Source organism: Cannabis sativa, chromosome 9 (assembly GCF_029168945.1).
Source record: "Cannabis sativa cultivar Pink pepper isolate KNU-18-1 chromosome 9, ASM2916894v1, whole genome shotgun sequence".
Classification (NCBI taxonomy): domain Eukaryota; kingdom Viridiplantae; phylum Streptophyta; class Magnoliopsida; order Rosales; family Cannabaceae; genus Cannabis; species Cannabis sativa.
In genome coordinates, this window is record NC_083609.1 from 8757404 (window position 1) to 8829492 (window position 72089).

Below are 72089 nucleotides of genomic sequence, written 5' to 3' on the forward strand. Positions count from 1 at the left end.
TTCTAAACATATCGTGAAAATGTCGCTACATATCGCAAAGTGTCGTGACATACACAATTATAAACAACCACATACACAGAAAATAATGTCGATAAATATTGGCATACATAAAAAACTACAAGTAACATGCCATAAACCATAATAATAATAATGCATGCAATTTAAAAACGAAAATGATGCTCAAACCCTGGCCTTGCAAGTAGCTTTGTTGTGTCCCAATGCGCCACAGTTTGAACATTTGTGTGGTTCCTTGACTTTTTGACCGTTCGATGGAAATCGGTTAGTCCATAATCTTCCTGCATTGCTCTTTCTTGGACAACCTACAGGTTTCTTCTCCACTGGTACATCGATTCTCATGTTCTGCATGTGTTCTGGAAGCACCCATTCATCCTCCTCGCGCACAAGATTAATTGTTGCATCGTAAGTATTCTTCCACGTCTCCTTTGTGTAATAGGGGGATGACAGAGCGTAGAGACTGACATTCTGAGTAAGCACCGCGGCACATGCATGGGGACAAGGAATTTTCAACAATTGGAATATGCCGCAAGTGCATGTTCTCTCAACTAAGTTCACATCACCGCCCTTTTCAAAGTCAGAACCGTCAGCACCTCTTCCAACATTAAACAATTGTGTACCGTTACGTAGGACACTTCTACGTCTACCATCCTCGTGTTGCTTTATCAAATCTTCCTCAAAATGAGTTGCCAAAGGGGTAACACACTTACTTGCCTTTTCGAGACGGTTAGCAAACCAATTTTGTAGTGTGAACCTTATGAACTCAACTAGAGTAGTTATTGGATATGCCCAGAATTCTTCAGTCACGTTGTTAAGGCTTTCTGCAGCGTTGTTTGTCATGATGTTGTACCTGTCTCCTAGACAATAAGGACGAGCCCATTTTTCTAATCCTATATTGTCAACATAAGCAGCGATGTGAGGATCCATCTGTCGAAGCACCTGCAAATGTCTATCACATTCCCTCTTCGACCATGCGTAAGCGGCCAGCCATATTTGCGTGTTACAGACATCAGTCTTGAACTTGTGGGTGACATTCATAGAAATATATTTGTAGCATGCACAGTGGCATGCTTCGGGGAAAATAACCTCGACAGCATGTTCAATGCTTTTATGCCTATCCGATACAAACACTAAGTTTTTAACCTCCCCAATCGCTTCCTTTAACTTCTGCAAGAAATACTTCCAAGAGTCATGATTCTCGCTGTCAACAATTGCAAAGGCAATCGGAAACAATTCGTTATTTGCATCGTACGCTACAGCAACTAGCATTGTGCCCCCAAACCTTGTCTTCAAGAACGTGCCGTCGATACTAATCACAGGACGACAAAACTTAAATCCCCTCCTACAAGCAGCCAGTGACCAGAAACAGTACTTGAACCTGTTCTCCTCTGTGATAATGTCTGTAATAGTACCTGGATTCTTCTGTTCCAGCATGTAAAAGTAACCAGGTAACTGACTATAAGCTGTTGTTGGCGTACCCTCAAATACATAAGTGCCTTCTCTCGGCACCTCCAAGCCTTCTCATAGCTCATCTTGATCCCATACTCCTGAAACATATCCCTTTGTATGTCTTTAGCTTTGTACTTAGTTCCATCTGATTTGAACTTGTTCTTAATGAGGTGGCCAACAACCCACGGTGCTGCTTAACGGTTATCAGCATGTCTAGAATCCAGGCTACATGTGTGTTCGTTGTGGAATACAGTAACCTCAAACATGTCACAACGTGCCCTCTTCCTCCCCCTCACTCTCCATTTGCAATCTGAACCCCGGCAAGTTGCATAAAAAAACATCGGTGCCAGACTTCTTCACCATGAACTCAAAATTCATTTTCAATGCAAACCTTCCAACCACATTTTTCAATTCAGTCTTATTTGTATACAACTTGTCAACATATATTTCCCCTGAATGTGTACCAGTAAGAGAAGTTGTATAAACATTATTTTCCTCTATGTCTTCCCTTGTCCACACAATAGGTTTAAATTTTGTACAAACTTCAAAATCAGATGGTACAGTACTACGAGGAGGACCTAGGCGGCTGCTACTGGTGCCTGGTGTTTCGTGATTTTCACTCCGAGGAGTTCTTCTTTCTTGGTCTTTCCTTTGCTCCCTTGGACGTGGTGGAGATGGTGGAGGTAGTTCTAACCTTAAAGAAGGTACCTCTATAGCTTCATCAACTTCCAACTCCGCATCACCATCCTCGTTCAAATCTACTATAGGATCATTGTTGTAAAATGCACCATCAAAATCATTAAACTGGTCAAATCCATTGTCAACCCTATTATCCTCATCTATATTAGTAGGGGCCTGCTCATTCATCCCTACGGCTGGATCTGTTTCTGGGACAAAACTCCCAACAACACTTCTTGGGAGGACAGTTGGCGGAGTAGGCCCCAAAAGCGCATGCCTTTTAACCTTAGTCACAAACAGTGGCAGCAAGTTCTCCACACTCATTTTTGCCTTCATTCTTAAGAACAATCTTACTTGACTATCTTTCACTAAAACTTCTGGCGGTATCATATTGCCTTTCATGTACACATAACACACCTCTAATTTTAGTTCATACACAAGAGGGTCTATATCCAACTCTTCATACAAAATATCATTTATCTTTTCTAAAGTAGTGTCAACCTCAAACATTAACATCTTACTTTTTGGATTATTGAATATCCAGTTGAAACCTTCAACTGCCCAAGCCCCATCATATAGTACAACTACAAACACATTTGAATCTGCAAACCAAAATGACCACAAATTATTAAAAACCAAGATGTCGCAAGATATCACGAACCTATCGCCACATATCGCGAGCTAAATCCAAAAAATGTATGTCGACAAACGTCGTTAACGTGTCGAGAAAAATAAAAATATCCACAATATAACACAATAATTCTATGTGTCGCGACTTGTGTCGCGACATGTCGATACATGTCGTTAAATGTCATCCCTAACCTCATGTCAGCTCTTACATCGCTAAATGTCGCTAACCATGTCGAAAAATATCGCTAAAATTGCAAAAAAACCAGTAAAAACGCAGACTTGCTGCATTTCGTGTTTCATTGACAAAGGGTGTCAAAAGGGTACATAAAAACCACGGATATGTGTAGATCTATTACTTTCAACATAAATACATCTAAATCAAACAATAATTACTGAAGAAATTACATACCCATTATTGTTTAAAGGAATGACTTTCTTAGAGCTTTGGTTGGGTTTCAAGTTTCCTTTGATTAAGGCGGTCGAACACTAGCTCCGGTGGTACAATGTGTGTATTCTAGAGAGAGAGAGAGAGAGAGAGAGAGAGAGAGAGAGAGAGAGAGAGAGAGAGAGAGAGAGAGAGAGAGAGAGAGAGAGAAATCCGAGAGATAGAGAGAGAGAAAGTGTTATGAATTTTTGTTTTTTATTTGTTAAGGGGTAAAATTGTAAGGGAAAAATGGTTTAAGTATATTTTGCATGATGCAAAATATCCTAGCATATTTTTAGTGTACCAATTATTTTTAAGCATATAATGTCAAATTTCCCTAAGATTACAACTCTATGATAAATAATACAAAAGACAAAATCATAGATTAAATAATATTATAACACTAAACAAAATATACACATAAAATAGAGAACAGAGATGAAGAAACGAATTACAACTCAAAGCAATAACCTAAAACACAATATATAAATAGCATATATATAAGAGATGTGAGAGCAATCTCAACGCCACATACACCACAATTGTATAATAGGGAAATCACTAAACTTGAATAAGGTCTTACACCTTTGTCCAAAAACTTATTTTCTCCCTACCACAAGCACTTAGAGAAAAGGAAAGAATGGAAATAGCTTTCTAGATTTATCAAGCTTATAGTTTCTAGCAAGGTGCTCTCTTTGATAGAAACTCACAAAAATTGTATCTTCACAAGTGAACCGAAGACCTCTATTTATAGTGTTTAAGATCACATATTTTGAAATTCAAACTCATAACCCCATGAATGTTATGTAACTCCTGCATAACTCCTATAACATTAAGAATTTCAAATTAAAATGTGTAACACCTTTTTACACACTTAATATTGGTGATAATTGTAGAGGTTACAAAATGTAAATAACTCCACCTCTTATATTACAATTTATGTGAATATTAGATGTATGTAACTCTCAATCATATTATATATACATTAATCTCATATTAATATATAATATGTCTCATTTTAATGTTTTAATCTATCTTATATTATAACAATATAATATAATATTCCCCCGCTAGATTAAAACTTGTGACACACTATTGTAACATTATTTAATCAATCAAATATTATATATCACCCACTTTGATTGAATAAATCAAATACTTTTATAGAGATCTTGCTTAGATGCATAGAGTAAAATGTCTTTCGACTTGAATTTTACCTTAGTGTAGTTACCACAAAGTTATTTGAAATTTTGGTTGCCGTAGCATTGAACCACTATTCCTTTAATATAAATTGGTGATGGCACACACATCTTTGCTAGAATTCACTGAAGACCTTATTATGTTTCGCTTGTGCACCGTTAATGGCCACGTGCAACATCCATTTCATGGACTCTCTAGAGAATAACTCCTGATTCTCATAAAAGGCGGCACCACCTCTAGTCCATATAGGTGAAAATTAGTGTCTCGCAACTCTCTTTAGACACATCATTCCATTAAAAAAATATTTCGGTTTTAACCCTTCAAATTTTAACATTAGTACTCTTTCATAGATGGGACAAGTTGAGTACTACTTTTTCACTCTATTGACTTGTTATTACCTATATTGAACTTAAGACTAGATTTTTACTAGTGTTAAGATAGGTTACCATCAACGAGTAAAACTCTAAGGGAGTTTAGGCCTTTTCCCTTAAAATTTCATGCTTTAATCTTGTACGGAGATTAAACTATTTGTTATAACCACACACTTTTCGATTCTAAGCGAATCTTGCTAGCCAAAATTAGTGTCCATTATTACATGGTCACTTTTCTCCTTAAGTATACTTAAGCTTTGAAAACTTAATCATAGAAGATTAATTTTCACACTTAATTTTTCACTAATTTTGATAACAAACATATTAAAATTAAACACTTATTTAGACACCAAACATGTTTAAGTTATACTCAAGTCTTAGGCACCAAGCATGCCTAACTTTCATACATCATCCATTCTTTTACCAAATTTCTTGATAAATATTGGATATCACCCCCACATTTTCTCACATTTCACTATCAAGATAATATCTTGATTTTAAAATATAGAAGACCACTTTGTCTTTATAGTTTCTCTTTAATTTTCTTCTTAAAATTATTTTCACTAAAATTTGACATCAAAATATGTCAAAATTTTCGCATATGCACATAGCCAAAATTAATTTAAAATTTGAATTCTAAATCAAATAAACTAATCAACAATGTCTCATCACATTTTGATTAAAGTTGTGGCTCACCCCTAAAATTCCACCATAAAGTGTATATAAAATACAACTTTTGTTATTTTCTCTGGAAATGACTCTTTAAGGTCACTTTAAAAAAATACTATTTGACATTTTTAGTTTTCTCAACAAAACTAAAATGTCAAACTCACATCATCACTTACAAATAATGTGATTATTTTTTACCATAATTTTAAGGTTATCTCCTCATTGAGATTAACCTAAAATTATACCAAAGTTGATAAAATTCTCATCAATTTTGTTCACTACTTTGATCATTTAAGATTCTAATTGCTTCTCCAATTTTGTTATCTTTTTACAATTTTTGAATCCACCATGATTCACTTTAATTTGAGTCTAAAATTGCTCTTCCAATTATGACTCATTTTACAAGTTTGAATCCACTTTTGATCCATTTGTTCTTGCTATGACAAGATAAATTTCATAAGTGTAACTCTGATAGTTCACTTTCTCATCTCATAAAATGAGATAAAAACCACTAATGGGAAAAATAATTCCAAAACTCCATTAAAAAAATGATGAATACATCTTTTCCATCATTATCACTATTATTTTTATAATATACACTAAATATGATTAGTTAGACATATATTATTATATACCAACAATATATATAACTCTCATGCATAAATTTATAACTCCCAAATTTTATGCTAATTAATATATTATGTATGTTACTATCATCTCATATATGACATACACATAATATTAATATACATCACAACTATATATGTTACATATCTCATATGTGTAACATATACACTTTAATATATATATCAATATATCATAATTTATATCATCTCCACATGATATCTTTATATATTAAAAGTGCCTATCTAACGACATTTCTTGGTTTAACAGAATATACTTTTAAAAATAAAAGAATATTCTGTTAAATTTAACGATAGGTTTGATCTCCCGTTAACAAATAAACCCAATAATTAAACCCAAAAAATTAAACAATCTTTTTTTAAATTAAAAAAAAATATCTTAGCCACATATCAAAAATTAAACCATCTTTTTTTAAATTAAAAAAAATATCTTAACCACATATCTCTCTAACAAACCGTATATCCCTAAATTATCAAATCCAATTCTCTCGCTTTGGCTTACGATCAACCAAACGCAGTTTGCACTCCGATTTTTAAGAAAATATATTATCCCCATTCTCTTGCGGTGTATCCATCTATAGGTGTATATTTTCATGTATTGTGTAAAAAGATCTATATCGAAAATCATAGGAATTTGTTGCTTAGGGTTTTTGTTGGGCTCGCTTTTTTTTTTTTTTTTGGATCGTTCTTCTTGTTTGAGTTAATGAGAGCCTTAATTTTTTTTTCTTTTTGGCTTAAAAAGTGTTTTGTTTTCTGGGTTTCATGCTTAATCTCATATTTGAGATTATGATGGGTTAATTTCCATCTTTAAAGGGTTTCTTGCATTTATATCTTATTCCCCCCTTTTAAATATATGGTACAGTACAGCCAAAGAAGGTACTGGTTGGTATTAAAACTTTTCTTGGACTTGTATTGGGATTATATCGTATTTCAATTGAAGATTGTTGTAGCATAAGTTAATGGTCTAATTCTGAATACCTGATTTTGCAGCCACTCAGAAATGGAGCGAGCCAGTGATAAAAGGCACACATCCAACTCCCAGAGACAGCCACAGCTGTACCACTGTTGGTGATAATCTCTATGTGTTTGGGGGTACTGATGGGATGAATCCTCTGAGGGATTTGCATATATTAGACACTTGTAAGAAATTTTTAATATGAGTATTTTTCTTTCTGTTGATTAACATGTCTGCAACCAGTAGGTCTACTAATGCTTAAATTATATTTTTAATTATAACATATTATAAATATTGTTTTTGTGTTTCCAGGAAAATGAGAAAGAAGGTTAGAAGTGACAGTTGTGCTTGTAAAAAGAGGAATTGCTTGAGTGGGTAAGTGATCATAATAATTAGTATATTTTATTTTTGAAAATCAATACATATCGGTATAAATTGTATACATATATTTTATATAAATAATTAATGTATACAATTATTTTTTTTCCAAGAGCTTCAGGTACTGTTTTAATTTTCTTGTTATTATTCTTAATTTCAAATTTAGCTTCGTATGTTATTAAATTATTGAAGCTTACGTATTTGTTAATCTACTTTCTTCTTATTGTTGGGTGGATTTGATTAATTTCGATTTTGTAGTTTGGGTTTTCAATTGGCTTTGTAATGATCCTATGGAGTTCCACATTAGCATATAGGACATATATATAGTTATCGCGAAAATTTGAGCCACCATAGACTTGATAATTTTTTTAGTTTATTTGTGTATTTATGCGATTTTTTTTTTATGAATTACTCTTTTTAAAAATAAATATGTTTATATAAATTTAAATTTAAACTCTATATAAAATAATATCTTTTTTTTTTCTAGAAACATAAAGCGACTAATTTCATTAACAATCATCAATATAAAATTTAAACTCTATATTAAAAAATACATTTTTTTTTTCTAGAAACATAAAGCACAGACTAATTTCATTAACAATCATCAATATAAATATTCAAGTATGAATAAATTAGAACAATTCAAAATCAGAACAAATAAATATTCAAGTATTTCAATAAATTCATAAACAAATAAATCAGAACAATTCAAAATCTCAAATCAAGAAAATTAAAATTTTAGATTTATAATATTTACAAATATGAAAAACTTATAAAATAGATCTATCTACCATTGTTGTCGTCGTTGCTTAGTTATTGAATTCTTAAACAAAAACCACTAGAACTTATATAAAACTAATATTTACGTGGCTCGCCACGTAACTCTCATCTAGTATATATATAAATATATTTATTATATGTATCTCATGATATATATATTATATGCATCTCATAAATAAATATTCTTTGTTAGAAATAATTGGGGTCACAATTGTATATATAAAATGTGTGTTAGGTCATCAAATAAATAAGTCAAATTTATGTGGTCTATTTTGGAATAAAGTTTATGACTTAAGGGCATGATTGTCATGATTTTAATATGTGGATACCAATTAGACAATTTCTATATTGATGAGGGGCCAAATAGAAATAGTCAATAAATATTACCAACAGGTTTGTCTGTTGGTAATATAACGGGTAATGGTCCCCATTTGCATCGTATCTCTTTTCACTCTTGTATCCCCATCACCAAGAGAAAAATTACAGAAAAAGGTTTTGATGCAAATTGGAAGATCATACCAATCAAGATCATTACAAAATCGATTCTATGGATTCTGGTATGCTTCCGCTATTCTTTAATCTTATTGTTTGATTCTCTTGAATTAATTAGGGCTAAATTAAGTTTTACAGTATTCCTAACATTCTTATCACAAATATATATCATGAATCACATACTCAACATATATAATATATACAACTCATATCATGTTATATATTATGTATATCTCACATATATATTATCATATAACATATTCAAATATCATATTATATGTCACTATATTAATATGACATATACACTGATATATATAACTCATATATACATCTCACATATAATAACATAAAAAATTCATATCTCAACATAGGAAAATATGTTAATATATGTTTTATATAAAAAAAATAGTAAATCACAAAATATCACAATTCTTACCCTTGTATAATTATCACAAGTTGATTTCTTACCTTCCATTGAAGCAAGGTAGGAAAGAATAAGCTTTTAATTGTTAAAAATTATTGTGCTCTAATAAAAATACCCAAACCAACAAGATTACAACTTTATGATAAATAATACAAAGGACAAAATCATAGATTAAATAATGTTACAACACTAAACAAAATATACACATAAAATAGAGAGCAGAGATGAAGAGAAGAATTACAACTCAAAGCAATAAGCTACACCTAAAACACAATATATAAATAGCATATATATATATAAGAGATGTGAGAGCAATCTCAACACCACAAGTGTATAATAGGGGAATCACTAAACTTGAACAAGGTCTTACACCTTTGTCCAAAAGCTTATTTCCCCCTACCACAAGCACTTAGAGAAAAGAAAAGAATGGAAATAGCTTTCTGAATTTATCAAGCTTATAGTTTCTAGCAAGATGCTCTCTTTGATAGAAACTCACAAAAATTGTGTCTTCACAAGTGAACCAAAGTCCTCTATTTATAGTGTTTAAGATTACATATTTTGAAATTCAAACTCATAACCCCCATGAATGTTATGTAACTCATGCATAACTCCTATAGCATTAAGAATTTCAAATTAAAATGTGTACGTAACACCTTTTTACACACTTAATATTGGTGATAATTGTGGAGGTTACAAAATGTAAGTAACTCCACCTCTTATGTTACAATTTATGTGAATATTAGATGTATCTAACTCTCAATCACATTATATACATTAATCTCATATTAATATATAATATGTCTCATTTTAATATTTTAATCTATCTTATATTATAACAATATAATATAACAATAATAACATATAATTGAAATATTAGTATTAATTATAAGTGGATTTTTGTATTTTTTTTTTATTTTTAAATTAGCAAGCCTAAAGCATAAAAATTCAAATTTCCTTAGCAACTTGTGAATATGATTATATTATACCGAACTTATCAAAAATTCAAATTCAAACCACTTGAGGCTAGCTCAAGTAGCCATAGGGGGTGCGTGTGTATTGGAAGTCCTGGGTTAGTGTCCCAGTTATGCTGATGTAATATATAAACGCTTAAATCAAAAAAAAAAAAAAATATATATATATATATTATACCGAACTTATCCATAAGAATAGTTAAAAATGAATGACAAGAAAACCCAAGATTTAACAATCCTGTTTTCTTATCATGTTTCACCTTACATTTTTGTTTACTTCCCAAATGGCCATGTTGTGAAAAATATATCTCAATATATATCATTGAGAAGAAAAGCACTAAATAGTACTCAATAATCAAAATATGGCAATGTTTTTCACTTGATTTGAATAAATCCAATAATCACTCATGTTGACTCACCAAGTGTCCAGCTGGTTGATATTAACCTTCCTAGCTAGCTTAGCTAGCCATTTTGACTATCTCTTCATTATTTAATATACATGCATGCATAATTCTCAAAATATCCTCTTTTTAATCACTCGACAAAATAACTTGCTCTTCATACAAAATAACATTCTAACAGAAAGTGTACTAGTTTCTCGACAAAAACAAAGTGTACTATATATATAAATACATGAAGTGTACTATTTTAAGGGCTTTTTTCTTAAACTGTGTATTTATTATATGTTATTATAATTAAGGTTTATAATTTTAAAGATTAAATGTACGTTATCAAAATTATAAATGTTAATGTACATAAATTAGTTTTTTTAGACATTATTTATAAGATCACGCGATGTTTGTGGTTTCACTAAGGAATGCCATCAGCATCTGTTTTTTAGCTACAGAATGTCGCAGCTGGTTCTTGCAAGTCTGTTCGAATGGCTGGGGTTCAATTAATGGATGGTCCAACAACTTCATCAACTGGAGTATATATGAATTTGTACTACTCATTCAAGCATTGTTGGGAAGATTTTGATGGTTATATTGTCTGCAATAATCTATCATTTGTGGAAGGAATAGAAACAATTGTATTTTTTTTTATTTTTTCAAAAACTGTTACTTGTATTAGTTATAAGTATTAAAAAGGATCTTAAGTATAGATTGTTTTTGCTCAAAAATAGAAAAAGTTCCAAAATGGAGCTTCACTTGTAATTAATTGTTGTTAGTGAGGTCTTTTCTTTTGGAGAGGCTTTGAGAGTGTATTTGTTTGGTTCGATTAATGAAGTTTTCTTTTTGATCAAAACAATATATATATATACAGTAGAACCTCTATTCAAGAATACTCTATTCAAGAATAACCTCTAATTTGTTATAAAAAAAATGAAGTCCCAATTTGGGCCAGTTATAAATAAGAATAACCTCTATATTGTAATTAGTTATACATTTTTTAAGTCCCGTATTAATAAAATATACCTCTATATAAGAATACTTAAATCTTAAATAAATATATACATATATTTTATAAATTTACTTATGTAAAATTAATAATTTTATTTCAAATTATAGTACATGTATAAATATTATATGTACTCGAAAATAATTTTAATATAATATAGTATTAAGAATTGTTTATTGGTATTTTTGTTACATTGATATTTTTTGATATTTTGATTTTTTTTTCAAGTGTAACTCTATTTAGTTATAACCTCTCAATTAAAATATTATTTTCTTGATCCCAAGTGTATTCTTGAATAGAGGTTCTACTGTATATATATATATACTAAATATTTTTTAATTATAAAATAAATATTTATTATCTATATCTTATTATAATTTATTATACACTAAATAAAATAATAAAATATTAAAGTAAAAATTATAAACAGTAATATATATAAAATACATAAATAATTTTATTAAAAATAATCTTTTAAATTCATATGTTGTAAATATGTTTTAATTAAAAAATAAATAATATGAAGCTAAAATTGTGATACCATAAAAATTAGATATGATAAAATTATAACTAGATTAATCTATTAGTAATAATGATAAAAAAATTAAATTAATAATATTATTAAGGGGTTTTTTCATTTTTACACTTCAAAACAGTTTTTTTTTTTTTTGTATTTTTACGGAATTCTACATAGAAACTTCTATTGCAACTAGCGCTGCAACCTAAATTGCAACAAAAAATCGTATAGAAATTCCTATTGCAACTAGCACTGCAACCAATTTAGAAACACAAACTGTAAATTAAAAAAAAAAAAAGTTAAAAAATAATATATATGATAATTCTCTTATTATTAATTATATATAAATTTATTACTATATATTTTATATATAAAAATAAAAATATGTTTTTGATGATTAACAAAATGTATAACAAATCATAAATTGTTATAAATATTAATAATTATGTGGATGTCCAAATCTTTTATTTATTGCCATTAATTGTAATCAACATTCCTCTTTTTCTTAGTTTCTATTTTTCTTAGTTTCTTAATATCTCACTCTTGTATTTGTATAAATAGGGGTTCACCTCATTTGAATAAACAACTCAGAAATTCTCATTCACTTTCTCTTTCTCTCTTCATCTTCTTCTTCTTTCTTCTCATCTACTTTATATTATTTTATATTATTTTATAACACGTTATCAGCACGAGTCTATGCCCAAGCTTCAAGCATGAGTCTCTGCCCAAGTCTCAATGTAAGCATCTTGTTAAAGTTTTTGAATTGTTTCAAAGTCAAAATACACTAAATATATATTTATATATATACTCCTCTGACTGAAACAGTTTCAAGAATCATTTGGTTTCCTTTTTCTTTTTATCTATATATCTATATATTATATATATGTGTATATATTTTTATATATTTATTATTGATTTCACATATGTATATATTTATATATATTATGTTCTTATCATTCATAATATTTACAATATATGTGTGCCTATGATATGATAGAGAAAATCTATATAAATTATACATATATCTAGAAGATTATGTATCATCGATAAAATATTGCATATATCCTAAAGATTATGCATCATCGATAAAATATTGCATATATCCTGAAGATTATGCATCATCGATAAAAAAAATTGCATATATCTTGAATATTATGCATCCTCGATAAAATATTGCATATATCCTGATGATTATGCGTCCTCAATAAAATCTTGCATATATCCTGAAGATTATGCAAACGTAATATTCATTATATAGTTGATGGATATATAATGAAAGAGATGAATACATATTTATATATATAAACTTGTATTCTTTGAGGACAATGAAAAGTAATCTAATATCGATATAGATTTTGACAAACATTTCCTGAAGTAAATGTTTTATATTTGTCAAAAAAAAAATGATTGTATTTATGTGAATACAACTAAAGAATCATTAAAAATGATTATTATTGATGCAATTTTATAGTAGGTTTTGACTACCTAAAAAGAATGTTAAGAAATTGCATTGAAACATTAAAGTATAAGAATAACAGTGAGCATGACTAATGTTATTTAAATACATGAGACATGTATTTATTGTTCATCATTCCCTGCAGAGAATGATACGAATTGAATTCAACTACTTTTAAAGATTGTTTGTATTAGTCATGTTACTATACATTGTTATTACTTGCACTACAAGAAAACCAGCTTTTGCCGGCGCATTGTTGCGCCGGCAAAAGTACCCTGACTGCGCCGGCAAAGCTTTGCCGGCGCAGTTGTGCGCCGGCAAAGCTTATCTGGGAAGCTTGGTCGGTAAAGGACTTTTTACCGGCGCGTACATTAACTGCGCCGGTAAAACGTCCTTTTACCGGCGAGGAATAACGCCGGCAAAAAATAAGCGCCGGTGTTAAAAAATACCCTTATCCGCCTTGAACCTGCTATGATTAGGTTTTGCCGGCGCAATAGTGCGCCGGCAAAACAATTGGCGCCAACAGTCAGGTTGGCGCCAATAGTTTTGCCGGCGCACTACATGCGCCGGCAAAACTATTGGCGCCAATCTGACTGTTGGCGCCAATTGTTTTTGCCACTTTTTACCGGCGCACTATTGCGCCGGCAAAAGTATTAAATTTTATTTTTAAAAAAATTTAATTAATTATATTTAATTAATTTTAATATTAATTAATTAAATATAATTAATTATATTTTTTTAAATAATTATAATATTATATTAACAAAATAAACCAACATAATTTACATTACAAGATAAACCAACATTAATTACTACTAAAATCAGTATATAAACAAAATGTTAAATGTTCGAACTGGATAATAAAAAAAGTACAGTTCTATAGGCGGGTAATGTCGTCATCGTTGTTTCTCTGAGTCTCGGGAGGCTGCGATGACGATCCAGCACCAGCAGCGGCTCAGATGATCCGGCACCGGGGAGTGGGCAATGGTGGAAGATCCATGGGAGGCAAGTTGAAACCGGCACAGCTCGAGAAAGATACTCAAACTGATCTTGGACTCATCTGAGGTAGAGTTGTTGTGTCTCATCTGCTGCCTCGTATGTTGAGTTGTACGCTCCGCTTCCTCCACTTTTTCTCGTAAAGCCTCGTCTTGTTCCATTGTAACGGTCGGTTGGGCTGAAGGATGCGTGGCGAGTGCTCTTTTGGCCCCAACTCCCTTCGTGCAGGGAGATGGCCAAAGCCTCTAAGATGCGAGATCGTTCCCCGAGTACTTGCGTCATAACAGGTAAGTCTCGGGGGTACTGTGTAGGATCGACAGCAGGCTCTTCGGGCTCATCTGCAGTGGGCGCTGGTTGAGTTGCCGCTATTTCAACCATTTGCTCCTAAAACAATTAAACAAGTAAGTTAAATGGTTAATTTTAACACAAAATAAATTGAAAGAAATAAATAAAAATTGAATTAAAACGTAAACTTACGTAAGCTTGTTGCGCGAACTCGTTGCGCCAATCGTTGCCTTTATAGTGAAACTTTTGAAAAGTTTCCACCGATTAAGCGGTTCTCATTTTGTGTCGGGGTTAGCCTATTTTCAAGAGAAAATATATTAGTCTTCGTTATTTTACTAGAAAAAGTTAAATGAATGATAGTTAAATATAAACTTACCCCTTCGACAACATGTGAAACAATGGGCTTGGAGCCCCAGCCTCCTAGAAATTTCATCTTACCCCGAGCTTTCTTTATTTTTCGCTGCTCTCGCCTGAAATTAATAATTTTTCTAACAATTAATTATTTATTATTGACTATATAAATTAAACATTACCAAAATTTCAAATTTTAAAAAATGTACCTTTTGTTTGTCTGTGCTCCAATAAGCGATGCAGTCACTCCACACCTCTTGAGTTACTCCCTCAGGAGGTGACATGTCGGCCCTCTCCTGTCCAAGCTCCTCAATGTTTTGTATCCACTTCTTCTTGCGGTACGCCCTCCAGTCACGTAAACCCTTTGACATCTCGTACTCACCGTAGTCTACGAATGTAGGGTTATCTCGTGGGAGGATAAACTTGGTCTGCAAAAAGTTACACATTAATACATTAATTACAATTTAATAAGAGTATAGTAATTTAGAAATTAAAAAAATTAGTAAGGCATACCTCAAGTCTATCCCAGAGTGCGTTGATGTCAGCTCTACTGACATCTTCCCATTTGAATTTATTAATGGGGATAGACATCCGAGTCATCCATTTGGCCATATTGTTGAATTTTTTACCGTTTTTGCCTACGGGGGTGCCAGTCTCTGCGTGCACCTCAATCGGTAACTTGGCAGATTGTGTTTTGGAGAGCTCCTCCTCAACATTCTTGCCCTTGTATTTACCTCTGACGCCTTTCTTTTTCGAACTGCTGCCACCTGGTGTAGACATACTACATATACAACACATATTGTTTATTTAAAATAAACTAACATATTGCAAACATATTAAAGAAGAAGGGTTGTAATTTTTATTTTATTTAAAACACTATGTCAATTACAATTCATCATCCTCATCATCAGTTACATATACAGCATTATCATCACTGTCACTCTCTAATTCTAAGGAGTTGTCTTCTTCGGTATTTAGACCCTCGTTGTCATCATCGACAATGAAATCATCTAATTGTTGAGGCTGTGAATTCACACGATGGATGTTTGCAACTTCAGTTGGGTCGACATCATGGCGAACATAGTCAACATCATCCAACTGTGGAAGTTGAACAACGAACTCGGTTTCAGCTGAATTGTTTTCCTGTACAAAGGGTGTCTCCCCATCCGTGTCCGGGAAGTCCCAAACATTGCGCGGTATGTACTCATTTACAATCAGCCAGTCTTTACCGTTCTTTAAATCAGGAATGTAGTAGATCAATTTTGCTTGAGATGCAAGTATGAACGGTTCATTTTGGTACCACTGTCGGTTGACGCAGATGCTAGTAATAACACCGTCACTATCCATTCTACTCCCGTTAGTGTCAAACCACTTACAAAAAAATAAGAGAACACTGCAATCTTTCAAATAAGTGAACTCCATAATTTTTTCAAGTGTGCGTAAAAATTTTGGCCATCTTCACGGGGACCATGACACCGCTATTCTGTGTTTTGCGGTTATCATCCCTTTCCTTGACCAAAAATTTAATACCGTTCACTATGCACCCTGGATAAAAATAAATTGTTGTATTCGCTGGGTTAGCGATAGCATACAACTCATCTGACACTGCACCCTGGTTGCTCAACCGTAGTTCATTAATCTACATATCAGGGAAAATATTAAGTTAAGAAAAGTTGAACAGTTATTGAGAACAAGATTAACAGTATTGAGAGGCAACAAGGCTTACTTGAGTTTTGAACCATTCAGGGAACTCAGTCTCTTGCACTGTGTCAATATTGCCTACACCCCTTGCTTGAAGCAACTCCTTGTGCTCACTATATAATGTAATCCACTTATTAGTAAGTTAAGAATTTTTTAGATGAAGTCGACTATTGTGTGTTTGTGTTTATGGAATTTATACTTACTTGATATACGGTTCAACCTCTGTGCAATTGTTCAAAATGTACCACTCCGCCTTACGCTTGCTTTGCATGGGTAAGGTGTCGACTGTCCTCATACCGAGGGGTCGACCAACATGCTTGAATACAGAAAATTGTCGAGTTGGCATGTTTTGGACAATGTCATTGTTCCGGTCAGGACGGTTGAATCGAGTTTCCACTTCCCGAAAGTACATTGAGCAAAAGGTTAATGCCTCATTAACCACAAAAGATTCAGCAATAGAGCCTTCCGGACGGGCACGATTCCTGACATATTGCTTGTACACAGACATTGAGCGCTCAATGGGATACATCCACCTGTACTGCACTGGTCCACCTAGTATAGCTTCTTTAGGGAGATGCATAACTACGTGAACCATTATGTCGAAGAAGGCCGGTGGAAAAATTGTTTCTAACTTGCACAAAATAGTTAAAATATTTGTTTGCATTTTTTCTAAATCCGAAACATGAAGTGTTCTTGAGCATAATTGTTTAAAATACACACACAGCTCAATGATTGTGTCCCGGATTTCTTTTTTCAAGAACTTACGGATACCTGCCGGTAGTAAACGTTGTAACAACACATGACAATCATGTGATTTGAGCCCGGAAATCTTGCCCGTATCCAAGTTGACATTTTTGTCTAAGTTTGCTGCAAAACCGTCAGGAAATCGTACAGACTTTATGAAGTCTGCAAATTCAATCCGTTCTTGAACACTAAGTGTGTAACTAGTGGAGGCTTCTTCCACTTCCCATTCGGTCTTCATACAACCACAACTCTCGTCGTATTTGCAAGTCTTGCAAATCCATTCTCGCCTTGTCGGTATCCTTTGACTTCCCGTCGATACTTAGAAGAGTACCTACTAAGCTATCACACACATTTTTCTCAATGTGCATTACATCAAGATTATGTCGTAAGGACTTTGACTTCCAGTACTCAAGCTCAAAAAAAATACTTTTTTTAGACCAATTGAGCTCTTCACTAGAACGCTTCCGTTTCACACCCCCGAACTGTTTGTGTTTTCCAGGCAAAGTCAATGGAATTCGGTCTAATTGAGATAAAATATCATCCCCTGTCAATACAGGAGGTGGTGCTCTCTTCTCAGGCTTACCATTGTACTTTTTGCTTCTCCTTCTCGGATCACTCATTTCGAGAAAGCGTCTGTGGCCAACATATCCAATCTTACTATTTAGGCCAATGGAAGGAGTATGTTCATTGCAAGTGGGACACGCCATATACCCTTTTGTGCTCCAACCAGACATTAGAGCATAAGCAGGAAAGTCATTTATTGTCCACAACACTGCCGCACGCATTGAAAACACAGTTAGTTGTAGGCATCTCGGGTTTCAACACCCGTCTCCCACAACTGTTTCAGTTCATCAATTAACGGTCTCATGAATACATCTATGTCTTTCCCAGGAGATGATGGACCTGGAATTAATAAGGTCAACAACAACGATTCAGAACTCATACACTTCCACGGTGGCAAATTATATGGGACACAAATAACTGGCCACAGGCTGTAAGAGTTGCTCATGTTGCCAAATGGATTAAAACCGTCAGTCGCCAATCCCAGTCTGACATTTCTAGGTTCAACAGCAAAAGACGGATGAAGGCGGTCAACCGCTTCCATTCTTCCAACGCATCCGCAGGATGCCTAAGCACACCGTCTTCTTTTGGTCTCTGCGAGTAATGCCACCGCATATCCTCCGCAGTGTGTCTTGAGCAATATAATCGTTTCAGCCTAGGTGTGAGTGGGAAGTAACGCATAACTTTGTGAGGAACTTTTTTCCCCTTACCCTTTCTTTTCACCCATCGTGATTCGCCACATACAGGGCAAAACTCCTTCTTCTCATTCTCCTTCCAGAAAATAGCACAATTATACTTGCACACATCTATTGAGTCGTAACCCAAACCTAGATTGCGCAATCGCATCTTCGACTCATAATGCGACTTTGGTAATTTTGTCCCCTCTGGAAATAGATCAATCAAGATGGACAGCAACATATCGAAAGAGTGGTTGCTCCACCTATTCAAAACCTTGCAGTGCATAAGCTTTACCAGTGCATTAAGGGCTGATTTTTTGCAACCTGGATATAACTCAGCCTCCATCTCCTTAAACAAGTCATCGAACTTGTTGTTGTCGTTGATAGGGGGTTCATTGAAAGAATCAGTAGTGTTAGCAGATTCGTCAAACCCAGGGTCCCCTCTTAACATGTCCGCCAACACATCTGCCATTTCCTCTTCGTCATTTTCAGGAAGTTCAACTGCGGGCTGAGAGAAAGTCTCCCCGTGGAAATACCAGGGGTTGTACGAAGGTTGGATCCCACTGAGAAATAAATGAACCCTTATAGTTGCAGGTGTGTGAAAATTCACATTCAAACACCGCATGCATGGGCATCGAGCTAATCCGTCAGCGTTCACGTGGTTCGTTGCTACCGCAACGAACTCGTCAACGCCACTTCGAAACTCTGCAGAGCGCCGGTGCGCCTTCATCCAACTTCGGTTGGCAGACATCTTCCACTACGAAGTATTTAACAAAAACAATTTAAAAACAAACAAAAAAATGTGCAAGTGTCCTAATCCACCTTCTCACTCCATTACTAAAAGGGTAAAGAACCTATCCCATTCAGGTTTGTAATATACATATAGTGCAATCTACGCTCTTAAGATTATTTCATTTTTGTAAAAATTTCGGCAGCACCTCCCCACAGTTCTTATAAGTTAGCAAACTTGTAGTAATTAAGTTTGCCGACTTACAAGAACGTGTAAGAAGACGTTGTACCAAAATATCTACTAATGAAATAATCAAATAAGCAATAGATCATACTATAAGTATAAAACAAGCCCAAACTATCCATGCGGACAAACAGTCCTGGATAATTTGGAGAAGCGTATTTAAGAGTCCTTACTGACTCAGCCTCTCCAAACGGGTCTAAGGTATTTCGTGCATGTGTAAAATTGAAAAAAAATTAAATTATCACTATGTGATAATACAAATACAATTGTTCTATCCTATCTTTGGTGTATAACCAAAGAGATGAAGAAAAGATAAAAACAATTTAATTTTATGCTATTAGTCATGTTACTATACATTGTTATTACTAATTGCAATGTTCGAAATTATTGCATGTGACATATATTAAAGATCAAATTTTGCATACATCTTGGAGATTATGTAAAAATTGTATTCATATATTCTTTGAAATATTGTTAAAGAAATTGCTGAGTAATTTCTTTTTATATATGAACAAGTAATAAATTTTTAAGAAATTTATAATAATGTTCTACTTGTTCAACGTCATTCCCCGAAGTGAATGTAATGATTTTAAACAATCGATGACATTATTTACTCAAATATTTCCAGAAGAAAGTGGAAACAACCAAAAGATGAGATACCACACACAATCAAAGTGTATAAAATCTATATATCATGTGTGGAATTGAATAATAGTAGTCGCGTACCTGTAGTACGGACACACTTATAATCAAGATAAAAGTATATTTGATTATTGAATAGAATGTGAATTGTACAAATTTATTGTACATTTAGAATATTTAAATATCATTCCCTGAAGAGAATGAATAGACATGAAATTCTATTTCAAAGAATATAGATTTCACATATATTGGCAATGCCAGAAGTAAATTAATATATACATATTTTATTATTTCTTGAAATCAATAGTTTCAAACTATTGTTGGTACAAGATATGTATATATATAGTTACTATATAATTCAGTTTGCATATTCCCAGAAGTGAATATATAACTTACTAATATTTGTTAGTAATCCAATATAATCAAAGTGATAAAGAATCACAAAATGATTATTTGAAAAGCTTCCTGAAGAAGTCTTACATACAATTGCTACTTTGAGTAGTAAAATATCTTTGTATGTACCTAGATGTATAACTTTTATCTAGTTATGAAAGTGATAAGAAATAACTTATTATATGTACTTATTGTACATTTAAATATATAATATATCAAGTCATGATAATTAGACTGATGAATAGTCTATTAATAAATTAGACGACTTGTTAAAAAGATACCAGGAAAAATGAATGATATATTACGGTTATATCTATTTGACAATTACAATAACATGATGAAGTTGTCATGTATTTTTTAAATTATACACATCATTGAATTGATGATAGTGATTCCTGAAGAAATATAAAGTTTGATAAACATAATAGTGACTCCTGAAGAGTGTATATGTTTTGGAGAATAATATAATTATATTATTCATGTATATAAAAATTAAACTTATAATGATTATGTTGTAATGAATTTACATTACCTTTTGAAAGTTTCATTGAAATACAAATTATAGTGAACCTGAAGTTCATGAATTGAATTTTTTGACATGATCAATCATATGCAATAAATTGTCAAAGAATTTAACTAAATTTTGTTGAAGAACCAGAAGATTCTTCTCATTGTTAATTTACAAGGCTCAAAAGAAGAATGCGCATATATTTGCACATAGAAAATATTTAAATTATATTTCTTTAACAGTCTTGAACCATTATTAGATTTTTATTGCATAGTTTCTTATCGATGTGATAAGATTATATAATCATGCATTTACAAAATGTGTAAATTTATGTATTTCTAATTATACACGTATGACTCATTCTTAGAAATGAATTAAGTTCATAAGGATTGAACTTGAAACTGAAGTTTATTGAACCTGAAGTTCAATGTCATATAGTATATATGAGTTTAAACAAATATTGATTCATTGTGATATACTGAAATCCCTACAGGTATATTAATATTATTAGATATCACAATTTTTAAAAATTCTCTCGATCAGGGGGAGAGAAGCAGTTGGGATCGATGATAATTTTTGAAAAACGATCCTTGCACAAAGTATATAAGAACAATATAGTTCAAAATGATGTATACCAACTGCAAATCAATATTATTCAAAGTTGAGATAGAATGAGTTGAAAACGCCTGAAGCGTAAATGAACAATGTAGAAATTATTAATAAATGTTCATTTGATTTGCCCTGAAGTTGTTAAATCTAGAGGTACTCATGGATATACCTTAATGTTATAAAGTATTAAAATGATAACCGTGATGAAAACGGTACTCGAAGAGACTCCCAAGAGAAGTTAGACATAACACATTTGATCATAATTGAATCCCTGAAGTGATTCTATATAGGTACCTATAAATGATAAACATATTTGAAAAATATGTAATTTAAAGAGATCTCTATAAGTTATGTCAATATGGGAGGAAATTATCATATAATGAAATTTTTGTCGACAATAGATGTTGAATGTTTGCATATGCAATAAACTAACATGAGATAGCAAGGATCATGGTATTAGATTTGTCGAGAATTATCGACATACATTTTGATTTTTGGCCAAAATATTATGATGCAGTCCAGGCAAGTTTACTCGCATAAAGTGAAGTAAGACCTGTAGGGTGTGCAAATAAATATTTCTAATGAGAAATTTGCATATATGTATTTGTACATAATGAATTGTTGTACAAAGTTTGCATAGACATGAGATTTATTGAAGTAAGGCTTAAATATTGAGAAAATATAATCATAATTTGATTATAGCCTGGAATATATTTTATGAGGATTTATAAGCGTCACATAAATGTTGTAACAAAAGGTTATTTATTTGGAGCTCCTAATATAGTGAGAATTTGAAATAAGTCTTATCTAAAAATTCTAGAAGAATTTAATACATGTCTTAAGTGATATAAATTCAAAGTCGCGCGCACTATATGACAAAGATCTTTGTATGAAATAAAGACATGTAAGTAAATTATTATTTCAAAAATACCTATGGTTGTCTATGCAATATAAATACGTAAAATATACGTTGTGATAGACTCTTGAAGAGTTTTTGATTAATTGAAGAACAAACTTTTATTTCTTTTGTATTTCGAGAAATATTAATGTATAAAGTTTGTTCATTAGTATTAAAGTCCTGAAGTATTTCATATGTATCAAGAATTATAGATATATGATCATTTGATATGGAAATTAAGATCATAAAACAAGATGGAATAAATATATGGTCTTGGAGTACCATCATTGTCACAAATGAAAATTTATAGTACCATTAATGTGTTATGTTCATATCTACTTGAAATTTTAAATTTTCGTATGAACAAAGTTGTGTACACACATGAATGATACAATTAGTTGGATAAAGACTAATGTTCCACGAACCCCTCATCTATAATTTAGAAGTCCATACATACTCTGGAAGAGTTATAGAAAATATATGATCAAAGATTATATATGGTGATATTTTAAAAGTGATAACAATAATCTTATGAGATATATTATCACCAAAAGAATTATGGATCATATGTGCATGAGGGGGAGACATATTCATGTTGCACTCTTTTTCCCTTAGTTCAGGTTTTGTCCCAATGGGTTTTCCTGGCAAGGTTTTTAACGAGGCAACTTGCAAATAATTATGAATATGAAATATATATATTGTACTCTTTTCCCTAGCTCAGATTTTGTCCCACTGAGTTTTTCTGGCAAGGTTTTTAACGAGGCAACTATAAATCACGTTAACATACTTGCATTTTATGAAGCAAGTAGAGAATGTGTGTGAGTGAGATCATTGACATAGCATATTCGGGAAACATATGGATTGCACTCTATAAAGAAGTATCAATACAGATAGTTCTCTATGAAGATAATATTGGTTACATCGCTCAACTAAAAGGAGGGTACATTGAAGGAGATAGAGTTAGAACACATTTCACCAAATTCTTCTTTATACGCTTCAAGAAAATGCATATTGGTGTTCAACATATTCAATCGAGTGTCAATCTTACAAACTTATTCACAAAATTATTACCAACATCAACATTTGAGAAGACGGCAGACAAGATCGAAATTCGTCGATTAGAAGATCTCCACAAATGCCTAAATGAGGGGGAGTTAGTTTACACTATACTCTTTTTCCTTTGATCAAGTTTTCAGCAAGATTTTTAATAAGGCAGTTATTATGGACATCCAAGGGGGAGTGTTATAAATATTAATAATTATGTGGATGTCCAAATCTTTTATTTATTGCCATTAATTGTAATCAGCATTCCTCTTTTTCTTAGTTTCCATTTTTTTTAGTTTCTTAATATCTCACTCTTGTATTTGTATAAATAGGGGTTCACCCTATTGGAATAAACAACTCAAAAATTCTCATTCACTTTCTCTTTCTCTCTTCATCTTCTTCTTCTTTCTTCTCATCTACTTTATATTATTTTATAACATAAATAAGCTTTTTTGTACATTTATTATAATTAGTAATAAAATGTACATAAATTTGTAAATTTTTCTTATTTTAATGCTATTTTTTTAGGAAAAAAAGAGTATTAAATAATATGAAAAATCATCAAAAGAGATCTGTATTGCCAAACATCTTTTTGATATATTTATATAGAGAAAAAAAATTAAGTCTATCGGTATGATCTAGACCAATATTAATTATTGGATAGTTAAGATTTTTGACTTGAACTCTATTACATTGTATTTTTTGATTTTTTTAAGTTGTTAAAAGGTTTTTTAAATTATTGAGAATGTTGGATTCAAGTATTTAATATTATTAATAGATATAACGTGCATAAAAGTTAAGGGGTATGATTTGGTACATGTCAAAGTTTGAAAGGTACAATTCGGTACATATATATTAAAGTTTGGCAGCACAATTTAGTACATGGACAATTACGTTGAATGAATTCCTTGAACTTTGACACTTGTAGCAAATCGTACTCCTAATTTTTCAAGTTGTCAAAAAATTTCTCAATTTATTAAGATTGTTAGATTCAATGATTTCTGTCTAATTTTACTAACGGATACATGAGTTAAAGAAACACAATTTGATACATGTTAAAATTCGGGAGGCACAATTTGATACATATTAAAGTTCAAGGGAGACAATTTAGTACATGTACAATCACCATGTTAGTAAAATGAACAGAATTGGATAGAAATTCTAGAGTCCAACCATCTCAATATATAGTTTAAGAAAATTTTAAACAACCCAGAAAGCTCGAAAGTATAATTTAATACATATCAAAGTTGCGGGTCAAAAATCCTAATAATTAGCCATAATTATTATAGTAATGACGGTACAATGGAGATGATGAATACTATTACTTAATAATGTGTATCGATAAAATGTTCTGTATCATAGTCTTCCTATATATGTATAGTTGTTTACTGTAATGGCATGATGTTTCTTTAGAGGGAATGTTGTGCTTGTGGTGTCTCAGTTAGTCACATCCAGAACTGCATAGATCAACATTATTAATAGAAATATCAACACACATTATAATTATTTGATGTACTTTAAATCAAAGGCACAACAAAACGCAATATTATTATCAACAACAAATTGATTATAATAAGAAAAAGGGTGGTTACCCACCAAAGCTTGGAACTTTCCCTTTAACTTTCAATCTTCTTCACTTCACTTAATTATCATTCATTTAAGCAAAAAGCACAACACTCCAACGGTGTCTCCAAAGTTTCAAACTGATTTTTTGGACCTCCTTTGGCCCCAAAAAACTTATCCTGGTCATTTCTACAACTCTACAAAAACCCCACCTTATTAGCTGGATCTCAGTAGATGAAGATTAATATATAAACTCTTAAAGAAAATAAATAAAAATAAAATATATATGAAAATGGTCCACTTAGCTAGATTTACTCTAATCTTATCTTTGATACTTTGTGCTTAAGATAAGGTACGAACCTTTTCTTGTCAATCTTTAACATGGCATTCAGACATGATTAGACTACTTGAGTAAGAACTAATTTGTATTCTTTCTTCTCATATCACCATCTCTGCTTTTATATATATAGGCCCAACAAAAAATCAACCATACATACCAAAAACATGTATACGTACGTGTCTGTTCATATATACACATATACATGATATGTATATATATATATACTATCATTAGTATTGTAAAATGGTTTTCTTTTGATGAAATTTAATTTGTAAAATATAATTAACACTACAAAAAATCTTATTTTTAGTCAATAAAATTTGTGATTAAAAGTAAAAAAGTTGTGATTAATTATAAATCATCACTCTTATGTTGTGATTAAAAAGTCCGTGGCTAAAAGTATTAGCTAAAAAAAAATTAAAATTTGTTGCAACTAAATGTATTTTTAATCACAATACTTGTTGTGACTAAAACTACTAAATTAGTGACAGTTTGTGTCTAAATACTATGTTTTAGTCGCAAGTAATATTTTGTTGTAACTAAAAGTTACATTTAGTTCTAAAAAAAATTATCACTTAACAGTTTTTTTGTAGTGTAAGTACTGATCAGTGTATCAATCCTAAAAATAGTCTTATCCAGTCGAGTGTGTCTTGAATAATTAATATTTTGTTAAAAGATTATATATGAAAACGTACTCAAAAAAGTACTGCTACTATACTATTATAGATAATATAGTTGAATTTAATGGAAAGGATCACGTGATGTTAGTAATGTTACACTTGACTTTGTGTTAAATTCAATTATGTGGGGTATTTGTAGTATAGTAGTAGTAGTAGTAGATAAGCCCATCATTAAGTAAAGTATAGACCATGGTTTTTTCTGTCTACTTAAAAAATAGCTTTAATTAGAGAATTTGACAAGAACAACGACAATAAACAATGGCAGGCAAAAGAGAAAAAGGAAAAAAACTAACTGATAAAGATGGTTTATTTGTTGATGAATTTAGATGGAGAGAGAAAGTGCACGTGGCACAGATGCAATTTGGATGTACAAGTAGGACCTTTTCTTCATGACTATAGACCACCTTCAAAGCTTATATTATATAAGTATGCTATATATGCTAATATCTTCAGATTGATCCCAACAGAGTTTTTTGGCCCAACAATATAGTATCATTAGTATAGTCTTAGGTACTTATATATGGGAAAGAGATTTGGTAAATGGAGGAGAATGGTGAGGCAACAGAGAACAAAGCTCTACATTATAAGGGTCTGCATCTCCATGCTTCTTGGTTGGCACAAACACTCTTAATAATTAAGTTACAAAGCATACTTATTACTCTTTTTGTTCATATAATAAAAAATTCAGCTTTTTTGTAGTTTCACATTTAGTCTTCTTTTTTTTTTTTGCCCTCCAGTTAACCATCACCAAGGAAGGAATAATAATTGTAAGGACCAATTAAGGAGTATATATGTATGTGTCTGTTTTCATGTCTTTAATTCTTCTTTTCTGAGTGATTGAGTGTAATATATATGTAGTAGTTTTTTTGCATGTAATGTTATATATGTAGAATAGCCTTATTTCTATATATGGTTGCATGTGTTGTACGTACGTATTCAAATATATATATATATATGGGGTTGTACATACGTATACAAGCAGTTCTATGCTTGCCCATCTAGTCAAAAGAGCCTAAACTCGTTTTATTAAGTTTGTCACTTCACTAGGTTGTAAAATTTAATTTATTAGTAAACGCACCAAAAAAAAAAACAGTGCCCAGAAACGTAATTAATTAGATATTCCACAAAGAAAGGAAAAAAAAAGGTGGAACAGCAAAGAAAAGATATTTAATTCAACAATAGAGTGACTGTTTATTTGTAGGTAATAGAGTTGAGTCAAACAAAATCTTTTTTTCAGCATTTATGTTTGTATATGGTTTCTTTTCTTTTCCTATTATTATTTTGGCCTATAATATTAAAAAAGTTTCAATACTTTTTGCAAAGAAAGGAAAAGAATAAACAGCAATAAGACTTTTTTTTAAAAAAAAAAAAAGAAAAATATAATAACTATATATATATACATATTTAATTCAACAACACACAGTTGGAAGAGAGAGAGTAGAGTTGAGTCAAAACAAACACTAATTAATGAACCTTCATGTTTGCTTTGCATATATGTACTTTGCCTCCTTGTTTGGCCTAAAATATAAATATTTCTTTTTGACTCAAACATATGCTTTAAAGTTTAAACTACAGTTCAATTGCTTTGTTTAAGCCCATTCAAACTAAACCCAAAACCTCTCTTTCTCACTTTCACATGCAACTTCTAACTCATCAACCTGTTTTTTTAATCTGACATATACAGTGGTACACATATATGTAAAAGGGAATCCTTATTTGGTGGAACAGTTACTTATGGTATCTTAAACAGAGAAGTGGGACAAATTTCAAGCCAATAATAGAGACAAGGGTAGGCCTCCATTTTATGATAAGGAAGATAGACTAGTCATTTTCCAGGTGATCAAGTAGTGGAAGCAAAACTGATGTGCTTGGTGTTTGTCATTATCTTTTTATATATACATATAGAGAAATGCTAAAGAGCACCCGTGTTGCCTAGTGGTACCTAGCATCTTCCTATGTATTAATATTATTATTGGTCCAACTAAATATCAGGTCTCATATAATTTAATATAATAATTTTTAGAAAGTATCACTAGCCAATCGCAACACAACATGTCGAGAATGTGGTAGGTTACCTGATGTAATAGCAATGCTCATATATATATAAACAGGATCGGCCCTCTCCTCAAGCCCTGTCTTAGGCTGACACCTGTCCTTCCACATATCTCCTTCACCCACTTATCTATATATAGTCTATAAGCCATTTCAACTAACATTTCAAGTGCTTCTCATCAATAAGTGTCTATATTTGTACCTTTTTTCTTTTCTTAATTTTCTCTTCCTTTTAAGGTCTTAGCTTGTCAAGTAGTACAGTCATATCATGACGGGTCAGTTCTCCTCCAATAGAGCCCCAAAGCTTCGATTATGGCAGAAGTGTTCAAGGCTCGTCAAGGAACAAAGAACACGATTCTACATTATGTGGAGATGCACTGTGATTCTCTTGAGTTGGGATGATGGACTTTGATGATGGGTATGTAATACAGGACTCCAAGAGTTTTTTGTTTTGTTTTCCTTTTTTTTTTTTTTTTTGTGTGTATATATATAAATTATATACATACATTAGGGGAGTTAGACTAGCAGCAGCTATAGTAAAGTGTATCTTACATTTTTGAATATTTATATATATATATATATATATATATATATATATGGTAGTTTGTTCATTGTTGTGCCCTTCTTGACTAAGTCAATTGCTAGAAAAATCTGTAAATTAGTATGTTTCTTTATGAAGCTGTCATCTAGTTTTTTTGTCAACATCAATAGAATACCATTTTGGCTTCAATATAGAATTGATAGGTAGACTTATAATTCAAGCATCAATCCCTCTCTTTCTATTAATTTGTTTACACAAATTGGATTGATTTTACACAAAAAGAAAAGCTCTTGAAATGAAAGGAAAGCTAATTCATAGTATTGGGTTTTATTATTAATTTTTAGGATTTTATTTATATCCCGTTATTCCATATAAAAAGTAAAAAAGAAAAGAAAAACATTCATTTGGGTCTCTCTCACTTTACATCTCTCACTGTAAGAGTCATATTCTAAAAGACTACAAAATCTTTGAGAACAATGCTTATTCACATCTCAACAATTACAAGCCTCCCTCCTTTTAAAGGTTGTTCTTTTGTTGCTCAACACAAGACCAAAAAAGTAAGTAATACAGAGGACCAACCACACATTAGCTTCTTCTTCTTCTTCTTCTTCTTTCAGATGGAAATAAGCAATGAATTTTCTTCAACATCATAGGATAAGAATGGAAATAGGAATAGGAATATAACATGTAATCAATCAATCATCTAGTACTGCTACCGAAAGGAGGTTCACTCGATGTTCCTTGCAACTTTGCGTTCTTCATAACATCCTCGGATGATCTCTTTGGAGTTAGCCCTGGCTTAGCTTGGCCTTGGCCTTGTCCTTGTGCTCCCCCCTAGTAGATCATAACAACTTAATAAGTTATATCACATAATTTTAGGCTTTCAAACCTGGACAAGACTTACTACAACTCGAATTGAGAAGTGAATTACAATTTTTTTCCTTCTTTCAAAATAGAAAATGTTATCCGAAAACAAATAGGTGTCTCTTTTTTAATTTCTTTCCCTCGTTAGCATTTTATCTCTCATAGTTTCTCCCCTTTTTCCTATTGTCATTTCTCATTTTACTTTCCCGAACAATATTAAATTTCTTTTGATTTCCTCTAACAATAGTCTTTCTCATAACTTTCTTTTTTATCACTTTGATTCAGATTAGTCTTTCGTATCCCTTTCCCTCTTTATTTTCTCCATGACCATTGTTTCCTCATCACTTCTTTCCACACTACTCTCTCATCACTGTTTTTTTCAATCTCTCATAGAAAATCAGCAGAAATAAACACAAGCAGAAGAAAGTGTCTCTCTCTCTCTCCCAAGTTTAAAAATTATTATTAGTTCAATTAATTGAAAGCTTATTAAGAGGGAAAAAAAGGGCAAACAAAATCATTAAAGAAAACAAATATTTTAGGCTTTTAATCAAATAGAAAGTTCAGCATAAATAAACACAAGCACTCTTTTGAAAAAGAAAAAAAAAACACAAGCAGAAGAAGGTGTCTCCCTCACATGTTTAACAATGATTATTAGTTCAATTAATTAAAAGCTTAAAAGAGGAAAAAACAAAGGCAAAAAAAACCAATAAAAAACTTTTATTAGTCTTTTAATCAAATAAAATTACTAATATATTTTTCTAAACTTGAATGGTACTATTAAGAAAATTAATGTAATATAATTTGGTAATTTTAAAAATAAATTTCATCAAAATTGGGTTATTGTTTTTTACTAATTTTCAAATTAGAGGATAGTAGTTTAGTATAAATTACAAGAGGCGTAGAAGCTAGTACTGAAGCAAGGTAATAAAATTATAGTATCTCTTTAATTTATAATTTACTCATTCTAAATATATTTATTAATTTTTTTATTCAAAAAAAAAAAAATCTAAAAATTGTCATAAAAAATCAGTACCCAAGCACCTCTTATATTGTGAAAACAAAAAATAAATAAAATATTTTCATTAGCCTAAGGTTCATGTAATGCTAATTCGAGCAAGTGTTCACTTACCGGTCCCTTGTTGCCAGTTAACCTCCGAATTGATGGAGCCCTTGCCATAGATGAAGCTGCTGCAGCTGCAGCCACACGGATTCTGCAAGAATTGAAGGGAAAAAATCACATTAAAAGGGCCATAAATATCGACTTAGCTTTACTAAAGCTTTTCAACTCGACAAACCTTTTATGCACATCAACAAATTCATCTGTTTCATCAACAATCTCTTCCTGTAAAGGTTTAAAAAAATCATCAGTTTGTTATATCTACAGGACAATAGCCATGAACTGAAAGGAGAGACATCACTAGCCTTAAATTACCTGCAGAAGTTCTTCGAAAACATCTTCCAAGGTAATAATTCCAATAACTTCACCATCTTCTATGTCCTCAGACAAACGAGGCAAACCAATACTTGTTGTATCATTACGGAAAGAAGATTCCTTGTTTAAAATGTTAGTCCTTGGAGTCTTGTCGATTTCAACGACAAAATTGTCTGATTTCTTGTCGTGCTTGAGAAGCAAAGGAGTAGTGAGTTTAGAGTCACCACTTGTAAAATTGCTGTCATCATCTTTCTCCCCGTCAATTGTAGGAAGCTTGCTTTTTCCTTTAGTCTTCACCACAGCAGCCATATGACTGCTGCCCTTCTGAAACTCGTTCAATATATCATACAGTGGCATATCGGCAGGAACTCTGAGTATACATACAACATACAAAATACGAATCAACACTAGATACTCTGGATGAATATGTATTTTCTGACAAATAAAGAATTTGTAAATGAAGCATTAAGAAAACCGTGGTATTCTCCGGATAGAAACAGCACTGACTGGAGTCTCGGTTTCAGGTCGTACAGTAAGAAGACTTTTCACCTAACAATAAACAAAATTGAACAAGTCAAAGAGCAAAATAGAAAATATGTTGCCCGCTGTCAATTCCCTTGCTAAGTCAAATTTAAAGTGCATGTAGTATACAAACATCTACTAAACATTCACATTCTACTATTCTAGCACCCACCAGAAGCAGTCCAATTACGTTCTTTGGATTCCCAGAATAGACAGGAACTCGACTATGCCCTCGAGCAAGAATTTTTCCCATAGCTTCCCTGGTTTATAGAGTAAAAAAGGGATGAAAAATGAGAAATACAGCGAATAGAGTAATTTTTTCTACTACAAACTTCTGCTAAGTGAACAGAAAATAACTGTATGGTAAGGAAACACATCAAGTTATCAGGGGATTCATACATTCCTAAAATTTCAATTGCAGTATAAGACATGTTTCAGTAAAACACGCGTCATTAGATATGCCAGAGCACTGTACGCAAAAATAAAAGTACAGTATCCTAAGTAAAACTTTATGTCAGAAGGTGACAGATATATAGACTACTGACAAGCCAGCAGCTAATGGAGATAGTGTTCTAAAGGTGATAGGCTATCTTTTAGAAGGGAACCTGTCAGACAACCGACTGACCACCCCAGCTAGAGGACTAGCTGAGAACGATCCTCTACAGCCGTGATAATCCGAAGATGATCTAGCCGTAAATCACGCTCTTATAGGACGGTCACGATTCATCCACTTTGGTTTGCTGTCTCCTTAGAACTCAAGGAAACAGAGGTACAAGCCGAAGATGATGGTTATCACAACTAAATTATCCTTTCTTTTATAGCAATCTATCATTAGACTATGACAACGAAACTTTTTATTAGCCCGACATTGACTTTCAAGAGGGGGTGATTAGAAGTTTAAACTTTTTCAAATATTATAAACCCAAACTATCTATTTATGCAAATAATGAAACTAAAGCAAATAAATAGATGAACAAATGTAAAATCAAAGTAGATACTTGAAGTGAAATGAATTAAGTGATAGCAGTATCAAATTCTCGATTTTAGAAAGTTCAATGAAACTAAAGTCATCTACGTCCTTGGTCTTCAAAGTTAGAACGATCTTTAAATTCCACTAATGAATTATGGACTTGACCAATCCTTTCGTACAATCAGTAACTTTCACCAAGGTCTACCAAACCTTATACAATAGTTTTTTTAAGAATTGTCAATCTCAATTGGATTGTTGAATTGGTATTTTCACCTATTCTGAGCTGTTTAAAATAACGGCGCCAACCTCACCTTAATACAAAGAAAGAATTTATTGAAGGTGCGAAAAATACAGCAAACTCTCTCTTGATTTACAAAATACAATGTAAGAACCAAGTGAGAAATTCACAAACTCGAAAAAAATCAATTTTGGCTCAAGATATGGGAAAATGATTTTCAACAAAGTTCTTTGAATAAAATGGTTAGAGCATTTTGATAGCAATATCAGCAATTCTAGAATAATCAAGGATGTTTCAAACATTTAAGATTGGTCTACTTATAAAGAAAATGACTGTTTGGAGAATTAAATTGCTCTCTACATGAGTCAGGTGCAGTCAGTTGACCAACTAATATAGCCGTTGCAAGCGCACTTGGTAAAGAAAGTGTGCCCCTCTTTTTAACACGCGTCAGGCACAATTTCTGGGAAAAGGCTTTTTACCGTTCACTTTTATGATTTGGTAATTAGCACTGAGAGTGGCTAAGAAATGGAAGGAGCATCATGAGGATTATCAAAAACCAAAGTGGAAGTGGAACAACACTAAGATTAGGAACAACGCGTATCTAGAGAGCCCCATGAGCTTACGTGTTCCTTATATGTATTGAGGAAGTGGAGAGTAAGCTCATGAGTCATGATGCTCCTTATACATGTTCTTAAGAACATGTAAGGTCAAAGTGTTCTTCCTTAATAAGTATACGTATTTAGTGTAAGGCCAAAGTGTTGTTCCTAATCTTCAAGGAGCATCATGGGGAATCTAGGGGTTTAGAGTGGAAGTGGAAGTGTAAGGTCAATTTTATTTTTGAGATATGTAAGGTCAAAGTGTTGTTCCTAAATTCTGAATACATTAAATCTCAAATGTATTAATGTATACACTGAAAACCAAAAGTGACAAAATCTTAATGTATTTTTGGTTCATCATTTTTATGATTAAGTGTATTGAATATATATTGTACACAAAAAAAAAAGGAAAACTTTCACCTACATACATATATGTAATCAAGAAAACATTCTTGATAACATTAAGATGATACAATATAATGTTATATATATGTATACTCAAATCAATATGATTAAGCACATTTTAGTAATTGAATTTGAGAGTGTCGGTTTACCTTGTTTATATCTAGAGTTCAAAGTCTAATTTGGTTGAGAAAGTTAAATTCAAAGTCTAGGCACAATATTATATGTAAGAAAATGATGGATACCCTTGCTTAGTTTCATGAATGGTGAGGTCCTTTCAAAGTGGCTTCAACTTTTTTTTTGAAAGAATTCGAAGTGGCTTTAACTGAAAAGCTTGATTGATGCATATTCCAGAGCAAACACCTTGGAGTGAGAAATTCCCAAAAGCTTGTTCACGAGGATAAAAAATAGCGCCCAACATCAAACCATGTGGGAATACTTTCAATGTTTTGGACCCCCTCCATAATTTTGATGTTTTTTGCTTTTATGTTTCAAATATGTATGCCTCTCTAAAGCCATCTCTTTTGACTTTGTTATACTTGTGTATTTTGTTTTGGTTTGTCTAAGTAGTCAAACTTATGTCATGGTTTATTTTAGGCTTATAATGATCTTTTGTAATATTTTGGTTGCTTTGAATAGAAACTAAGTGAGAGATAATCCTAAATGATAAGAAAAGTAAATTCTCTATATCTCTATCCATATGTTAAGGTAAAATTTCAAACTTACATTTATCTTTATTTTGCTATCATCGAAAATGGGAGATTGTTGACTCAAGATCTTTCTGTCATTTATATTATGATGATATGCTATATTTGATTATTATTGCTACTAATAAATTATTGATCATGTAGAAGAATTTCAAAATGTAATATCTCAAAAACAAAGAAAACCAACAACAGAATTATTTTCAAGTTGAGAAGAAATTCCAATCAAGCATCGAGATCAATTTCAAGACTAGTTTCAAGAAAGTTTATTTTTCATTAGTCTTGTGAAATTGGTATGCATGCATACTCTTGATTAAATTTATATTTGGCTCAAAAAGTATTTTAAAAGAAAATTATTATTTTAAAAATATACGAAAAGCTACTTTTAATTTCAAAAGAAATCAAAAACTATTTGCAAATGAATTAGAAGGAAAATTTGTTTTAACAAGTACCTACATAAATATGCAAAACTTTTTGCAATACAAAGTTTCAAAATAACATTTTTATTTTAAATGTGCAAAGAAGCATTTCCCAGAAATTATGTCGGCCTATGCACGTCGGTCAACCGGTGTATTAAAATGAAGGGTGCGCTTGCATTTTTGAGTGAGCTCGCCATGGTCATAAACAGTTACAGCTATATTAGCCAGTCAATGCATATGTGCCTTACTCAGGTCAAAGAGCAATATAATGCTCCAAAAGACCATTTCTCATTCCCTCCATAAATAGACCACTCTTAAATACTTGAAAAGACACTTCATCATTCTAAAATTGCTTATATATTGCTATCAAAGTACTCTAACCAATTTATTCAAAAAAAAAATCTTTTGAAAATTATTTTCGAACTTAAGCCAAAATTGATCTTTTAATTTGAGTGTGTGTGCATTTCTCTCTAGGTTCTTACATTGTCTTTCATAAATCAAGAAAGTTTATTGTGTTCTGACACCCTGAAAAGCCCTTTCATTGTAACAACCTAATATTTTACCTGGTATAGGTGAAATTGGCACTTCAACAATTCAAACAAGGTTGATAGTTCTTGAGAGGAACTATTGTATAAGGTTTAGGTACCACCTTGGTTAAAATACTTGATTGTGCAAAGAATTGGCCAAGTCCATAACTTGACATGTTAGTGGAACTCAAAGCTTGTTCTAATTTTGAAGACCAAGAACTTAGGTGACTTAAGTTTCACTAAACTTTGTAAAATCAAGAGTTTGATATTTCTATTGCTAACTGATTTCATTTTAAGTATATACTTTGAATTTGATTGTACATTCGTTCACCTATTTACTTCACTCTCATTATTCGTGTAAATAGATAGTTCAGGATTATAGTCCCCAAAAAAGTTTTAAACTATCAATTCACCCCCTCTTAGAAGCCAATCTTGGCCGACTACTTTCTATATTTCTTTTAAAATAAATAAATAGTTTCTAAGGCCGAGTGACTGAATCTTCGAATATCAGCAAAGAAAAGAATGTAAATAGAAATTGTAAACCAGTAAAATCAAATCAATAAAAAGAAAGTATTATGAGTTCGTGACCAAAACTCACCAGTCCAACTTTGAATTCACATCTAAGGAAAACGTTGATTCAATAGGTGTCATAGCCTCCTCAGCTGTCTGTTTTAGAAGATTTAAAAAAAATAGAAATTATTAATAATAGTATAAAGTTAGATGCTGATTTTCTAAGCATGACATATTATTGCAAGCTTCAATATCACATTCAAGTTACAAACTTTAAAACAACTTTAAAGTGTGTGTTTATGTGTGTGTGTGTGTGAGAGAGAGAGAGAGAGAGAGAGAGAGAGAGAGAGAGAGAGAGAGAGAGAGAGAGAGAGAGAGATTTTGCATCAGCACAGTTTCAAATAACAATACTTCAAAATGAGATTACAATGTGAAAATAAGTTTTAGGCTCTTTGGAATATATAGTTCTAGAGACTCAGAGAGAGAGAGAAAGAGGTCACAGGCACACATGCAATGCAAACTAGAAAGTAATGAAAGTAGGAAATAATAATGTTACTGTTAAGGCCTTACCTTCTCAGTTAAATCGAGTGCTCCACTTATAATTGTTGTCTCGTCATGTGTAAGCTCACCACCCTTGCCGGCCTATTATGACAAGGATATCAGAGTTAATGCTAGCATAAATCTGTGGTAGATGACAGCAATATTTCCTATTTGCAACGTGTGAAGCTATTCCACAAGTTAAATAGCATATTAACTATCCTCAACATTTACCTCTTGGCTGTGGATGGAGACAAGGACTTTTAATTGAGCTCGCCTAAATAACGCTTCATTATGTCCTAGTACCCAATCCAAAATCTGCATTTGTATATCTCAAGTCAATATCTGCACTTGTAATCTGATCTCATTATTATGATCCATCGTTTTGCAGCAACCAGATTCATTGCTTTAGATTTATTTTTAAGCACTAATAGATAGGATTCATAAACGAAATCTTCTAAATACATTTGAAGTAAAATAAAAGATGACCATTGGCTACTAATCAAAAACCACTAAATTTGCAAATTCCAAGCTCACATTTAAATGTCTAAATTTCAACTTTCCATCGAAGATTGTACCTTTCCAATTGGATAAGAAATTGGGTAGCAAATTATCATCAAAATCCGAACAAGCCAAACAAAGTTGGCACCTACTGCAAGTCCATATCTAGTGCATATAGCTTGTGGGATAACCTGACTCAAAAAAATGATATTGGAGTTTCCATCAAAATAAGCCAACAAAAAGATTGACACTTTACTGTCAAACCAAGCATGAAAGTTAGTTGAAAAAATATAATATACCTCTCCAAAAAATAGAACAAAAGTCACAGAGAGAATTATAGCCACATACTGATTGAACATTTTATCCAAGTAGATTGGAAGGGCCTGCAAATTCACGAATTATCATATCAAAACATTTATCTGAATAGAGAATACTCAATAAACATAAAATCTATGTATAAATTACATCAACTTCCAATTGCCAATCGAAAAAGTTGAATTTGATTAAAAAAAAGAAAACTTACTTCCATGGAGGCCGCATTACACAAAAGCAAAGTAACAAGAAGCTGGTGCTGCTTCTGAACCACCGGAAGTATACAAGCTAAGAATACATACACACAAAATTAGATACGATTGTGAATCAATAATCAGATAGAAACGGTCAGAAAAACTTACCAGCCTGTTTCTTCTCGGAGGGAGTACCACTTCTCTGGAGAATCTCGAGCTCGACGAGACCAAGAGACATAAGCCCTAGGGTTAAACCGGACATTATTCCGGCGAAGAGGACCAAAAAGCATGATATACCGGCGTAGACGAACCACCATATCGATCCAAACGCTATAGCCTCAGCTCCCATTAGTGAGTCCCGAGTCAGATACCGAGTCGCAATCATCGCATTCATCAGATGCATCGTCATCTCTCTTCTTCTTCTTCTTCCTCAATCGACTTCGGATCTTCGTCTCTCAGTGTCTGATTATCTTCCTCTGTCCACCAAAAATTGATTATTAATTTATTATATTTATAATTTATATTTCTCTATCAACAAAACTGAATCATCTTTTCTTTTCTTTTTTTCTTTGTCTATATTTGAAATTTACATTTAACGCCCTTACTTATTTTAACAAAAATTTTTAATGTTTTACTTTCTTTTTTTTTTAATTGTAGAGTGAAATTTTGTTTTTTTGTAAGTTTTATATTGTGTACTACCTTAAATTTTTACTGTTGTTTTATAGTTTTTTTTTAATTATTTCTCTATTATTTTAATTGTCTTATTTTATTGTTTTAGAAAAAAACAGTATTTTCTTTTATAAAAAATTAGTTATGAGAGTAAAATTATAAATTTTTATCCAAAATTCAATATTTTTATAAAATTTCCTTTTACTATTAAAAAAAATAAAATTTAAATATTATCCTCCTTAAAAATTAAATTTACATATTTATTTATAATTAAAAATTAATATACAAATAATGAATTTTTTTTCCTTAACAATTAAAGAGTTTTTTTTATTGATAAATTTGATTAAAGTTTGACTCATATTTTAGTGTTGACCGATACATTATCAGTTGATTAAGACACGTGGTGGATCAGAATCGCTTGGACCGCTGAATTGGAGGGCCGCGATTCGTCCGTGGTACTAACAGTGTATTTACGTACAGGTACGGTATAGAGGGGACTTTTTACAAGAATAATGAGTCTTGAAAAAAACACAATAATGAATAAAGATTAATAATTATTTAATTAAATTTGGAGGGAATTACTCATATTTTCACATGAGAATTACTATAAAGCTCTATTAATATTTAGTATTATCTTCAATTATATAATTTAAAAAAATAACTTTTAAAAAATATTATTAATTAATTATGAAAAGCCACTTATAAAAAATACTAGACACTACTAATATTTAATAATAATATTCTTTATTTATTATAACCAATTTTGTTTTGGAAAAAAAAAAGAGAGAAAGAGCCAAAGATGAAAAAGAAGAGGTATATTCATCCCAAAGCAATATTGGTGGTCCCATAACAAAATGGTATGATATGATATTTTTAAAGATAATATTTTTTATTTAGTATTTTAAAGCCTTAAAACCATACTCATAATACATTTTATAATTAGTTAGTAATTTTTTTTATTATTTATTAAATTAAAATAGTATAGGACCCACAGGTTTTTGTAACATTTTTTGATGGTTTTGTTACCTTTTACGACTTTTGTGCTATTTATTATAGATTGTCCTTATTTATTTAGAGTAGTTTTATGGTATAATCAATTGGCAAGAAAAGTGATCATTTTTATGTTCATGACTTCTAGTTCAACAACTTTTATACTTTTAAGTATTTCAAGTTTTTTAAGTTCTTATACTTAATATGGATTGGTTTACCATCATTCTTTCATATTATTTTTTATTATTATATTATGTGGTAATAAAGTTTTATTTTTATTTTGTAGGTTATTTTGTGGATGACCTACAATTACAGAAAATTTACCCATAACTTTAATTTTAAATATAATTTGTTTGACTTTTAGCAATTTTATATTTAAGGTGCTTGTATGTGGTTATTAGTAAAAGGGTTATACCTTTAGCTAGTTTTTCTTAAAAATTTTGTTGATTTTAATTTCTTATTAATGTTGAGCAAGTGATATGGTATGTGCGTTAATTTTTAAGTTTGTATCTTGATTTGATTTTGAAGATTTTCATTCTAATATAATTGTAGGAATTTTATTCCTAAAATGCCCTACACACAGCATAAAGTATCAAAGAAAACCCAAGGTCAAACCAGACCTTTTACCCCAATCAACCCACGTTTTGACCTCTGGCCTTGAACCCAACGACAACCCTTTTTGTTTATACTACATGTGGTTTCAATTTTAAAGTAGTACCCCTAAAAGCATCAGTCATATATATATATTGATTTATATCTCAAACACACATTCAGCAACATAAATAAAACCTAGTCGTGAGCCTCCTTCTTCACTGTTCTTCTCTGAAGAACATGAAGAACACCAACAATGAAACCCAAAAAACAGCAACAATAAAAACCCAAAAAAATCCCTTCCCAAACAAATTCAAACCCATAAAAATACAACCAGAAAAATAGCTAAACACAATAGAAAAATCAGAAAAGAAAAGGAAAAGAAAACACCAAGCTTTTATAGAGGTTCCCCAAAATTGTGTTGGGTACGTCCTCTTCGAGCTCGCCTCGTTCACTATGGATCTTCAATGATCAAACGATTACAATGGGTTGGATTCCAAAACACACATGTATTAATTTGGTAATCCGAATATTTTACAGTGATTTTCTCCTCTTTTTTTCTCTCTGTTTTTCTCTCTAAATCAGTACTAATAATGTTGTGTTTTTCTCTTCTTTTGCATGAACAACACCCTCTGGCTATTGGATATCCGAAGTACCACCTTGGTTCCAAAGCTTACTCCATTGTAAGCCTCCTCCAAGAACCCCCAAAATCAATCGGTTTCTTCTCTGAGAAAAACTAATTGATTTTGAATATCTTGTTCTGCTATTGATCTCTATTTCTGTAGTATATTTTCTTTGTACTGATCTGGTGTTTGTATTGCTCTGCTCTTATTTTTTGATGCTACTGGTTTATATATGTTGTTGTATTAGAGAACAAAGAGATGAGAGTTAGTTACAAAGTATTAATAAACTTTGTAACTAACTTAACTACTTTGTCTAAATTACTTAGAGGCCAAAGGCCACATAAGTTTTTACTACTTGTAATCTTATTGTAAATGTTGTGATTTTACAGTGAATGTGGGGATTTACTATCAAAAATTTCCACTTAAATCCCCATATGCACTGTATTGATGTTGTTTGAGTGTAACAGAGGGTCTTAGCTCGAACCCATTAAGGGTTTTACCAACCTGTGTCAATCCCCAATAAACTTAAGCAAAGCTTAAACTTATTGAGGGACACAACCTTTGTGCCCATGTCTCCTGGATTCACTTTAGTAGGCACTTTGTCTATCCCGATATGTCCCTGTGTAATTTTATCCCTGATAAAGTGATATTTTATCTCAATGTTTCTTGTCCTGTCATGAAAAACTGGGTTTTTGCACAAATAGATGCTACTCTGACTATCGGAGTAGATTATAGGCACCTTTTCCATTAACTTCAGCTCCTCCATAAGTCCTTTTAACCATAGGGCCTCTTTAATAGCTTCTGTAGTAGTTGTATATTCAAATTCAGTAGTGGACAATGCCACTACTGGTTGTAATTGTACTTTCCAACTAGTACAATTTCCCCCTGTTAAGAAAAAATAGGCCGAAGTAGATCTTCTAGTGTCCCTGTCCCCCGCGTAATCTGCATCTGTGAACCCTTCAATGTTCTGATGTGTTTGGTGACCCTGGTAGACCAATCCCAACTTAGATGTACCTTTCAAGTATCTCATAAGCCATTTCATGGCTTTCCAATGCTCTTTTCTAAGACTAGACATGAACCTGCTTAGCACACTAATTGCATAAGCAAGGTCAGGTCTAGTACTAACCATTAAGTACATTATGGACCCTACTGCATTAGAGTAGGGAACATTAGCGATCTCTTCTTGCTCTCACTTGGTCTTATGGCACATAGACTTAGACATAAGGTATTGGTTGGTTGTGAAACAGCCTTTGCATCTTTCATAGAAAACTTTTCTATGATCTTGTTGATATAGGCTTCCTGATGTAGCATGAGTTTCCCTTTGCCTCTATCCCTTAGAATGTTGATCACCAAAATCTTAGTACCCACACTTATGTCCTTCATTTTAAATTCTGACTTGAGCAAATCCTTGACCTTGTTGATATTTGACCTCTCCTTGCTAATTATTAGCATATCATCCACATAAAGTAGCAAGTAAATGACTTTAGCAATTTCCAAACCTTTAAAGTACAAATAGTGGTCATAATAGCTTCTATTGAACCCTTGTTAGGTCATAAAGGTGTCAAACCGTTTGTTCCATTGTCTCGGGGATTGCTTCAATCCATATAGACACTTGTCAAGCTTGCAAACATGGTCTTCCTTGCCTTTAACCATAAACCCCTTTGGCTGCTCCATATAGATGTCTTCTTCTAGGTCCCCATGTAGAAAAGTCGTGGTCATATCCATTTGGTCAATCTCCATGTCAAACTGAGTAGCTGGTGATAACATCAACCTTATAGTCTTATATTTCACCACTAGTGAGAATATTTCTCTGAAGCCTACCCCTTCTTTCTATGTGAACCCCTTTGCCACTAATCTAGCTTTGAACCTTATCGGTTCATCCTTGGTCCTCCCTTCCTTGACTTTGAAAAGTCATTTGCAAGATACCACACTCTTGCCATCGGGTCTAAGTACAACTCTCCAAGTCTTATTCTTTATGAGAGAGTGCATTTCCTCCTTCATTGCTTTCAACCAAGCCTTGTAATTTATGTCTTTAAGTGCTTCTTTATAAGATTGAGGCTCATAGATCTCAGCTTCAAGTTTGCACATATAGGCATAGGCAATACTCTCATCCCATACATTGTAGATGTACTTCTAGTTAGGTTCAGGAACTCTTCTAGCTCTATCTCTTATAAGCTAATATTCTGTAAGGTCTTCTGATTCCTGTCTTCTTCATCTTGAACTTCATGTTCCACCTGAACTGGTTCCACCTGATTTAGTGCTTCTTGAGGTTCCATTTGAATTGGTTCCACCTGATCTGGATTCGGTTCCACTTCAATTGGGCCGGTTTGAGTAGCTCCAATAGATGTACTTGCAGGGTTAGTTTCTGTGGAACCTGCATCAAGCTCATTAGTATTTTTACAAGGAAAATCATTTTCTTGAAAAATTACATCTCTACTAACGAGTGTTTTGAAACCTCCTTTACCTTTTACCCACAATCTATAGCCCTTTACACCCTCGGGGTAACCCAAAAACACACATTTGAGAGCCCTAGGCTCTAACTTGCCTATACTTTGATGTGCATAAACTGCACATCCAAAAACTTTCAAATTAGACAAGTCAGGTGGTTTACCAGTCCACCTTTCTTCAAGGGTTTTACCTTCAATTGCACTAGAAGGAATTCTGTTGATTAGGTATGTAGCAGTTACAACTGCTTCTCCCCAAAATCCATTTGCGAGCTCGGCATTGAAAAGCATGCACCTTGTTTTGTTCAATATGGTTCTGTTCATTCTCTCAGCAACACCATTTTGCTGAGGGGTTTTCCTCACTGTCCTGTGCCTTTGGATTCCATTGTCTTGACAGTAACCAATAAACTCATCATTACAAAATTCTAGGCCATTATCTGTCCTTAGGGTTTTCAATTTCCTATTAGTTAGGTTTTCAACAAGTAATTTCCAATGTACAAATTTTTGAAAAGCCTCATTTTTATGCTTTAACAGATAAACCCAAACTTTCCTAGAATAATCATCAACAATAGATAAGAAATAGGCACTACCCCTAAAAGTTAGGGTTTTCTCAAAACCCCACAAATCCGAGTGAATATAATCTATGATACCTTGTGATTTGTGTGTGTCAGTTTGAAATTTAAGTATATGATGCTTTCCTAGTACACAAAATTCACAAAAATCTACCTTGGTTACCTTGTCTTTACCAAGTAGCTTTTGTTCACTCATGAGTTGTAGCCCTTCTTCATTAATGTGTCCCAATCTTCTATGCCATAGGACAGCCTTAGTGTCTTTTGTAACATGCTCCTTAGTGTTGTGGCAGCAAGCTACGGGGCTTTGTTGCAAGTAGTATAGACCACCATTTTTGTGTCCTTTGATGATAGTCATAGACCCCTTGGCAAATTTGATTGTACCTGTCTCAATTTTGCTAACAACACTAAGATCATCAAGTACACTAATAGAAATTAAGTTTCTAGATAAATCAGGAACATATCTAACATTAGTTAAGGTTCTAATAATGCCATCAAACATTTTAAAGTTAATAGAACTTGAACCTTCAATGTTGCATGTTTGGTCATTCCCAAGAATGACTTTGCCCCCTCTAGATTCCCTCTAATCAAACAAATAAGACTTATTGTTAGTCATGTGAAAAGTACAACCCGAATCAATAATCCAACCATCTTTAAAAGATGATGCAGCCACATATACATCTCCACTATCATAACCATCACTTAGGTTTGCATTTTGATAGTCATTCTTAGTCTTATTTTGCTTGTTTGATTCCTCTTGATGATCTGAATTTTTTTTCCCATTGCTTCTCTTGTAAAAGTAGCATTCTCTCTTGAAATGTCCTAACTTTCTACAATGGTAGCACCCATTAGGATCTTTAGGACCCTTTGAATTTGACCTTCCTTTGTGATGATGATTGTTGCCCTTTTGTGAACCCCTACTAGTGCTTGAACCTCTACTAGTGCTTCTACCCCTATTTTGCCATGGTTTCTTTTGTCCAGACCTTCCCCTACTTAGGTTAACATCCCCATTAGTATGCCACGGTCTTTCAACCTTCAATAAAAAATCTTTTGATTTCAAAGCTGAGATTACTTCTTCAAGAGTGATCTCAGTTCTCCCATACTTAATGGCTGTCTTAACCTCCCTGTAGGATTCCGGTAATGAATTGAGAATGATAATTGCTTGATTCTCATCACTTAAGGCCTCATTTTCTCTCGAGTTTGCTAACCCAATGTGCAATCTCAAGAACTCATCCAAGTTTTGTTCAAGAGATTTAGATGGACTCATCTTAAATCTCCTTCAAGTAAATCTTGTTAATCAATGATTTCTTTTGAAATTGCTCTTCCAACTTGTTCCAAATTTTGGCAGGTGTATCTTCCTTGTCAACCAATCTGATTATAGAATCAAATAGGTTGAAAATGATCAATCCGGTTGCTGTTTCCAGCAACTCTTCTTGATGGTCTTTGGTTGTATCAGCTGACCATTCCACAGGATCTTTAAGAACATTCAACAGTTTGTGTTGAGCAAATAGAGCCCTAATCTTCTTCCTCCAAATACGATAATCACCTGAACCATCAAACTTATCTATATCAACCTTCATGGAACTCATAATTGTATATGTATAAAATTATTTCAAAGAAATTATATAGATAATGAGTTTAGAATAATCCTGTTGTTGTTCTTTGCAATCTGGTTTTGTGTATTTGAATTCTTGTTGGTATGAATGTGCTTATTGATGCTTGCTTTATGCTTTCTTAATTAATCTTTGTTGTAGATTGTGCCTTGTTTGATTCTGATACCACTGTAAGAATTTTTTTCCTAAAATGCCCTACACACAGCAAAAGTATTAAAGAAAACCCAAGGTCAAACCAGACCTTTTACCCCAGTCAACCCACGTTTTGACCCCTGACCTTGAAGCCAATGACAACCTTTTGTTTATACTACATGTCGTTTCAATTTTAAAGTAGAAACCCTAAAAGCATCTGTCATATATATATATTGATTTATATCTCAAACACACATTCAACAACCTAAATAAAACCTAGCCGTGAGCCTCCTTCTTCACTGTTCTTCTTTGAAGAACATGAAGAACACCAACAATGAAACCCAGAAAATAGAAACAATGAAAACCTCGAAAAATCCCTTCCCAAATCGATTTAAACCCAGAAAAATAGCTAAACACAATAGAAAAATCAGAAAAGAAAAGGAAAAGAAAACGGCAGGTTTTTATAGAGGTTCCCCAAAATTGTGCTGGGTACGTCCTCTTCGAGCTCGCCTCATTCACTATGGATCTTCAATGATCAAACAATTACAATGGTTTGGATTCCAAAATACACATGTATTAATTTTGGTAATCCGAATATTTTACAGTGATTTTCTCCTCTTTTTCTTTTTCTCTCTGTTTTTCTCTCTAAATCAGTACTAATAATGTTGTGTTTCTCCTCTTCTTTTGCATGAACAACACCCTCTGGCTATTGGATATCCGAATCACCACCTTGGTTCCAAAGCTTACTCCATTGTAAGCCTCCTCCAAGAACCCCCAAAATCAATTGGTTTCTTCTTTAAGAAAAACTAACTGATTTTGAATATCTTGTTCTGCTATTGATCTCTATTTCTATAGTATATTTTTTTTGTACTGATATGGTGTTTGTATTGCTCTGTTCTTGTTTTTTGATGCTACTGGTTTATATATGATGTTGTATTAGAGCACAAAGAGAGGAGAGTTAGTTACAAAGTATTAATAAACTTTGTAACTAACTTAATTACTTTGTCTAGGTTACTTAGAGGCCAAAGGCCACATAAGTTTTTACTGCTTGTAATCTTATTGTAACTGTTCTGGTTTTACAATGAATGTGGGGATTTACTTTCAATAATAACTGTATTTTTTGGTTTGGTGTTGCAATACTTTTTCAGTTTCGCTAGCTCTGGAGACAACTATTAATAATGGGAAGGTGTTTTTTTCAATGTGATGTGGTGATGTTTTGAAGACGTTATAGCTTTATTGTCTAAATTTCTGGGGGCAGTTTATCCCATGTGGCTCGGGATAAGAATTCTGCAGCGCATGGTTTGGCAAAGTGTGTCCTTCGATTAGACGATGAGCTATCCTGGTTCGAGGAGGTGTCGTCGCCGATTGTAGATTGCTGCTTTATTAATCTTGTGTGATTTTGATCACCGCATCCAAAAAAAAAAGTGTAGGACTCGATATTAAAATACACCAATAACAGTTTATCATCTCTTGTAATATTTGGCACCTTGAGGTACCATTTAACATTTCTTTTTCTTAGAGTATCTCCAATGGTGCATCATCCCACCAAATTGATATGAAATCTTCAAATCATTCTACTCTAAGGATATATCAAATTAGTGTGCACCAAATTTTACACTATTAATAGTGTTGGATTTTAAATCTACACATAGTCGACCCTAAGGTGAGACGAGCCAGGTGTGCGTCTCGGGTCCCAAAAATTGTAAAAAAAATTATCAGAAAAAAGGTAAGGATTAATTCCCAACCTTTACTTTTAAAATTTTTTTTAGAAATATTTAATATGTAGTTATGGATGATTGAACTTTAGAACTCTTAAGAATTTTAAATATGTTTACCACTATACTAAAATAATAAGTTTATTATTTTGATGACAACTCACATATTTATATAAGGGTCCAAAATTTAATTTTGTTTTTGATTTCATATACCTTAGGATTGACCTTGAATTTACATCAAATTGGTACATGACCTTTTCTTTTTATTTTACCCTTTTTTTAATTTATTTTAAAATATAATTATTAATTATAAATAATTATATTGTAAAGTAGTTATTATTGATTATTAATGTAAATAATATAAAATGTGAGATTTTTTAAACAAATATTTTTATTAAGTGTGATATTTTGTGTTAAATTATTAAAGTTGTTACATTAAAAAAAAAATTCTATACTAAATTAGTAAAAAAATATACACCACAATTGTTCAACCAGCGAAAATAATCTTAGTCATCTCCCAATTAATCTCATTTTAATACCTAGACTATAATATAGCTAAAGTTATTGAGAACGAGATAGATTTAGGATTAGAAGCAGTACACAAGTTAAAAGTACATCATCATGAATAGACTTAATTTTTTTAGAAAAATTATGCACAAGTTGAGAGTAGATCGATACGTTTAACACAGAAAATTATAACAGGTCAAATAATATAAGATATGAAATAAGTTCAGATATGTTTTGTCATCCCTAGCTATTTTTTTTTTTTTTTTTTTTTTTTTTTTTTGACAAAGTGATTAAAATCACTCATGAATTTACGACGCCCACGTCCGCCACCGGCGCTGGAACCTCCTCGAACCAGGATAGCTCATCGTCTAACCGCAGAACATGCTTTGCCAAGCCATGGGCCGCTAAATTCTCAGAGCGGGCCACATGAGACAAAACTGCCCCCGGAAATTTAGACAATAAAGCTATAACATCTTCAAACAACGCTCCTAACTTGTTGAAATACACCTCCCCATTGGTGATAGTCGTCACCAAAGCTAACGAATATGAATAAACTGAAAACAAATCAAAAAACCAAAAATTTTTATTAGAAAATAATCAATCCGATCAAAACTCAAAACTCAAAAATTGAAAAAACTAGATCCCCATATAAAATACTATAACTAGCCAAAGGGAGACCCTTTGGCTAGTAGCAACTTAACTCTTGTATTTTATTTCATCATTATCTTAGGATTACTATCCCTTACTAAGACCCTAAAACCTAAAGATTTTGATATGTAATCTAGTAATAACAAAATCCTGCAATGCTCCCATCCATAGAATATCAAAAATTTACTTTGAAAATTATCGCAATAATAAAGTAAGCACCGAATAATGTACTTCAATGACCTTGATTATTAATGATTAGTGTAATTCAATACAATGAAACAAAATAACCTTGATTATTAAGCATTAATGACCCATTAATTCCATAATCTTTCCCTAAATAAACGAAATCAACCATATTAATTCATTATTAATGTCCCCATTTTAAAATATTACAAATTCCTTTATTGTACTTATCCCAAAAAAGTAATTTTTATACATATTTATTTATGGTAAAACTTTATTATAATCAAATCAATCTATATTGAATTGAAATTACTTAAAATAATCCAATTTAATTATTATGACATAATTATTCCTATTTTAATTTCCAATAGAAAAGTTGTAAAACTTCCAAAAATTGTATCCTTTTAAGTTGCCATAAAAACATTTATAATGATACATTCCTATACAACATAGATTACAAACCAAATTCCATAAAATTTGACTTCTCAAATATATCTGAATACAATAAATTCGCATTTGACAATTAGTATTCCCACCTCCTTTTAATACAATATCTTCGTAGTTATTATTCTTTAAATTACTTAATTAATTTTAAATAATAATATTAGAATCTGAAAACTAAATTCCACCACTATCCCTTTTGCTAATAATTCCTAAAAATATGAACCAACCATAGCTAAAAGCTATTATCGTTTAAATTTAATCCTCTTTAAACCTTATTTCACTTGAAAATATTTTTAAAATATCATTTTAAAATTTTCTTTACATCATACCTTAACTTAAATAACCCTTATATTCTAACTAGTAAAATTTTTCTAGTGCATAACTTGTTTATTTTGCCATTTTATTGTGTGAACATTTTATTATATTTTCAATACAAGAAGCCGTGAAAATTTTAAACAAACTACCCTAAATAATTAGGGTCCAGCCATATAATAGGCGCTATAGCCTTGTAAGGCGCCAAAGCCATAAAAATGGCGCAAATATAGAATAACCAATAACAAAAAGATTACAATATATCCCATTATAACAAATTAACTTTACAGAAATAAGAAATTTTCGAACAACAAATTCTTTGAAAAAACTTCATAGTTTTCTCCGTACTTTTTCAATGCCAAACATCCATTTACTGCTATATTTCACGATTTTCCTAGTTTAAGAAACTCGCCCAAAAAAATACAGAGAAACTTTTACTCATCATCAGAGACTATCCTTCCTCACTGTTTGGGTACCGAGAAAATAATAAAGAATGTAAAGCTCAGATCTAATAAAAAGGAGAGCACAGAAATCTTCTCCATTGTTTTTTTCCTTACTGTAAGAATCAAAAAGAAAACGCCAAAAGAGCATCAAAACTACTAAAATTGTTAGGTAACAATTTCGAATCGATGTCATTCTCCTATAAGCTAAATTAACAAAGATTAAATAATCTTTTCCATAGCCAAAAACAAAGGAAGCTTTATTAGCTTTCGATTTTCCCGCTTTTTCTCAGCCACACAAGAAAAAGAAACTCAAATTTTTTATAAGAGGACACAATTGCAGATCTAACAATACTCAATCACACAAAATCAACAATACAATCATTCATGAGAGAGAAAGAGAGAGTAAGAACTGAACCTGGATACTCTTCCTCTTCTTCTGAGCTTCGGAACGCTTAACGAGATCAGCGACGTGTCTAAACCTTCGGCGAGGGTTTCTGACAAGAGCAACGGCGGATCTCCATTTCCCTTTTGTAAAAGAGGCTTAAGTGTGTGCAAAAGACAAAAATTGTGTTAAGAAGTAATGAAAAAAGAAGAATACTAGTCACATTGCCACAGTTCCGATGTTGGGTCTTGGCCGAGAAAGAAAGCCGCCTCCTCTCTCCTACCTGCTACACCGAAGATGTTGAATTGGAGATTTAAATTGCCCAAATAGCACAAATATACACCTCTCCTCGCCAAAATAGTGAAGAACCGAATCCCTTGATTAATCTCAAGGCTAATTTTTCAAAGCTAAACTAACACAGGTTCCATTATATTGACACACAACAAATGGGAAAATCACGATCAGATAACCAATCATTGTTGAACAAAGGAAAGGAGCAAATACCCATCACTTAATTTAGGACAAAGAAACCGAAATTCCAAAACAATGTTATGTGAATAAAAATAAATCCAAACACAATTAACTATTTAGTTAGTTTTAATTTGTATTCATGAGAGCATGAATACAAAGTTGAGAGTTTCAGCAGCGAAACTATAACAAAAATAAAAATGAATTGGAGGAGTGGAGCGAAAAAAGGAGTACCACGTTAAGGGCCCACTTCTCCTCGTCGTTGTACTGGGCGTACAAGAAGCCTTTGACCTTGTCGAAGTGAGCGCAGTCCGCCATTGATGCACAAGAAAGAAGGGGAAGGGATGCAGAGTCCGCAAACCAATCAATAAAGTTTTAAACCCTTATCTTGATGGTTCTATGGTGGGATAATCGAAGAATAGCAAGAGAGAAAGATGAAATATTGGGAGCGAGTACGGACGTAGATGATGGAGACGGAAGAAACCCTTATCCCTAGCTATTTGATTTACTTTTAGTTTTTAAATTGGAGTTATAAATTTATAATTTAATCAATAATTGGCTGAAAGTTCTGTTTTCTTAAAAATAAGAGTAATCGGTGGCAAAACCCCTTAACTCTCATGGCACGTTTACTAAAGCGTAATCGTTATCGGAATAAATTAATGGGAGAAATGAAAGGGAATAAAATGTTATGAAATCAAAATAATTATTTTAACATGTTGTTTACTAAACTGTCCGAAAACGGAATCGGAATCACTTTATTTTGTTTACATCAATAAGGAAAGGTAATCGGAATGCTTTAAGTTGACCATATTACCCTTAATATAAAATTTATATTTTTTTTATTTATTAAATAAATTCATAAATGATTACATAAAAAAATTAATATAATACTGCTAAAAAAAGTATCCTCATATTATTCAATTAAACAATATCTGACCAAACCATAAATAAAATCTCCACATGAAAATATTCTAATGTGAAACATAAAGATAAACAAAATCCCAAATATCTAGCAATTATAAAATTATGCATCATTTTGCAACATATTCAGGATATATATATCAGTTTCATCTCATCTGATATTGCATAAAACACTCGCATCAATGGAGGTTCTTTAGCCAATATGTTGGTTGCTTGAATACACTGCATTGGAGTTAGGCCATTAATCTTGCTTATTTCTGTGAATAAATTGGTTTGCATCTCAGCTACATCCTTATCAGATATTGCATCAATTAATCCTTGAAACTTCGGGACAATATTAGATATAGAATCTGCTAAGGCACCAACATTTGTAGAAATTTCATCCATAACCTTAGAAGAACCACATATATGTATATATATGGGTAGATAGAGAAGACCTATATATATAGGTTATGAAATATATATATATCTTTATATATTAAAAGTGCCTATCTAACGGCATTTCTTGGTTTAACATTCTTGGTTTAACAGAATATACTTAAAAATAAAAGAATATTCTGTTAAATTTAACGATTAGGTTTGATCTCCCGTTAAAAAATAAACCCAATAATTAAACCCAAAAAATTAAACAATCTTTTAAATAAACAATCTTTTAAATATTAATAATCTCTTTTTAAATTAAAAAAATCATCTTAGCCACATATCTCTCTAACAAACCTATCTTGGGAGAATATTAATAATTTTTTTATTTATTTTTTAAAAAAGAAAAATATACATAAAATATCTAGAAAAGATAATATAAAAGAAGATTGATTGTGTTGGCTTAGAGATTTTTGGGCTTGGGCTTAAAAAAATAATAAAAAAAATGAAATGGGCTGTAATTAGTATTTACCTTATATGTTTGTGCTTATTTTTAGTTTTATTTTTAATTTTACCACCAAGAGGAGAAGGTTGAAAAATATTAGAATATGAAAATATTATTGGTGCTTATTAGTAATTTGCAAAGAATGTGAAAGTCTATAAATATATAGTTGTGTAGCTATTATTAGATATGAAATGAGATAATAGAACTTTTTTCAATTAGAAGATTAATGTACATTTTACTATTAATAACATACATTATTATAACACAACTATGTTTTACTTACTAAATATACTGACACATATTTTATTTTTATAAAACAAATCGTTCAAATAATTATACTATTTTAATTATTAATTAAAATAAAAAACTAAAATATTAAATAAAACTAACACTACGTGGCTTGACACGTAACAATCACCTAGTATATATATATTATGAAATATATGACGAGCGTGAGAAGTTGTGAGAATAATAGATTATGACTTTTCAATTATACATAAATAATATAAAATATAATAAATAATATAAAAATTAAAATTAAATATGATGATGGTGATGGTGATTGAGTTGGACTATTCAATTGTACCAAAATATATATGTCAATGTCAGATTTATATTATAGAAGATGTTTTTCAATTAAAATAATAATAAAACATGATAATAAACATAAACCATCAATATATGCATCATACATGCATCATCAAAAATTATATATATATAATGAATGATAAAGAATTAAAACTCACCTTGATGTTGATATGTGGTTGTTCCTCTCTCAGAAAAAAAAGAAGAAGAAGAAAATGGCTGCTGCAAAAAAAGAAACGAAAGAGAATAGAAAAGTGGTTTGTTTAGGGTTTAGGGTATATAATATATATAATAGGGTATATAATATTTGGTGGCAAAAGTGTCTTTTTGTTTTTAATAATAAAAAATAAATAAAAAACTAAAAAGTAGCATTACCCGTAATGGTTTATACCTGAAGAAATTGGGAGGAAAACTTCTCCCATTATTTTCTCCTAATTTTATGCCTTTCCCTTAGAGTATTCCAACCATTAAATAAAGTAAACAAATGAAAAGGAGTGATTACCATACCTATCACTCCCAATCCTGATTAGTAAACATGCCATCAATTCACTTGCAAATAACTATCTAACCTTAAATTTTAGTGGAAAAATCTTCTAAAGTACTATTTTGTTTGCATATATATAAGGTGTCATCTCCCCAGCATCGTTAACTCCTTATTTTGCTTACGTGGCAATGATAAATCATCTAATTATTGGCCAACGTGGCCACATTTACCAAGTCAGAAAATATAAAAATAAAAAGTAAATATTTAAAATAAATAAAAATCATAAACCAAACTTAATATAAATCTTCTCTACAAAAAACCAATTAACATAAATCATAAACCAAACTTAAAACTAAAAAAAAAATAGAAATAAAATCAAAGCTAAACTAATTTAAGGAAACCAAAATCAGAAATTAAAATAAGAAAAGAAGAAGGAGACGAAGACGAGGAAAAGAAGAAGGAGATGAAGATCAAAAGAAGGAGACGAAAACAAAAAGCAAAAGAGTCGAGACGAAGACGTGAAGAAGAAAAAATAAGAAGGATCGAAGCTTGAAAGTTGGCTGGAAAGGAGATGAAATGGCATTTCGAAAGTGTAACGTGGATGAAGCACCTCCTGATTACAGTAAGTGTTACTCTCGACTCCTCCTACTTTAGATTTCTAGGGTTTTTTGTTGGAGAATAATTTTGCAAGGTTTATGGTTGATTGAGTTTCAAATAATGACCCCTTTTATGTGATAATTTTGGTTGGTGCTGGGTTAGTTGATTTAAGAATAAGTAGGTGTGGTCCATTAGTAGGTGTTATATTAAAGTTAAAAAATTTAGGGGATCTTAGCAAGTTGTCGTGCTCGTGGGATACACTTGCACATGGGTTCTGTAGGAAATATTAGCAAAATTGTCTGTTTTGCTGAAAGTGGGGTAAATTGCTAGGGGTTTTGTTGTAACTTATTTTATCAGAATTTAGATTTACTAACATGTATGTTTGATTATAATCTATAATCTAACATTATAAACATAAATATCCTAAAATAATGAAATAAACACATATAAAGTTATAGAAAACCTTATATTAGTGGTAGGAGAATATAATGGCTCATTCTATTCAGATCTCTAACCCTTATTCCTTTCTGTCGCAGAGTATTACCAAGATTTGAACTTAGATCTCCTTCAAGTGATGGAATTCTTCACAATCTTCCACACTATATTTGAGTATTGACTTGAATTATGTGGGCAAGTAATCTCTTCACTATAGGGTTCGAATTCAAGAGGGGAGGAGAGAAGAGATTTCAAAAATTAAAAGAGCCTCTCTTATTTGTCTAACAAAGTGAATTTTAGTTCTCATGCTATGAAAATAAGAGCATATAATTATCTATATATATGATGTCTATTAGGGTTAGATTAGAATTTAAATATGGATTAAAAAAAAAAAGATAAAATGGCTTTAAATTGAATCCTTGTGGCCGAACCCCTTGTGTGCCTTACGAATTTCCATTTTGCTACTTTATTAAATAGCTTATCTTTCTTTCTTAAATACCAGATTTTAACTCTAACTCTACAAATACCAATTTTATTTATTTAACAATTATAATTAATTATTAAATAAAATTATCACTTAATTTATTTATTAATTAGACCTATCAAAGTCTCTTAATTAATAAACAAACCTTAAAATCTCTTTTCTTCTCAATTAAGTCATTGCTTAGTGAACATTCATAAATAAGACATAGTCTAATTTAGAATTCTAATTGATTAATTAAAACCAATTAACTAAGTCTACAAGTCAATATTATCTCAACTAGTGTGGATACCATAGCCCTATGTAATCAAGCTCTCAATTAGTAGTTCTATAATTTACCAAGTAAATTCTCTATCTTATTAATTCCTCTTGACTCTATTATAGATTCAGAATTGCATTCTTGATTATATAGAACGCTCTATATGTTCCAAATACAGATAAGCTATTAATTATCCATTGTTTCAATCTAAATAATCAATGATTCTCTATTAATGATCTACATCGAGTAAGGATAATTTACCTATAACGCCCTGATCCACAGGGATACTACGTGTGTGCTTTTACAAACTAATTCTTAGTTAATCTATTAGTTTAGAAAAAGTGCAGTTTAATTAAAAGCTTTCATATTAAATTAAAATGTAATTTGATAAGTCTAACTAGATAAGTTTTGATTGTCCATCAACTCTTCTTTTCTTTTTGTATATTAATTTACACTTGATGGCCCTAAAGTCATCTGGTGCAACTAAGACTTTATTTTCCTCATGGAATTTATTTCTTGGTTCATGGTTGCTAACTAAAATTTCCATTCCGTACTAGCCATTTACTGTTTAAAGGTCAACGCGTCATCATCACGAGTTTCACTAACTACCAAGTTGCTTGCGCCATCCAAGCCATAACTAAGTGGGTTCCTAGAAATCCTCCCACTACAACGAGGTATTGTGAATTTATGAATGGGAACTTCAGTGGTAATCTCATCTTCAGTTGTCTCAGCTTTCATTAGTTCAATAGAGGGAGCGGGATCATCCTCTACTGGTGTAGAATATGAAGGAACGTCTTTTGGGGTTAGATCTAAAAACATTTCCTCCAACACTATTTTACTACGTGATTTGAGATTTTTGATGTAATCATCTTCTAAAAAGTAGCATTTGTAAAAAAAATACTTTCTTGTCTTGATGACTATAAAATAGTCCACCCCTAGTCTCATTAGAATATCCAACAAATATACAAACCTTAGTTCGTGATTCTAGCTTTCTTTCTTTCTTTCTTCAGACATGAGCGGGACACCGACATACAAACATTCCAGAGTTCTAAAGGTGTCTAAGGGAAAGACTTAGACGGGATGACATTTAAAATGTTAGTTGTCGTTTGTAAAGCATATCCCTAGGACACTAGTAGAGTTGAATAGTCAAGCATATACCTAACCATTTCCATTAGCGGGCAATTCTGACGCTCCGCAACACCATTTTGTTGTGGAGTTTAAGGGGCGGTAAGATGGAATGCAATTCTAAGTTCAACTAAATGATCTTTAAATTGCACATCAAAATATTCTACACCCTTATCAGTTTTCAAGATCTTTTATGTCTTACCTAACTAGTTGTAAGTCATTGCATGAATTCTTTAAACTTTTCAAATGTTTCAAATTTTTTAAGGTAAAGATGAGCATATTTAGAGTAATCATCAATGAAAGTGACAAAATACTCATAGCCACTCCTGGCTTGCACATTCAAAGGTCCACAAATATCTGAATGTACCATCTCAAGTGGTTTAGTGACATGATTTCCCTTTTAAGATAAGGAACTTTTAGTCATTTTGCCTTCTAGACATGACTCGCAAACTGGTAACTTACCAAGGGCGAATTAATTGTAGTTTTCTTCTAGTTGGGTTTCGTCGATTGTGTTGGGTTGCTGGGTTGGTCGATCCAAGGTTGGGTGTGTGAGGTTGTTTGTTTTGTTCCGTGTGGCTGAAGTAGTAGAAGAAGTGATATTTTGATAATATTTAGTATATGGGTTGTATTAATATTCATAGAGTCGACTGTAAGTATTGTTGTAATTCAATTGCCTTTTTGTATATACATGAAAAAATTTATTATTTTTTTAAGATGTATCTCACTAATTAAAAGTGACTTGCCACACATAAGTGTGTATCACATTTAAGTGTGATTTGTTAGACTATAATATATAATATGAAAATAAAGCATATATAAACGATATGTAATGCGGAATAAACTGTAAACATATCAAAACTGTAGATGTAATTAAATGATCAAAATACCTCTAGTCATTGATGTTTGAGCTTCAATTCCTGCGATAGCTTCGGTATTGGAGTTTCGGCTTCCGCGCTCTCTCAACTCTTTTTAGATGGAATATTACTGTTTTTGAATAGAATGAGTGAAAAGCTCGGAGACCAAGACCCTAAATTTATAGATGAGATACTCCATCAGTATCTGTGCCCACATTAATTGTCAGAATATTTTGATAATTAATTCAGTAAATCAAATCGGGTAATGAATATTGAAATCTGACCATATGTAGAATATTACATAATTAATTTTGTCTAGATTTAATGAATATAAAATATTCATAAATCTCAAAATCTATTATTTATTTTATTCTATAATTAAAAATATTCTAATATGATTTACACATCATTGTTAATGTTATTTCATTTCTATGTGAGATTTTAAGAAAAAGGAAACACAAGTCAAAAATCATATCCTTAAGAGAAAGAAAATCTCAAAAAAGATAAGTGAGAATTATGTATAATGTACACATGTAAAGATAATACCTTTGATGAAAATGATTGGTGAGAAGAATCATCAACAGCCGATGCAAATATGGAGTTGGGGTTTATTGAGCAAGAAATAGTTGTAAGTTTGAAGTGTAGAATAAGGATTCTGGAATTGAAGAGTCGGGAGTGAGAATAAGGATCCTCTTAAAGGGTAGAAGAAGTATTTGGAATTGAAATGTGGAAGTGAAGAAGTCACTAAGGCTAGCTTAGTGGTCTGGGAAGAAAAAATAGGAAAAAGAGAGAGGTCATAAATTTGAACTTCAAGATTTTTAAGCTATTAAGTTATTAAAATGATTGTAATACCATTACCTTATTCTAAAAAAAGTGTGAAAGTGAAACAATGGAAGTGAGGATGAAAAGAGATATTAGAACATCTCTAATGGGAGCTAACATTTATAGTTGTCAAAAGTACACACATCATGCTGAAATATTGTTTATTTTATTTTATTTTATTTTTCATCCACATAAGATTTGATAATTTTTTTATATAAAAATTTCTCTAATAGTTGACAATAGGAGTGTTCGCAGTGCGGGTGTTGCGGTTTTTGATTATTTTTTCAAATCAACCCGCACATGCAGTTTTTTCAATTTCTCAAACTGCACCCGCACTGCAAAACTAAAAAATCACAAAAACCGCACCGCAAAAAATGGTGCGGTGTGGTGCGGTTTCTGCAGTTTGGACTATCACCAAATAATTAAACTATCACAAATATAATAAAGCTTGAGCAACACTTGTCAAAAATACCATAAGATTTGAAAATAAATATGAAAAAAAAGGTTTCAAGTTTCAACAATATAACAATTAGTGGGCTTGGGTTGGGCCTTCACATATTGGACCTAAATAAATATAAAAATTAGTATTTTTATAATATACAGTGCGGTGCGGTTTGAACTGCATAGTAACAACCAAACCGCACCGCACCACGCGGTTTAGAAAAAATTCAAACCGCAAACCGCGATCGCACCACAAAGAATTTCAAATTGTATTTTCTGCGGGGTGGTGCGGTGCGGGCAGTTTGAACAGTTTGAGCAGTTTGATAAACACCCCTAGTTGACAACCCCAAAAGTTATCCTACATACCACTATTTAAATGATTAAATTTTATTAAATACTATAAAATAATACCATAAAGTAATTTTTTTGAAATAAAAAAGAAAAATAATAAACAATGGTATTGATAAAATTGTATTAAACATGATAACCACAATGCATATGTGTTAAAAATAACTCCATGAGTAAACCCCATTGAAGATGGGGATAAGTTGAAAATTACCCATTTTTATTACACATTAATTAAATATAATCAAAGTACTAAATATAACCTCACATAACTTATCAAAATTAGAGTTCTTAATGCATATAATGGGAATATGACCTATAAAATTGGGTATAAATTAAAGAGTAGTAAAATAAAAGTAAAAATTAAAATAGAAAGTAAAAAATGGGTAAAAAATGTAATTTTCTCTTGAAAATTGAAAGAAGATGCTCTTAGTGCCATCAATTTTTTTGTTGGAAAATTTTATTTACACTCCAAAATTTTTTAAACACACCTAATTTTAATAATTTTTATTTTATATAAAATTTATATCTTTAATTGTATTAAGTTTTTTTTATAACTTTTTTTTCCGAATTTATATTCTTAAAAAATATACATATTACACAAAAATAAATTATATTTTAAATATTATGACAAAAAAATTAAAATAAAAAATTATATGAAATTTTCTTAGAAATAATTAAAAAAATATATATACATGAGCTAGAAAAAATTATAAAAATTAAATCAAAATAAGTATTGAAATTAACATAAAATAATGTGAGGAAAAAATTTAAAAAAAAAATTTAGAAATAATTTTTAAAAATTATTTAAGTTTATATTTTTTTTTTTAATAATGGAATGTATTTATGTGTGCAAATAGACTTTTTTTTTTTTGGAATAAAGACTTCCTACTTCCTTCTATCTCACAAGGAGAAACTGATAATGCAGTTCTATTGGGTCTCCAATCATAGGGCCCAAACCCACCAGGCCCAATGAAAGGGCCTTGTCTGCCACTTTTATTAGATTAGCTTAACGTGATAAATTTTGGGAAATTTACATAGTATACTAACTTTTGTCATTTTTTATAAAAATATTGCCGCACGGTATTTTTTACTTTTTTACTGTATTTTTTTGTAAGTTTCATACTGCAATATACTGTGTTAAGTTTTCACTGGTGTTCTACTAGTATTTTTTAGTTGCTCTACTGTTGTTTTGAGTTGTTCTGCTTTGTGTTTTACTGGTGTTTTACAAAAACACAGTACTTTTGAAAATATTTTTGTGTGATAATATTTTTGTAAAAGTTAATCAAAATTCCAGTATTTTTGTAAGTTTTCCTAAATTTAAACTAAATTCTTATAAACATAAACAAAAACATATTTCCACAAACTTATAGGTAGTACCGGAAATAAATTTCTAAAATATGGAATATTCATCAATTATGAAAAAAAAATTATATATTAATATAGTGGTAACCAGTTACTACCGTATCATGAAAATGAAATAAATAATATTTTTGATAGTGATAAACAATTACCAGTACATCACTGAAATTATTAAACTATTTTTTTTTATTAACACTGAAAATATTAAACTAATTTCATAGTGATAGCTCATTACTAATAAACTATCAAATTAATAGTGATAGATCATACACGTCCCTGCCACATCAAAAAAATAATTATTTTAATAGTGATAACTAGTTGTTATCATGTCAATTTTGAAAATGGAAAAATAAATTATAATATGAAATAGATCAATCGAGTGTAATACAAATATATGGGTGAAGAGAGATTATTGTTACTTAAAAAGTTATTATTCTTTCAAGCAATAGTGTAGGACTGCAAAAATAAAAAAAAATCTCTCTAGTGAAGGGAGAAGATATTAATATATTTGGGCCTAGCCCATCATATCTGTTAGGACACAAATTTTGTGACTTTTTATAAGAAGATTTGTGTATAAAGGTTTTTTTGCTATTAAATTTTTAATTTATGACTTCAGTATTCATATACTTTTTTTTTTCTTTACACAATTTAGTTTAATCTATAATTATTTTTTAGTAGTTACTAATTTATTCAATATTTTTAAATTTTTCAATAAAAAAATCCATAGAATTTGGAAAAAGAATTCTTTATACATTTGCAAACTATAAATGTAAAAGTCGTATAATTGAAAATATTATCTAATTAGCTACGAGAGTGAGTTGAAAAAAAAGAGTGTAAGCTGCAATTTATATATATATTTGAGATAAAATGCTATTAAATTAAACTAAGAAGTTATAATACAATAGGCAAAGAGGTAGAGGCATTTTTTCCAACCATGAATATTTAGTATCTGCCGAAAGAACAAACTTGACCAACAAATGAACAGTATTATTTGTAGATCTGTACACATGAGAGATTTGAGCTCCAAAGAAATTGGACACTAAAAGAGAAATATTATTTAACAAATAATAAAAATCAAAAACTAGTTCTTGGGTAGATTGCAATCCTTTAACCACTAAAAGAGAATCAGTCTCAATATAATGAAGCCATTACAAACTATGCATAAGAGCCAAAGCTTCTATAACTTTTCGTTTAAAGCATCATCGAAAGGGAACCGACATGGTATCAATAATATCTCTTGTACAATTTCGTAAGATATCACCGAATCCAGAAGTATGTTTCATTGTGTCAACTGCAGCATCTGTGTTAAGTTTCAGGCACCCCGAAAGGGGTTTCAACCATTGAGAATCCCGTGCTACAGACCTTGCAGAAGAAACATTACCTGAACCTCCATTGTTCATGACATTTCGAGCAGAAAAAAATTCATCCAAATAAGAGATAGCAAAGTAAAGAAGCACATCAGGTGGTTTTAGTTTGGTACTATATTTCTCGTTGTTTCTTTCACTCTAGATGCTCCAAAGTATGGTTGCAAATTGCTCCAGCTGCAAAGAGAACCATACTTTGAAACGTGAAGCAATTCCCTTAGGTTCGTATGGTTCGATAATAACCCATCAAGAGAAAAAGAAGAGAGTTGCCACACTCGTCGAAGTCGTTTACGAAAAAAGAGTGCATGAGATATTCTCTCATTCTCACAATTACACAAAGAACAGGTTGCCGAATCACTAATATGTCCTGTGTGGAGTATATCAGCTACTGAAAGGCAATCATAAATAGCACGCTAGAGAAAAAAAACGAATCTTTGAAGGTATTGACAGTGCCCAGAACTTTTTCCACCATTGATGTGTTTGAATGACGCTTGCTGAAGGTTGTTGATCTTCCATAAGAGTAGCCAAAGCATAACCAGATTTAACGGTGTACATTCCATTTGACTCATGATGCCACATTAGTTTGTCTTGCTGATCAAATAAAGTTAGAGGAATACTCTGAATTTTTCTAACATCTGAATTTAAAAATAAAGTCTTTAAAAGAGAATGATCCCATTAATAGGGTTCAAAATAGTATTTACCCTAATTTATGCAAAAATATATAGTTGTTTCTTCAACAAAGTTATTTCATAGGAAAAATTCAAAAAAAGTTAAAAAAAAATGAGAAAAATAGGATCAGGTAACTCGTTACCCTAAGAGAAATTCCAATAAGAATGTATTATCCCAAAGTTTGTTCATTTGACGTGGTCCTTCCACGTGGCAAAAATAAAAATATACGTTGGAGATAGGTCAACACTAACCTGCCAGGACTATTGCCCTGTAGCTTCTTAACCTTTAAGATTTCATGTTATACGGTACACACAAGAAAAATGAGATGTACAACCCTGCCAGCGAAGTCCTGACCAGACCTATAACTGGCCAGCCAGGAGTGACAACTTCCAAGCACTGGGTAACCTTTAGTAGGGCTGGTCGGCCAAGTACATAGGAACTTGCCAACACTTGTATTTTTCTCACGAGCCTTCCAACTCACCCTCAACATTTCCACGACTTAAGAAAAGTTCAAACTGCCCACAAAGATAGGGACTCTCCGTCAACAAATAATAACCTTATTCTTTAGGAATTAATTATTATTTACTTTGTAATTCAAATATACGTTTTAACTTTTCTATTTGCTCGGGATATCTCTATGTGTAGCTTGTAAGCTTTACTACTATAAAAAAGGGCAATATACACACTCAAAACTTATGAGGCAAGTACGCTTAAAAGCACTATCGGAACAAGTCCTCTCTCTTTTCTCATACTTCTCACCTGCCAAACATATTGTAATACTAAAGAGAGCTTAGCTAGAAATTACAAGGTTTCAGCCTGTAATCTGTTTAGTTTTATCTCAAGAGTGAATACAACTAAAAGGAGAGTAGGTCATTACATAAACAAAATGAGTTGAACCTCTATAAATTCTAGTCTTTTTTACATTTATTATTGTTCCACACGTGGCAGTCATAAGCGAGATCCAATCCTAATTGGAATCTGTGTCGATTGGCTAAATCCATAGTCAATATTTTAGTGCTTTCATTAAGGGTCTAAAATTCTCATTCAAGAAGCTCTCATCTTCTGCATGGTTGTCACAAGGCGTGAAAATTCGACTGAACCACGAGACCCTATGGTCGCAGACCTTAATGTGCAAGTGCCACTTGTTGTGACCAATCCAAGCCTGGCTAGCCGGTCACCACGTTCTGGCCAGCTGTCTAAAACTGCCACCATGTTCCGGCCAGCTGTCTGGAACTTCCACCACGAAAGTTTGTCAAGGAGAGCAAGTGCCTATTGGACCCACTCTCCAGTCCACAACTAAAATTCTTAGCATAGGAGTGGGACCTCGTGTCTATGCTATTGAGACTAGACCTACGGTTGGCGACCCTAGAATTGACGAACCCCATGTGGACCTGGGGATGATACTGAACTTGCTAGGCTGAGAGAGGTTGTAGGATAAGTTCAGGGTTATACTAACCTCCTGCACCATGACCAACAAGAAACACAGGCTACTGTGGGCAATGTTTTTGCCCAGTAGAGACGCAAATACTAGGAGTGGATGGATCGGCTAGCCGCGATCCTCCAAGCCCAACAGGCAGAGCTGAACCGTCAGAATAGGGAGGCTAACGACTTTGATCAGGTCATTCAAAGAGAGAGTTGGATCTCAAGTTGAAGAGCCCTCCCTCGTAAGGGATCCCCATCTGGGAAAAGGTCCCTATGTTCCAGAAGGAACTAAGCGCCCAAGCGATCATGGGCAGACCTCAAGGCCAGGAGGGCTAACTGTGTCCCAAATAAGGCCATCCTATTAGCCCAATGATGGCCAGGTCTTGCCTAAAAGGTCATGTGGTAGGACTGACCAATTTCAAGGCATGCGTAGAGGCAAAAAAGGAGGGGGGTACATCCCACCAATACAAGGTCAAAGCAGGTCTCATAGTAGGGAGTCTTACCCTAATCATAATGATGATAGTGCCACTAGTCACCCAAGTGGTAAGTGCACTAATTGGTGAGCTCAAAAATTTGGGCGCAACAATGACAATTCCACCATGTAATGGTTAGACACGTTCTAACCCAAGGCCCACATAATTTGTGTTTGCTAGAATGGGCCCTCATGTCAAGTTAGATCTTCGAGCTAGCTTGAACCGAAGAATAAATTCTCAGGACGAATACATCGTGCCCCTGAACACTCCACCAATAGGGCAGAATAGACCAAACCCGGCCAACCCAACAGGGGGCTGGCCAGCCAATTTCCTATCCACCTACCGGTCAGCCTGGCCGGCCAGGGGCTGGCAGGTTAAAATTTGGTCAAGCAAGAGTAAGTCGAAGTTGATCCTCTAGTGCAAGCACAACTAGATCAAGTCAAGAACATGACACAAGGCCTGCCTGGCCCAAAGCTTTCCAACTTAGAGTTGGACAGGACCCAAGAGTCACCTTTCTCTACGCACATCAATGCGCTGCCCTTACCTACCGAGTTCAAGATGTCTACTTGGGGGATGTACATAGGGAAAGAAGATCTCTTGACTCACATTAAATATTTTGAAATTTAGATGGATTTATAGAATGTTGAGGTTGATACCCATTGCTAAATCTTCCCAATAACCTTGTCTTAAACTGCACAGCAGTGGTTTCCCAAACTTGCTGTTGAAAGGTTCAATTCGTGGAACTCTTTCAAAAGAGAGTTCTACACATAGTTATCATCTTCCAAGAAAATGCCTTATAGCCTGGAAGACTTAGTTGATGTCAGTGGAACCTCTGAAAGACTATCTTTAAAGATTCATGACTGAAGCTACCAAGGTCAAGAACCTGGTGGAGGAAGGAAGGTACACATCCATCATGAGTGGGATACTACCTTTGAGTGAATTGTGGAGGGACATCCGTCGATACTCAACTCAAAACATGGCTGATATACCAAACTTTTAACTTATAAACCCTAATACACTATGATGGATTGTGTGTAAACTTATACCATTTGATTGTGTGTAGTCTTGATGTAGATGAGATTTCTAGCTAGATTTGTATGTTTTGATCTAAAATTAACTTTTTTCTGAGAGTTGACTTTGACTTTGACTTTCAGGTTGGCTTTTGTAGTCCTCTTTTGGATAGGGTCTTGAAATTCTTGATCTCTTGATGAAATTTTTTCTCTTGTGAAGTATGAAGTAGTTGATATACTTGTTGAATTCACTTCTTTGAATATGTTTGAATTTACTGAGAAAATATTGATACTTTGTAAATTTACTTGCAAAATGATCAAGAAAATATTAGTAACAAATAATAATTAAACATTTTTTTATCATCATAATAAGTGAGTGATTGAATTTTGGTCAACAGGAGGAGCAGTGGCCCCACCAACATTTTGAGTCCCTCGGGGGTTCCTAAATAAACTCCACTACAACCTCAGCTCACAGTGTCTTCTCTACCATAAAAGCATAGGTAGTCGTGTCATCCATATTAATCATCAAATAATGTTTTATTTTGGGGTTCAACCTTGCCAGATACTTTTCCTTCTTATTGAAATTGGTTGGCACTCGAGGCTAATATGGTCAATCTGTCAAATTGAGTATTATATTTCGTAATTGACATATTCTCCCCTTGGGTCAACTAGGTGAACTCTTTCCTCTTTCTACTACAAACTGCCTCATTGTAGTACTTAGCGTTGAACAAGTCCCAGAACTCTTCCTAGGTAATCTTGGTAACGTCTCGAGTGAAGGACACCATATTCCACCAAACTAGGGTATTCTCCTAGAACTAAAAGGTGGCGCAGGTCACTCAGTCGTTGTCAGTGACACCCATAAAGTTTGATATTTTGTTGATGACTGTTAGCCACTACTCAAAATTCATAACATTCAGACCTCTCAGAAAGACTGGAGGTGCTTGCTTACGAAACCTTTCGTAAAGAGGTTCCATGAGATTACCAACAAAAACCTGCTCCACTAGAAACACAAGAGCAGGGGCTATCGATTCTTCAAGAGCAGGCACCACAGGAGCACCATGTTGCCTTAAGCTTGAAATCTCTTCATCTTGCTCATTAATTTTGGCTTGCATTTCTACAAATCTTTGTTCCCAATCCTAAGCAGCCTGCAGTGGGTTAACATTACCTCGACCGCAAACCCTACCGCTTTGCCCTCCACCTTAGCCACAAACATTAGTGGGATTCTGACCTTTTTAACAACACTAGATCTGACCGAGTTGCCTTGGCTTCTTGTGTTTTGCCTGGTATCAATTCTATTAGACTAGCCTATGAAACCATGAGTTAGCTTGGTTAGATCGTGATCAAGATTAAATCTGACTACCGCTTACTTGAGAATTTAAAACATGCACTGATTCAACTATCAGGCTACTAACATGCATCCTATCAAGCTTTTCTTATTCACATACTAATAAATCAAACTACTAAAATATATAGAGGCTTATGAACCGTGAGTTAAGCTTATCTCTGTTGATGATTGTACATATCGCGATGATATTTAGAAGACAACGTGGCGACTTTGATACCAAATTTTAACGCCCTACTATTTTAGGTGCACTATCATGCTTTCTTAATTAATGTGCACTCATTTTCTAATCAAAGGATTTATTAAAAATATGAATAATTAAAAAATTTCATAAATAAAATCAAACTTAAATAGATATATATAAGTACATATTTTGGGATCCTATTTAAAAGTTTCATTTTTTTTACTAAATACATGTACTACAAAAATTGTCGTCTAGCGACTACCAAAATAAAGTCTAACTGTCCCCAAGATCTGAACACTCCAGGTCTAACTGCCTTGATATATACAATCTTCATCTTGCTCATAATCACTGTTGTTCAAAATTTTCCTTGCCTTTACCTACACATGTAAATAATATTTGTGAGTCGACAGATTTAGTAAGAAAAGCATAAACATAAACATATAAACCAAATTGTAACTAGGCTCCCATGCACCTAGTCACGATACTATCTCATGTCTGACGCGTACTAAGTTTGAAATGTTTGTACAACTAAGGCTAGCATATATTCGTCAATATCCAATGCAACGCTATGTACATCGACACCACTGTTATGCAAAACTAATGGCTTTAGAATTTGCCTAACATATATCCGTCCATATTCAGTGCAACTCTATGTACACTAATACTATTCTTACTGATATGTTATCTAATAGGCAATTATAAAACATGTACGCTGAACATGTAAGTATGCATATCATTATACTAATCTTATCTTGATTCTAAATTTCGATGTGCCAATCAACCTCAGTAGAAACTGCTGCTTGACGATTTAAAGTCCTAAGTCACAAATTGCATAAATCTAATAAGTGACACACTAAATCACTTTTTGGGGACTTAGACTCCAACTAAAAGTTTTCCAATCAATAAACAGTGTGGTAATACTCTAATTAATATCGATGAAACACTAAATCGAGGCTCTGGGGAAAATTCCCATAAAATAGTAGGTCGTTTCCTTAAAAACAATAAGCTACTTTTCTAGGACACTACTAGAGAAAATGGTAGACCATTTCTAAAAAAATAGTATGCTATTTTCTACTGTAGATTTTCTAAAAATCCTATTTCAACTACAAAACTACTCCAAATCTTCTACAAACCTCCAAAACACATATTTTAGGTTCAACAAACATAAAATAACATCTAATAGCAGTCACAAACCCATGAAATCAATTTCACCATTAAAGACCCAACTTTGAGATTAAAAGCTTAAACCTTTTTTCAAACCCTGCTATAGTCAACAAAACCAACATACAACAACATAGTTAATTTTAAAACAATTCCAAAAACAAACCCTAAGCATTCCCAAGTCATACAGAACCTAAACCCCAATAATTGCATGAAAAACCTAACTTTTAACCTTAGAAATTAAAGAAAAAGAGACTTACCTTGGCTTGGCTATGTTAACCTTGAATTCTAAGCTGAATAATCCTTGAATCTTGGTCTAGAAATGGAGGAAAAGTTAGTGTTGGTTGTGTTTCTTTCTTGGCTGAACTAGAGGGAGAGTAAATAAGAAGGCTTGGGTTTTGATTATTTTTAATAATCTAGCTTTACCAAAATGTTTATTTTTAATTGAATACAATCAGCATAAAAATCTCTTAGAAAATGCTAGAATTCACTAAAAACAAGAATTCATTAACTTAGGGCAAAATGACACTTTGCCCTTACTTCACTATGAAGTAACCTTAAATGCCTAGGGGTAAAATAGTATAAACTACAATCTTTGAATACTCTCGATATTCTAAATATCTAACTATTTTATCTCGCTAATTCTAAGATACTCCACTGTATCTAAGTGACTCAATTTGGCCAAATCGTCACATTTCACTGTTACTAAACATAAAATATAAAAAATATAAAATTTCATATATAACATATATAATATATATATTTAGAATTTAAATATATCTCCATAAATGAGAAAAATAATAATTTACAGCCTATTTTTGACAATAAGCCTTAATTATCTACTAAGAGGCATAAAAATGATAAAAGATTAAATAAATCCCTATTTATTTGTTAATTTCCATATAAAATCAAATGGTCATTACAATTTTAAACTTAGTATTTTTTTGAATCAAATCCATCCAATATTTTAAGTCCAGTATATATTGGATTAGTTTGGATACATCGAATCCAAAAAAAAAATGTAAACTTTCATATGTACATGTATATTTTACGTATAACATTATAAAATCTAATTACTCATCCAAAATAAATGAAAATACTAGTTAGTTCAATTAGATGTTGGATGTATTAGATTTTTGGACACCGCATCCAACATCCGATCCGATCTAATCACTACTACAAACCAAGCTTTTAGAGGCACTTTTTTTTTTCGGCAAATATTAAAGAACCAACGTCATAAGGTTGTAATTTTTTGGAAGGGATTTTGACACCACCTATGACGTCGGTTTTTTGGAAATAACCGACGCCATAGGGTGTCCCCCCTATGGCGTCGATTATTTCTAAAAAAACCGACACCTAAAGGGTTTATAACCCTAGCCCAGCCCATCATCTTCCCCATTCGACCAGCCAACCCAGAAACCCCCAAACCAGAGAACCCCAAACCCTCTCCGCCAACCACCACGAAAAACCACCCCCATTTCACAATTTTTTCACCATTTTAGCTCATTTTTGTTTCTAAATCTTCTATTTTTCATACCTAAATATACCTGAAAAGATCACATTTTTTCTCATTTTTTAGGGTAAACCGAAGGTAGAGGTAGTGGTGGTAGTAGTTATACCTCCGTCCACCGTTTTTAGTGGAGAAAACATTTTATTTCAACGTCTATTAAGGTATAAATCTAATTTCTACTAATTTTAGTAATGTGCATTGCTTTATTTTTTATTTTATAAATTTTTTTAGGGTTTTTCTATATTATTAAATATGTATTGTGTGTATATATTGTGAATGAGAAATGTATTGTGTGTATATATATTGTGAATGAAAAATGTAATATAGGAGAGTATATATGTATGTATTTTGTGTTGTATTGAATATGTATTGTGTGTGTATATATTGTGAATGAGAAATGAGATAAATAAGAGAGTATTTTATATATTGTATATGTATATATTGAGTATTTTAAACTAATTAATAGTTTTGTTAGATGTTGTGAATGAGAATGAGATAAGAGAGTATTAAAATAAAAGTTTAAAAATTATTTTCTAAAAAATTAGTTTAGAAACAAAAGTTTAAAAATTAACTCTATTTTGTATCAATTTTTTTCTATTTTCAATTTTATTCATGTGTTTTTATTTTTTTAGTAGCTAGTAGATAGTTAATTACAACTACTTAGCAAGTTACTAATTTTCATTTTATTCATGTATTTTTAACTAGTTAGATATACATTAACTAGTTAGTAACTAATTACTCATAAATTATATAACTAGTAAGTAGCTAAATAAAAAAATTTGTAATTTTGTAGCATTTCTTTATGTTATAGGTTCTGAGGTCAATTTTCAAGGATCTGACTTATTTGGTATTGATCGGTTTCTAGTTAGCTCGAGGTATACACTCACTAAATTTTATTATAAATTAATTATGAATGCTTAGTAGAGTTTGAATATCTTAAATATTCATCCGTAGTGAAGTAGGTTCTGTAATATATTGTAATGCGCCGGATCGATGGGTGAAATAATATACATGTTAGATGAGTTTGAATATCTTCAATATTCATCCTTAGTGAAGTAGGTTCTGTAAATACATGTACTGCAGTCGAATGGGTGGTAAATTTTTATATTGCTAAATGTTGTTGTGATTATTTCATATTGTTTTGAATTGTGTTTTGTTGTTATTATAATAGGTTTGAATTTTTCGGAAACGTTCAATTATAGTCGTTATGCTGCCGAAATTTCAGTAAAATTAGGATAATATTTGATTTTAATTTCTCTTAAACTTGGTTGTTAGGATTTTATCGGAAGTGACTTTATCGGAAGACAAGAACATAATTTTTGGTATAAGGTATGCTTTCTTTAACCTACTTTTATAAGAATATTTTTCATATATATTTAGATAATCTTTAAATGCTTAGAGTAATTTTAGAATAATATTGATGTAATACATAGGATATATATTGTTGAGTGCTAAGGATAGATATAGTAAGCTATAAAAAAAATACAAAAAAAGGTCTATATTGGGATTTGAACTTGTGACCAAAAGGATAGATTGATAAGTTTTTACCAATATACCAAAACACAATAGAATTAACAAATACATTATAAACATTGATTCTAATACTTAAAATAAGAATTCTATTAGTTTATGTTAAGTAAAATAGCAAAATAAAACACAAACAATACCCAAGTTCAAAAAAAAAAATCACCTCAAGCGGACAACTGGATCAAAAGTTATTATAAATGTTCAAAATTTTCAAAAAATTTCATGCAAAGTTTAACCCTTTATCTACAAAAATACAATACACTACAAAAATGATACTAATATATTAAAAAAAATTATAAAAATATACTAATATACTACAAAAATACAAACATATAATATAAAATATTAATAAAAAGATAGTTAATATACAAACACTTAGAGTAATGTAGATGTGTATTTATTCAACTTTTCAATTTAATTTGTATTTATGGTTATTATATATAATTTATACTTAATTTAATTATATTAATAATAAAATAATATATATAAATTATGCTAAAATACAAAATTGGAAGCTGAAAAAAAACCATAGGAAGACCCTATGGGGTCGGTTATTTCATAATAACCGACGCCATAAGGGTCCTATTAGGGCTGTACAAAAATTTTCGTAAACCGCCCAACCCGAATAACCCGACTAAACCAAACCGATAAAACCGAAAAAAAATACAAACCGACATAACTTGACAAAATTCTAAACCGCCCAATCTGTAAATTGGGCGGGTTGAATTTTGACCCAAACCGCCCAATGAACCCGCCCAAACCGATTTAACCCGATTAAGAGTTTTTTTTTTTTATATATATTATATATTATATAATATATAATAATAATATATAATATATATTAAAAAAAACCCAATCCCTAAATTGAATTTAGATTTGGAATATTATGTATTTAATGTTATTAATTTTTATTTTAGTTGAATGCAAAAAAAAAAAAAAAAAAAATCCTAATTCGGTTTGGGCGGGTTAACCCGCCCAACCCGCCCAACCCGTCGGTCGGGTCCAGAATTTTTTTTTTTAAATTGGGCAGTTTGCATGCAGAATTTTATAACCCGAACTTTATGTCGGGTTGGAAAATATATAGTATAAACCGACTAAACCGACCGATGTACAGCCCTAGGTCCTATGGCGTCGGTTATATAAAACAACCGACGTCATAGGACCCCTATGGCGTCGGTTATTTCATAATAACTGACGCCATAGGGGTCTTATGGCGTCAGTTGTTTTTAACCCTTTAGCGTCACTCAAAACAGCGTCGGTAGCGAATTTTGCCAATACCGATGCTGAAAGCCCTTAAAAACTGCCTCTAAAGCCCAATTTTGTAGTAGTGAATTGAATATTTAAAAATAATATCAAATCCGATGTGATCACAATTGGATAT

The 72089-nt window shown here is 32.0% G+C and overlaps 2 protein-coding genes, 2 long non-coding RNA genes and 1 pseudogene across 4 annotated transcripts; 1 reads left to right on the forward strand and 4 right to left on the reverse strand.

Moving 5' to 3' along the window:
- Positions 1–18533: 18533 nt before the first annotated feature.
- LOC133031215 (uncharacterized) lies at positions 18534–19517 on the reverse strand. Its single transcript, XM_061104660.1, has one exon. The coding sequence runs from the start codon at positions 19515–19517 to the stop codon at positions 18534–18536; it is 984 nt and encodes a 327-aa protein (XP_060960643.1).
- A 9788-nt stretch (positions 19518–29305) lies between these two features.
- On the reverse strand, positions 29306–38312 carry LOC115719279 (DUF21 domain-containing protein At4g14240). The gene is made up of 13 exons (XM_030648254.2): positions 37906–38312; positions 37755–37831; positions 37531–37614; positions 37309–37422; positions 36965–37048; positions 36764–36835; positions 36282–36349; positions 32000–32087; positions 31781–31854; positions 31306–31675; positions 31169–31215; positions 31003–31084; positions 29306–29843 (listed from the first exon to the last, which is right to left on the reverse strand). The coding sequence occupies exons 1-13, from the start codon at positions 38144–38146 to the stop codon at positions 29709–29711; spliced, it is 1536 nt and encodes a 511-aa protein (XP_030504114.2). The 5' UTR covers positions 38147–38312; the 3' UTR covers positions 29306–29708.
- LOC115721610 (small nucleolar RNA U3) lies at positions 32430–32620 on the reverse strand (annotated as a pseudogene).
- Positions 38313–40049: 1737 nt separating the features above from the next.
- On the forward strand, positions 40050–47242 carry LOC133031120 (uncharacterized). Its single transcript, XR_009684623.1, has 3 exons — positions 40050–40507; positions 40641–40670; positions 46517–47242. It is a non-coding gene; the product is annotated as an uncharacterized LOC133031120 (long non-coding RNA).
- A 4119-nt stretch (positions 47243–51361) lies between these two features.
- On the reverse strand, positions 51362–54102 carry LOC133030864 (uncharacterized). The gene is made up of 2 exons (XR_009684404.1): positions 53233–54102; positions 51362–53063 (listed from the first exon to the last, which is right to left on the reverse strand). It is a non-coding gene; the product is annotated as an uncharacterized LOC133030864 (long non-coding RNA).
- Positions 54103–72089: the final 17987 nt, after the last annotated feature.

Coding starts and splice junctions, on each gene's coding strand:
- LOC115719279 (XM_030648254.2), bottom strand. CDS start 38,146: ATGACGATGCATCTGATGAATGCGATGATTGCGACTCGGTATCTGACT. Junction 36,836..36,964: donor TCTCCATCCACAGCCAAGAG/GTAAATGTTGAG, acceptor TTGTCATAATAG/GCCGGCAAGGGTGGTGAGCT. Junction 31,085..31,168: donor TTTGTTGATGTGCATAAAAG/GTTTGTCGAGTT, acceptor CAATTCTTGCAG/AATCCGTGTGGCTGCAGCTG.
- LOC133031215 (XM_061104660.1), bottom strand. CDS start 19,517: ATGTCTGCCAACCGAAGTTGGATGAAGGCGCACCGGCGCTCTGCAGAG.